Here is a 72,089-nt window from a genome sequence, read left to right as displayed (position 1 = left end):
GCTCAGTAGAGAAAGACAGAAAAATGAAAAGCAATATTAAAAATTCATGATTATCAGAATTTTGGAGTTATAGCCACCAAGACATTTCCTCCAACCATGGAAAATATTGGAAAGGAAAAGAAGAGAAAAAGAGAGAAAAGGATTAACCTAGTATTGGGACACCTCCCCCATATTATCTGCTTAACAGCTCATTAAGCAGATGCAATTGAAAACATGAGTGATTTTCAGGTTTAGTTGTTCTTGGAAACTACCTAACTTGCTTCACACTCTGGCCTCTTACTCTTCTCCATTGTGTTGGCTGTGTTTCCACTTATCCCTCCAAAGTCACTCTTAGCTCACATGGACTGCATAGCAGCATGGAAGGGGGAGAAAACAGTGCTGCCCATGTGAGACACTTTATTTGTTTAGTAAGGGAGGTCAGTAAGGGAGGTCACTGGAATTAAGTATAAGAAAATGCCCCAAAAGGTAGAATGGTGATCCAGTACTACCCCTCATTATTTTATAGTCATTTTTTAAAATAGAACCGGAAAGAAAACTTAAAGTTTCTCTCTTTTCTTGAGTGAGGAAATAAACACTCAAATACAACCAGAACCATTCAGGGGAGGAAATTATGAGAAAGATTATAGCTTAGCTAAATTGTCACAATAAACCAACTGTAATACTATTAAATTAAATATTTGATCATCAGCAATAAAAATATATATCCTTCCCTCTATTTTCAAGACAAAGGTTAAAATGAATAGTAATGACTTCTCCAGTAAAATCATTTTTGTCTTTCAGTCCATCTCCATAGACTATCAACAGGTTTAAACTGTAGAAGTCATAAACTCCCCCCATCCATTTTTTCACTGGGGAAGCTGGGTCCAGATAGTTTATGTGAGTTACCCAAGTTATTAATGTATTATCACTAAGCTGGAAATTCTGGTCTCTTTTCTCCTTAGACTTCTCCTCTCCTCTTTGCCAAACTACTTTGTCACTTCTGTCAAATTTGGCTTCAATTCTGTTTAAGGAAGTGTTCCCTAATTGATACTGATCCTTAATCATTGTCTTGTCCTATATTGCTTTAAACATTTAGGTATTATGAGTATATTATAAATTCTAAAAAGATTTTAAACAAACTCACTTCATGAAGTAGCTCTGCTTTCTAAAAGCCTGAATGTTGGGACTTCCCTGGCAGTCCAGGTGTGAAGACTTCACCTTCCAATGCAGGAGGTGCAGGTTTGATCCCTGGTGGGGGGCTAAGATCCCACATGCCTCTCAGCCAAAAAAGCAAAACATAAAACAGAAGTAATATTGTAACAAATTCAATAAAGACTTAAAAAAAAAGCGTGAATGTTGTTCCTTGCAAACATCAAATCATTTTTACTACAAACGCTTTGTAATAATGACTCAATTTTACTTGGCAAAAGGACATGCTAACAGGATTTTATACAGTAAGTGGAAAATGGAAATTTGCTATTGAAAACATTTTCCAGGTACAGGTTATAAATGCGTAGGCATATTTTCCCTATGATGTAGTGTGGCTGATAACCCTGTTGATATTAAGATTTTTTGTTACATTTTACTGCCCTGTCAGTTGATCACGTTAGGCTTACGTCTGCAGGTATTTCTGTTTGAATAAATAAGAGTTTTCAGCTTACCTGAAACATTATTTCATGGGAAATTAAGGGAATTCAAAGCATTAATCTTATGGACAAATAATGCAGTATACAATAGTCTCTATGTGTGGTATAAGGGTCAGTCAAAATATCTGACAATTTAATAAGAACAGTTATTCTGTTTACTTATTACAGTGGGGAATGGCAAGATGGGTTGATAAAGCCAGACTGTCTTTTACTATAGGTATAGTAGATATGAATATGAATTGAGCTGAAGATGCTATAAGGTGTTTAGTGGTGTCACACAGGAAGTGTCATGATGCTACACGAGGCATTCGGTCAAAGAACAGAATCTAAAGGCAACTAGTGAAAAAGAACACAGCAGGCAAAGAAAACACAAAACTTATGCTACTGTAAACTTCAAGTTCAAGAAAAGACAAAAATGGCATTCTCAAGATAAGCAATTAGGGAAAGATGCCATATTTTACAGAACACGTTGAAGGTAAGCACAGTCTCCATAAAAACTATTTATAAAAAGTATTTTCAGTATGTGCTGAACCCAAGATTAAAAGCTATCTGAAAATAGTAATAGAGGCCTTGACATGAGCCAGATGCCTTCCATCACAGAACCACATCAGACAAGAAACCTCCATGGCTCACCCAGAAGAAAGTCAACAGAATTGGACAGGACACCAAGTTCAACTAGGGAGAATTACCAGATCCTTAATCAACTTTATCTTGTGATCTCCAATATTTAAATATATAAATGTATAAGTTAATGCACTGAAAATTATTCCATACCATCCACAGCTTAGCATCAGCAAAACAGGAATTTAAATATATGATAGTGTCCGTTCTCCTACCTGCTCTGTGCAGGAGGTTTTAGAATGATGGTGTCCATGCTCTGTCTAGAATAAGCAGTGGAATCTTGATGTTTTTCTTAAGCCGATAACCAGCCTCTCCAAACATAAATCCTAAAATTTTACCCCAAAAGGAGAGGCTATATGCTCTAGACTGAACATTTGTGTCCCCCTCAAGTTAATATGCTAAATCCTAATGCCCAATGTGATATTAGAGGTGGAGCATTTGGGAGGAGATTAGGTCATGAAGATACAGCAGCCCTCATGAGTGGGATTAGTGCTCTTTTAAAAGAGACCCCAGAGAGCTTCCTGGTCGCTTCTGTCATGTGAGGACACAGCAAGAGGACAGCTTTCTATGAACCAGGAAGCGGGCTCTCACCAGACACCGAATCTGCTAGGAATACTGGCTCCTTGATCTTGGACTTCCCAACCTCCAGAACTATGAGAAATAAATTTATTATTCATAAGCCACCTAGTCTATGGTATTCTGTTGTAGCAGCCCAAGTGGATTAGGACACCTTATCTAGGGTTTTTGAGTCCCTGGAGTGCCACCAAAATCTATATGAGTTTCTTAGGGCTCTCTTAACAGAGTACCACAAACTGGGTGGCTTATAACAACAGAAATTTATCCTCTCACATTTCTGGAGGCTACACGTCCAAAATCAAGTGTTGACAGGGCCATGCTCTCTCTGAAAGTCTTAGGGAAAGATAGTTCCTTGTCTCTTCTAGCTTCTGGTACAGTCTTAGACGCATTACCTTCTAGTAACCTTCACTCGGACTGGCTTACTATTCGAGGCTGGTTCCTTTCACTTCTGCAGTGAGGCCACTGCATTTTCTTTATCCAAAACTTTGGTTTTATGTCTGCCTTGGGTTTTATCTTGAGACTGGTAGCTTTTAAGAATAAAACTATAAGGCTTCAAGGCAGACCCATCAGGGCTGGAATAAATTCCTTCTAGCAGTAATTTACTCATAGCTGGTTAACAGGGATATTTGCCCAATTTAATCATTTCTGTTGGCTGACACATAGGATTTCTATCTCCCCATCCCCCCAGCCCTTGTCCCTCTTTTCTCTGCTTCCTGACATGCATTGTAATCCTAGAAGCAGCATGACTGTCCCTTCTTTCCAGTTAGAGACAAAAATCTTTCAGTGTGAGTCTTGATTTCCAGAAAGACTAACAGTTTGCCCATTTGATTCTCACGGTTGGTGAAAAGGTGACCCTTCAGAAGTAACATCCAGGGCTTCCCTGGTGCCGCAGTGGTTAAGAGTCCGCCTGTCGATGCAGAGGACACGGGTTCGTGCCCCGGTCCGGGAGGATCCCACATGCCGCGGAGCGGCTGGGCCCGTGAGCCATGGCCGCTGAGCCTGCACGTCCGGAGCCCGTGCTCCACAACGGGAGAGACCACAACAGTGAGAGGCCCGCGTACAGCAAAAAAAAAAAGAAGTAACATCCATCAGTTCCTCTCAGCTTCCAGCCTGAGATCCTAAGACTGCTGAGAGAAACACAGTCATACACAAATAATGAGTCCATCCGTGTGTCCCAGTGGGCTCTGTTTTGAGACAGTAGAAACAAAGTCCTAATTCTGTGAATTGACCTAGAGATCCCAGGAGAATCTACTTTCCATTCTGCCCAACCTTTATCTCCTGCTTTCTACTCCCACCTGGAAAACTTTCTTCCTCTGTAGTAATAGATAACATTTGTTCTGTGCCTACTACCTGCCTGCAATGTGCCTTATGCTTTACATATTATCTGCATTTCATATGAGGAAATGGATAATCAGAGGAGTTAGTGATGTATTGGAGGTTACACAGCAGCATGTAACAAAACAGGGGCAACGCCATCTGGCTGACTCTCAGATCTCTATCCTTCTACCTCATCATTCTGTGTCATGACTTTCTTCATTAAAATTTTTTTTGTGAGATATTTATTTTAAACTTCACAAGTAGTCCATGCTTAAGCAGAGAGGTTGATCAAAATAAAATCCCAAATCTCCCTGGCTCCCCCCATTCACTCTTCCTCTCCTTCTTAGCTCCACCAGCACAAGTATACACAAAGCTTGTCATTATTAACTATTTAGGGTTTATCCTTCTGTAGTTTTCTCCATGCATGTAAATATGTAGACAAATACATATTTCCTTATATATGAGTATTTTTTTTCAGTTTAAAAAGCAGATTGTTATATATATCATCCTCAATTTGATCTTTTCATTTGGTTTCCATGGCTTTCCCTCCAGGTAAACGCTCATAGAACTAACTTGTTCTTTTAATGGTTACATTAAAATTCTAATTAATTAGAAACTATGAATCATTAGATTCATTAGAATTAGAAAGTATTGAATCATTCAACCATTGATGAAAAACTGCATTTTTCCTATGCTTTCTTGGTTGGTTTGTTTGCTTTTGGCCACTATAAATAATGCTAAAATTAACATGTTTGTGCATGTATCTGGTGCATTTATTTCTGTAGAATAGATTCCTCAAAGCAAAAGTATAGTAATATATTCATTTAATAGAAACTTCCAGTTAACCTTCCAAAAGTTTTGTGGCAATTCATTTTCACATCAACCAAGGATCGAAGTACCTATTTCCCTATACCATTGTCAGCACTGGATATTATCAATTTTTAATTTTTTGCAAAGCTCAAGGTAAAAATGACCTTCATTCATTTTTACAAAACTGTTTTAAGTTTCAGCATGAGAGTGACCTCCACAGCAAATTTTTGTTTTGCAGTCAGGAAAAAAATTGTATGTGTAAACATGTGTGTATTTGTATGCTTCCCAAAAGACAAAAGAAATTACAGTGTTGAAATGTAAAGGAGACAAGCCTTTATTTAAAATGAAGGAAATCAACATGTGTGGTGATAGAGCTTTAATCCCTAGACACCTCTCTCTCTCTCTGAACAGCCAGAGGTTGGCACTGGGTCCTTGTCTATGAAATCAGGACAATAATATCTGACTCTTACTGCTAAAAGGAGAGTAGGATGATCAATGAGTTCATATCTTTAGCACATTTGAACATCCCTGGGAAGCAATGCTTTGGAAACACTAGATGGTTTTATCTTTGTTCCATAGATTACGTAGTGCAATTTTAAAGTACACAGTACCTATTTTCTAAGGAACTCCAAAAATTGCACTTCATGTATAAAAGAATCTCATTTAAAAAATCCATAGCATCTATTATATAAGATGTGGATCACAACTAGTTGCTTTTCAGTGTCATTCTCATTGCAAGGAGCTGCTGACATCCTCCCTCTAATTCATTTCTAATTCTACAGATGTTCTTTAGGAGATATTGCATTCTAGAGTTCTTTAGGGGAAAAAAAGACAAGGATGAGAGATGGTCAAAAAGAGGTCCAAGGCAGTCAGATGGTGGGATATGCATGGGGGTGTGGAGCTGTCCATTTTGGTATAAAAATTCCACTTGGATAAAAGTGGTCAACCAATGTATTTCTAATTAGACTTAATAATGTGTATATCTTTTGAACAATTCTGAGCAAGTAAGCTGAGGTGTTGCTAGTTTCAGTAAAAGGCACTGAAATTGGTTTCTACAGAAGGAGTAAACATTTATTTACTGGGAGCAATTATGAAATATGTCACTTCAAATATTCTGCCGGAGCTGGGGTGCTCCAAGAGGATTGTCCTGAGAGTTAGGCTGGTCTCCACTATGTCAAAACGACCAGTCAGTTCTTCCAACTCTTGCAGTAAAAATGACTCTCAGGTAAGCTGTTCGGTTTCCTAGAGACCTGCTGAAGTCATGCTTAACCATTTACCATTTACTGAGTGTTCTAGGAAAACAGAACAAATAATACCACAAATGCAATGTGATTGCCGGTGATACTTTTCAAACTCCGCTTTCCAATCTGCTTCATTGTATTTATGTATATTCTGGTATAGCAAAGACAATCTATATTTACCCCTGTGAATGTGAGCATGCGTTGCAGCCAGACAATTTTCTCATCAAACTGCACGGGTTTGTGGTTAGAAGGGAAAGGACTAGTCTTTGGAAAGATGGAAGTGCGGTGGTTTTCCTCCCCTTTACGCACTGTCAGAAGCAGGGCCAACAGAAGATGAGTTTGGGAGGCAGACAGATTTGAATAAGAACCTGAGGTCACTGGCTAGGAGAGTTCGTAGAGGGATTTGGTTTGTATAAGCCTCCATCCCTCTCCTGGTCTCTCTGTCTCCCTCTGACACTGTTTAGGGCTTTGCACTGCCTCCTGCCTGGGCCTAGAATTCTCTTTCTGCAAGTATCCAGGTGGCTAATTCCCTCACCTCTTTCAAGTCTTTGCTCAAATGTCACCTTGTCAATAAGGCCTGCCCTGTCCACATTATTTACATGCAACCCATACCCTACCGGGAACTCTGGATTTCCCTGTTCTTTTTATTTTTACATATTGTGTATCACATTCTAAGACAATTTATCATATATTTCACTTTTTAAAAATAAATTTGTATTGGCATATAGTTGATTTACAATGTTGTGTTAGCTTCAGGTATACAGCAAAGTGAATCCGTTATTCATATACATATTTCCACCTTTTTTTTTTAAAGATCCTTTTCTCATGTAGGCCATTACAGAGTATTGAGTAGAGTTCCCTGTGCTATACAGCAGGTTATTATTAGTTATCTATTTTATATATAGTCGTGTGTATATGTCAGTCCCAATCTCCCAATTCATCCCTCCACACCCTTATCCTCTGGTACCCATAAGTTTGTTTTCTCCATCTGTGACTTTATTTCTGTTTTGTAAATAAGTTCATTTATACCCTTTTTTTTAGATTCTGCATATAAGCAATATCATATGACATTTGTCTTTCTGTGTCTGACTTACTTCACTCAGTATGACAATCTCTAGGTCCATCCATGTTGCTGCAAATGGCATTTTTTTTAATTGCTGAGCAATATCCCATTGTATGTATATGTACCAGATCTTCTTTATCCATTCCTCTGTTGATGGACACTTAGGTTGCTTCCATGCCCTGGCTGCTGTAAATAGTGCTGCAATGAACATTGGGGTGCTTGTATCTTTTTGAATAATGGTTTTTTCTGGGTATATGCCCAAGAGTAGGATTGCTGGGTCATATGGTAATTCTATTTTTAGTTTTTTAAGGAACCTCCATACTGTTCTCCATAGTGGCTGCACCAACTTACATTCCCACCAACAGTGCAAGAGGGTTCCCTTTTCTTCATACCCTCTCCAGCGTTTATTGTTTGTAGATTTTTTGATGATGGCTATTTATTTCACTTTAATACTTATCATCTATTTCTCTCCCTCCAGAATGTCATCTCAGTGGCAGGAAATTGTAGTTTCATTCCTGATGTATCTCAATATCTAGAACCGTGCCTGGCAAAAAGAGAGTTCTCAAAAACATATTTGGTGAATGATAAAGAAAACACCTGCTAGAGTTTCTGGTACACAAAAGACTCTCAAACATATGATTTCCCTTTCCTCCCCTTCTTTTCAAGCAGCTAAATCTAAATACAGAGTTTTGCTCCAGCCTTCCCCACTATTATAATGTCATGTGTATAAATCTAGCGACTAATGCAATTTAGTCCTGAATATTTCTGCTATTTTCTTTAAGAGATACAGTCATCTGTAAAACTTCAAAAAAATAAAAATAACACTATCTATAATAAGGATTTGGAAGTGACAACCACCTGAATGGAATAAACAATCTATTCTTTTTAAAAATGCTTAGACAGGGAAATTCCATCATCCCCTTCAAGTGTTTATTCAATGTCTACCAACCCTCCTGAGTCTGCCTACCATTTATTGTATGTCCATTTTTTTCTTGTTTTCATTGACTTTATTTTTGCCTGATCGACTTCTGATATGCTTGGGGGAATCTTTGTCTTGTCTAGTCCTACTGTAGAAAAAGTCTTTTCAGTCCAACTTTCCTGTCCACCTATATAAGGTAGATTCTTCTTTGGTTTGAGACCAGAGGGTGACATTTTCCAAACCTCCCTTTAGAATTAGGTATTTGTCACAAGTTGGGTTCTCCAGGAAGCAGACACCAAGATGGAGTAAACATGAGACAGCAAAAGGTTTACTAGGTAGTAACACCTGAGAAAGGAAAAGGGGATGAAGCGTGATGGGCAGAGGGAGCTGTCAGGCTGCAGTGAACCTAAGAAAACCTCTACCATGGGGGCTGTGGAGCAAAGATCACCCATTAGAGGAGTCCTACTTTGGGCAGGATGGACAGGCCCTTGTACCACCGGCTGACTCTCAGTCATTAGCTGGAGGGTCACCCCAAGCAGAGCAGAAACTCAGCTCTAAACCTAAGGAGGATCCAGAAGACACTAATAGCAGGAGGCTGTCAGCTAGCCATTCCTGAGCTAAACAGCTTTCCCCCCCTGGGGGGATCTGTGCCGTGCATCTCCCTGCCTGCCACAGGGATTGGCATGTGGCAATTGTAGCCACATGGCTACATGTAGCGTGTGCTGCCATGGCCCCACCCACATCTCCTTGGCACCCACCCTCCCCATGCACATTGATGACTCCCTTGTGTAGACACCTGTGATGCGTCCCTGCAGGATTTCTCCAACATGCTTGGCCAATGTGCACAGCAGTCCAGAGGTGCTGTCTCAAGAATAATCCTCAGCTGATGAAGAAAAAGAATTGGAGAAAAATATAATCCACTTTCCTCTCTTCTTAAATGGGACAGCTCTGCCCATATGTTCCACAGTGTCCCAAATGTCCCCAGAGGGGTTGAGCCCCAGCTGTCTGCAGTGTTAATCTGCTCATTAATGTACTCTGTATTGACTTCTTGCCCTTCTCTGTCTCATTTCTCCATCCCCCTATTTGGGATCACCCTCCAAAGAAGCTACTTAGTCTCAAGTCCTTGTCTCAGCATCTGCTTTCTCAGGGAACACAGTCTAAGACAGGTATCTAGTTCTGTATGTGGTTGATAGCACTCTTCGCACTCACTAAAGGCAAGACTGGGAGTCAGGAAACTTGGGGGATGTCGGGTAAACGGTCTTAACAATCCTGGGGTGGGGAGTGGTGGGGAAGGTTCAAAAAACTTGCCAACGTTTAGCCAACGAATTAATGTGAAAGTCAGAAGTAAAACCCAAGGGTCCATTGATTGATTGGGGGTTAGTTAAATTCTAATCATGTGAAGGGGGGCTGATGAGCATTTAAAATAGATGTGAGATGTTGTTTTTTTCAGGTATATGTCCTGTGTGTTTCCTCTAAATAGGATACATCACTTTCTACAGAGGCATGACAATGCTTGAAGGCACGTTCTCATGGCTTTGAGTTTTAATAATGTTTTCATTTATTTTATCCCACGTTTTCACAGTAACCTGGTTATACAGCTAAGGATTGGGGGCTCCATTTTACTATGAGTCAACTCAGGTTTAGAGAAATTAAGTGTCTTCATTTGTCCACGGTTAAATTGTTAGTAACTGGAAGAGATAGGACTCATGTCAATTTTCTTGCTGCAAATATAATCACCTTGTCACTTTATCTCATTGGTTTTTCTCAAATACACACACAGGCACAAGCTATTGTTTCATCTTTTTCCCCCTTTATTCCAATTAGCATCATCACGATATTTGTTCCACCTATGTACATTTTTATACTGCTATTTTTGCATTCTGTTAATCCCTAGGTGGAATTATCACATTAACAAATAGAAAGAAAAAAACTCCCAAGTAACTCAAACATCTAAACTTAGTTGTTAGTTTTGCTGTTCTCTATCAAAACTTTCCACAATGCTGCTGACAGAAAAATGAATGGCTTATTTCCTCTGCTACTTGATTACCTTACCTTCTTACTAAGTTAGGGTTCAAGAAAAAAGGAATGGAAAAAATAAACCTAATAAGAAGAGTGAAGAAAAGTCACTTGAATAATCTACACACCGAAAAGAAATCTTTGAAAAGTCTTCCTACTTTAGACCTAGATATAGAAAAGGCATAATTGCTCAGTGTGTATAACCCAGGGATGAATTTTGAAGAGTTCTCTACAAGTAATCTTTTCACCCCACCTCCAACTCCAATTAATTAATCATATAGAATTTAGTGCCTGCCATGAGTGTGAATTTGGCAGACAAAAATGAAGAACATTATATTTTGAAAGGAAACTATTTAATTTCAGGTTTTAGCAATGGAAATGAAGGCTGGTTGTTTTCTTCAGAACAAACTGAAATATGAGAAGTGAGTGGTGCAAGTGTGAGTATACAGTGAAGGACCCTGGTGACAGGAGTCGATCATTTGCATTCTCATCAGCAGGGTGGTTACACCTGCTGTGGAAATTGTTAGGGTTCTCATGGTCCCGACTCTAGCAGAGCCATGTAGTTGAGGTCTGGAGCTGGAGTTGGAGACCACAGCCAAGGAGAGGTCTCTTCTGACCACCCACACTCTTCACCCTGGGAGTTGACAACCTTAAAATCTAAAGCTCAAAATCCTTCTAGAGAACACAGTCTGTCTTTTTGGTAGAGAGCAAGGAAACTTGTGGGAATAAGAATATTCCATCCCCATTAGGAAACTCAGGTCTGCCCCAGCTGATCTTAATCAGTTAAGACCATCAGTGGTGCTCAAGAAAATCACCAAGAGAGCATGTCTAAACTTATCAAGATTAAAAAGAACCAGCGCTCCTTCAGAGCATTCCTTGTGTTCTGCCTGGCCCTGCTGAAAGCTTATCCTGAGTTCCTGCCTGAATTCCACATCACTAATTTTCGATCCCTGACCTATAGCCCTGTGTCTGTGATAAATCCCAAATAGGGCAGACCCTAGGCCATCTCTAGCCAGGCTTGTTTGGTGTCTGACTACCATTGCCTTCTTACTTAATGGCTTACGAAGTCCTTCCATGGTCCTACAGGGATTTCAGGACTTGACACAAAAAGGAACCATGCTCCAAATTGCAAACAAAGAATCGCCCACCTTACTAGGATAAAGAAGGCTCATAGGGCTTCCCTGGTGGCGCAGTGGTTGAGAGTCCGCCTGCCGATGCGGGGGACACGGGTTCGTGCCTCGGTCCGGGAGGATCTCACATGCCGCGGAGCGGCTGGGCTCGTGAGCCATGGCCGCTGAGCCTGCGCATCCGGAGCCTGTGCTCCACAACGGGAGAGGCCACAACAGTGAGAGACCCGCATACCACACACACACACAAAAAAAGCCTCATACATCTCATCTCAAGGGTCCCATTCAATTGTGCAGGCCACAGATGCTGATCCTTGAGTTGGTCTGGCCAGAGAGAATGTAAATATTTTCCGGTGTAAGAAATATTAGGCCAGAACCTGCTCTGTGAACAAGCTCACCTTGGTATACAATATTTGTGGAAGATGGACTTGTGCATGTAAAAGTGAGTACAACTGCCAAAGGCTGAGTTTATGTCCAAAGCTGTCTCTAACCACTTGGCAGCAAAAATGATTCTAGAACTTGAGCATAGCTTTCAGAAAAAACAGAGTTTATTTGCAGAAGTATCCAAATAACAATCTAAAATGTCAGCCATTTCCATGACATCACCATAGATCCTAGCACTGAAGTGTGGCTAAGGCCCAAGTCAGTCTCTTCCCTTTCAGCGTAGCTTTGGTTGTAAACGATACCATATATTTGTACAGGACCTGAAAGTTCTCTAAGTACTCTCACATGCATTGCCTCTATTTTATTAAGTAGGTATATTAAGGACAATTTTCATCATTTCAAAGATAAAGAAAGTAAGGATTATATTAGTTAAATAACTTACCCCCAAATCACAGTTATTAGATGGCAATGGTAGGATTGAAACCAACATTTGACTAACTTTAAAATTTGCTTTATGGAAAAGTGAGGTCCAAGTTTCCAAAACTGACAGCAGAGCCCAGTCAAGAAACCACAATTTTCAATCCTTAATGATTATTTGTGCTACACATCCCACTTTCAGTTTATTTCTGTATATTTAAGTTTGGCAACATAGAAAGTTTTGAGTTCCTATGGATGAGAAACTAGTTATCAATGTAGTGTTTACAGAACTCACTCAAAATATGGAAGAGAAATACAACAATAAAGTCCTCAGGTGATATAACTGTGCAATTTCAACGTGATAACCATCCAGACAGTTTCCTAACATGGAGAAGGGGAACTTCTTGGTTTATCACAGCTTGATGAAAATATCCTAAAAGACAATCAAATCTTTTGCCATGAAAATTACTGCTCACAAAGCAAACTGCCGGCATCAAATAAGTTTTCCAGGGTTATTTGTAGAAAAGATCCTAAAGGATTAGAGAAAAATCTCTTTTCCCTGCACCTTTTTAATTTTTTCTGTTTACATTTTTCCGTAAGGAATGCTTTATGTGAGCAAATCAAAGACATGGCTTCCACCAGGGAATTCATCTACACATAATAAAATTCCCATGATAGGATGGTAGTTAGGACATAAGCTGAACCTATGAAACAGTATGGTTTTCCTTCTATCAGTTGTCTGATAAATTCTGCTCAGATCCATGGGGACACTGAAGATGTTCTAAAGTAGGCCAAGCCTACCCCACCTCCCAACCTGCCTTCTCCTAGCTAGTTTTTATCTTCAAAATCTAGACAGTGTTTCTTACTGTTTTTAGATACACACTGGTTGGTATTGCTGTTGTTCTGTTTTGAATGAGAACCCATTAACTGTTGACTTCATTTGCCAGTAAAATGTTCCGAGAGACTAAAACAGTTTGTGATGAATTTTCTTTTAGAGCAGAATGAATAATGATGGAAACTAAACTGACAGCCTACCAGGGGAAAGAGTTTTTAACTGTTTAACTCTGGTTCTAACATGTTATAGGAAACAGTGAAGAATCAGCAGGAGCTTTATTTAGCCCAACAGGAAAAAACACTAATATTTGGACTTCTTGTCGTATTCAATTTTAGTTTCCTAACACACGGACAATTTTATTTGATTTCTCAACTCTCAGCAAAGAGACAAGCTATAACCTTAGTCAAAAGTTGTTTTTGTGAAAGGTTATTTTGATGATCCTGGTGAAAACATTAAAAATAGTCTTGCTTTCAGAACTGGAAAAGGAAAAGGGCATTATTAAACTTAGAAAACAATTGCATTACTGAATCAGAACTTCAATACAATGTTCAACCTTTAGAAATTCTAGATAAAAATACTACGTTTGAAAAGACAAACAAGAAACAACTCAAAATGGACAATAAACATACACTTTTCATGATATTAAGGAAGAAAAATATCAGATAACCACTTTTCAATTAAGCTTTTCTATTTAAAATGTCCATGAATTTAACAGATTTTCTTATATTATTGGAGTATGTTTTGGGGTATCACTAATACGGTTGAAATCCACTTATTGACTTGGATCACCTCTCTGACTACTGAGGTTTCTACTCTTCCAACTAAAGTGTAAGTTGCCAATACGGGATCCAACAGAAATGAAATAAAACCTTAGATTAACTCAAACTTGTACACAAGTGTTTGTAGCAGCTCTATCTACAAATGTCCTTGAACGGGGGAATGGATATACAAATTGAGGTACACGGAATACTCAGCAATAAGAAGGAACAAAATATTGTTACACACAACACCATGGATGAACCTCAAAGTCATTATACGGAGTGAAAGTAGTTGATCTCAAAAGTTGACATAATATATGATTTCACTCATCTGACATTGTCAAAATCAAACTATTATGATAGGAAACAGATCAGTGGTTATCAGGAGTTAGGGATGGAGGAGGGTTTAGTTGCAAAGGGGCAGCACAGGGGAATGTTTTGTGGTGATATAATCAGAAGAGTTCTGTCTTCTGATTGTGGTGGCAGTTACACAAATCTATACATGTGTTAACATTCATAAAAGAAAATACCCATTTTACTCTATGATAATTTAAAAAGTACAGTTTATTATAAAAATAATAGTAGATACTTTAATAGATTATTTCAGTACCTTTCCTTGTTCTGGAATCCCATAGGAAGAATTCTCTACTCTGGCAGGTGTGAAAATTATTTTCTACAATATCTTGGGCCTCCCCGTGCTAAAACTGGCTTATCTTTCTTAAGGTAAAATCTGATAATGATGATCATAACGATGCCATTAGCAAGTACGCAATCTGGTCTAGGTATTATTCTAAGCATTTCAGATGAATTTCCTCATTGCATATTCATAACAGCCCTGAGGAAGTAGGTCTCGTGATTTCCATCGTATAGTGGAGAAAACTGAAGCAAGGAAATGTTGAACAATTTGTTCAAGATCACTCAGGTAAGTGGCTGACTTTGTGTTCAAATTGAGACAGTCTGGCTACAGACTCTGTGCCCTCAGTCATGACACTATACTACTTCTTAGTAAATTCTACTGGGTAAACCTTACAAATAAAGAGGCTCTATTCAAATTACTTGGCTTTATATCTCCAAACTCTTTCAGAGGTGGTATAGACATAAGATCCTTTCTCTTTTAGCCCCACCTGTACTCCTCATTTTTCTGAAGGTATATTACTAGGGCTCAAACATTTTAATAGTTTGTGGTTAACTATTTGAGTATAGTGTCTGGATCTAAAAAAGGAGATGGTCTGCTATCTTCCTGTTGCTGACATAGGTTAGATCTTTAAGCACCTGGTCCTAGGGATGGGCAAGTATTTTGCTAGTAGTGTCCTATCATTGTGAGAGGTTCATGTAAATAGAACTTGTTCCAAATAAGTATAATTGATTAATATTTTCTCTTTATCTTTTCGATAAACACAAGATGATTCAATTTTGGATCTGATCAATTTCTATCAGCCCATTATTACTACTGAGTATTAAAGTGAAGCAGGATGTTTAATATCTGAAGAGAAAGCACTGCATCATAGAAAAGTTATCATTCATTTTAGATACTGAAATTCTCTCCCCCAATTTTTTGTTGTTAAATTATTTGCATCTTATTATTTAATGGGTCATACACAACTATTCTCACCTTGCTTAACACTCCAAAAATAATAGAGAGTAAAATCGTTAACAAGAATAAATGTCATTCTATCCCAGAGAGAAAAAATTTATGGTTGTGCATTTCCACCACAATGATGTATAACAGGGGTCTCACCGTGGGTCCAAAAATATATGCAGCCAAGCAGCTCATCTGAGATAATATAGAAAGGCCCAAGCAATGATAGGAATTTGAACAGCAGGATGTGGTAGTAAATCACGGAAGCAGGAAGAGATAAAAGGAACAAGAGTCACAGAAATTAACAATAGGAACAGATAGTGGCAGCTAGATGAGAAATTGGCAAGGCCAGACAAGGACACCTCAGAACAGGCTCTGGAACTGGAGGGTCCATTTGGTGGATATTAGGGGTGGGATTCCTCCCCCCAACCTTTGTGGGTGGCGAAACAACAGAATGAGTGTTAGACATTTGATCAACCTGAGTCACTATATTTTAGTTTAGTTTAGTTTAATTCCTTAAGCTACCAAGGGAAGTTCTAAGGGGTGTCTGGTTGCCTCATGTATGTTGGGCTGATGAAGGTGAGAGGGACGCACTATTTCCACCAGCCCAGAAGAAAAGGACAATAGAGATGCACCTGCCTGCAATGCTCCAGTGGCCTCTCATCACACTTAGGGTAAGATCCATACACAACAGGCCAGTCAAGCTGGCCACGATCAGAAATGAAAAATAGCCTATTGTACAGAGGCCTCTCTAAAAAGATGAGAAACAGAATGTAGGAACAATTGCCTTTGACAAGGCTCCTCCTAACTGATTTTCAACTCAGCGACGGTGGAGTTACAGGATAGCATAAATGATGGAGCAAAACTGAACTCTCAGAATGATTAGCCTATTACAGGAATTTGATTTTATAATGTCTATTGATCAGGAGACTCAAAGAAGGATGAAGCGCCCACATTTTCTCATTTTATCGGAAATATATTCCTGCCAACAGTGTAATATGTTTCCATTTCTTTTTTTCATTTAGCCTTTTCAATTTATATATATTTTTCTTCCTAGAGCACTGACAAGGAGCGTTAGATCAAGAAGCCAGTTCCTGCTTATTCATGCCTTATTTTGTAGACTATCTCAGAGCATTTATTTAACGTCCTTAAAGCATGAGCTAGAGGAAGGATTCTCAATCCCCTTGGCCCTTTCACACACCTTTGACTATTGGAACCCACTTTGCAGGACGGGGATTATTTTCTGATGCTGCATCTGGTAAACACTATGGGACTCATCTACTTCCTCCTGGATCCACATCAAACCCCAGTGAAGTTGTAAACATACACCAGACAGCATTAGCATGCCACACATGTCCCGAACGCTGCCTGCTCTTGTGGAAGGAAGGTTCCTTCCTTCCACAGGAAGGAAGGAAAGTTCACATATGTGACTCACAGAGGGCCACAAAAGTCCCATCTTCTCTTGAGAATATTTTTTCCTTCTCAAATCTACCCTAACTCCATTGAGTTTATATTCTGTCATGACGCAACAGAAAGAAATTCATGACATGTTGAAGGCTGACTCAAAAAGGGAACCTCCCACACTCATTCACTATTGGTGGGAGGATAAACACACATGTCCTTTCTTGAGGGCAGTTTTGTAATACACCTCAAAAGCCCTTAAAATAACATATTTTAACCAGAGAGACCCACTTCTAGGAATATATAGGAAGGAAATAGACAATTGAAAACATGGATCTTTTAGAACTTTCACTTCAATGTTGCTTATAATAAAATAAAATACAAACTGTCAACTAAATACCCAACAGTAAGAAATTTCTTACATAAATGGTGGTATAGTCCCATGAAGGACACTCTGTAGCCAGTAAACTTTTCTTGACATGTAAAGGGGCTCATAATACAACACCAAATTTAAAAGATGATTAAATAGAAATGAGTCGTTGCCATTAACGTTTTTAAATTATATAAACATAATGTAATTGCATAGGAAAACATTAAAAGGGTTACATATATATATATATATTTTTTTTTTTCTTATTAGTTATCCATTTTATACACATCAGTGTATACATGTCAATCCCAGTCTCCCAGTTCATCACACCACCACCCTACCCCCCACCGATTTTCCCCCTTGGTGTCCATTCGTTTTTTCTCTACTTCTGTGCCTCAATTTCTTTTTTTTTTTTTGCAGTATGCGGGCCTCTCACTGTTGTGGCCTCTTCCGTTGCGGAGCACAGGCTCCGGATGCACAGGCTCAGCGGCCATGGCTCACAGGCCTAGCCTCTCCACGGCATGTGGGATCTTCCCAGACCAGGGCACGAACCCGTGTCCCCTGCATTGGCAGGCAGACCCTCAACCACTGCACCACCAGGGAAGCCCTGTGCCTCAATTTCTGCTCTGCAAACCGGTTCATCTATGAATGCTAAAGATGCCACCAGAAAACTATTAGAGCTAATCAATGAATTTGGTAAAGTTGCAGGATACAAAATTAATGCACAGAAATCTTTTGCATTTCTATACACTAATGGTGAAAAATCTGAAAGAGAAATTAAGGAAATACTCCCATTACCATTGCAACAAAAAGAATAAAATACCTAGGAATAAACCTACCTAGGGAGACAAAAGACCTGTATGCAGAAAACTATGACACTGATGAAAGAAACAGAAGATGATATCAACAGATGGAGAGATATACCATGTTCTTGCATTGGAAGAATCAGTATTGTGAAAATGACTATACTACCCAAAGCAAGCTACAGGTTCAATGCAATCCCTATCAAATTACCAATGGCAGTTTTTACAGAACTAGAACAAAAAATCTTAAAATTTGTATGGAGACACATAAGACCCTGAATAGTTAAAGCAGTCTTGAGAGAAAAAAATGGAGCTGGAGGAATCAGACACCCTGACTTCAGACTATACTACAAAGCTACAGTAATGAAGACAATATGGTACTGGCACAAAAACAGAAATATAGATCAATGGAACAGGATAGAAAGCCCTGAGATAAACCCACACACCTATGGTCAGCTAATCTATGACAAAGGAGGTAAGGATATACAATGGAGAAAAGACAGTCTCTTCAATAAGTGGTGCTGGGAAAACTGGACAACTACATGTAAAAGACTGAAATTAGAACACTCCCTAACACTGTACACAAAAATAAAGTCAAAATGGATTAGAGACCTAAATGTAAGTCCAGGCACTATAAAACTCTTAGAGGAAAACATAGGAAGAACACTCTTTGACATAAATAACAGCAAGATATTTTTTGATCCACCTCCTAGAGTAATGGAAATAAAAACAAAAATAAACAAATGGGACCTAATGAAACTTCAAAGCTTTTGCACAGCAAAGGAAACCATAAACAAGACAAAAAACAACCCTCAGAATGGGAGAAAATATTTGCAAATGAATCATCGAACAAAGGATTAATCTCCAAAATATATAAACAGCTCATGCAGCTCAATATTAAAAACACAAGCAACCCAATCCAAAAATGGGCAGAAGCCCTAAATAGACATTTCTCCAAAGAAGACATACAGATGGCCAAGGAGCACATGAAGAGCTGCTCAACATCACTAATTATTAGAGAAATGCAAATCAAAACTACAATGAGGTATCACCTCACACCAGTCAGAATGGGCATCATCAGAAAATCTACAAACAACAAATGCTGCAGAGGGTGTGGAGAAGAGGGAACACTCTTGCACTGTTGGTGGGAATGTAAATTGATACAGCCACTATGGAGAACAGTATGGAGGTTCCTTAAAAAACTAAAAATAGAACTACCATATGACCCAGCAATCCCACTACTGGGCATATACCCAGAGAAAACCATAGCTCAAAAAGACACATGCACCCCAATGTTCATTGCAGCGCTATTTATAATAGCCAGGTCATGGAAGTAACCTAAATGCCCATCAACAGATGAATGGATAAAGAAGATGTGGTACATATATACAATGGAATATTACTCAGCCATAAAAAGGAACGAACTTGGGTCATTTGTAGAGACATGGATGCATCTAGAGCCTGTCATACAGAGTGAAATAAATAAAAGGGTTATATTTACCAAATGTTATATGTAGCAAAATATGGTTATCATTGGGATTATGGATTTGTTTTTTTATGAGGAAAATTTTTATATTCTGTGATAAGGAAAATGGTAGCTCTTTCTATTTTGAAGAAAAATAACTGGGGGGGAAAAATAGGTAAGACGGCTTTTTCTCCTCACTCTCAGACCTCTGATTCACAGTTAGAGCAGTCCCCTTCTTAGCACCTAAGACACAAATAGAATAACAGGTTCTGCTATTTCCTGTCAATAAGATGGTTCTGGGAAGCCTTGGGAATCGTCAGGCCACAAGCCAAAAGGCCCAAGTGATAGTATATGCAGTTGGGGAAAATCTGGATTAGTAAATGGCCCTTTAGGGGCTTCGATGATTCATGACTATTCTAAAAGCTGTCACTTAGAGCCAGAAGTAGTTAGTGCATGTAGGGTGGTATGGGGCTGGAGAGCTTCTTGGTTGAATGAATGCCCCCATAGAGGGCTTCTGAGGAAGGCTGGTCACTGGTGAGCTATCAGGTCTTTCAAGACACATGGTTTTTCATCCCACCAGTTCCTCAGAGATGCTTAAGGAACAGCTTCTTCACATGAGACTTCATGGTCTCCAGGTGTGTCCTACTGTATGCTATGTCTACACTGTATCTGTGTGTGTACAAGCACACTCACATGGAATTTCTGTTGTCAATTGTATACAACACCAAAGGAAGGTGATAATGATGCTTTCTCTGTGTCTATTAGATATGGGATAATAAAACAGGCTAGTACTTTTTCTTGCATAAAAGTCCTTTGCATGCACCAAGACAGATTAGTGATTATTTCAAGGCCACTTAGTCAAATATAGGGCTAAAATGGGTAAATTTTTAGCTATTTAACTTGCCCTGATTTACTTTATTCTAACATTGCTTCAGAAACACTTGTGGAAAATTTTAAGCCAGAAAATTTGTAATATCCCTATAATATTAACTTTTAAGACATTTGAAGAAGCGTCCCATGAAGTTCACTTTAGTCATTTTATAGGGGTTGAATTCAACCTAGAAATATCTATCTCAGGTATTAGGGGTTTTTTCCTGACAGTAAAGCTCATGAAAATTCTGTTTTAAAAATATTTTCTTGACAGCTATTTTTGTCCTCAAAGCTATGAAACTTAATATTCTTAGGTATAGTAAGTTTTTATAGCATTATATAGCTTAAGATTAAATAATGCTTCCTTGTCATTCTCCACTCTGACCACAAACCCTAAGACCAGTGTATGAGGCTGAAACATGAAAATGCCAGTATTCAACTAGAACAACTGATAAAATCATAAATTTGTAGCAGAATAAATCAATATTTCTCTTTGAAAGATCTTTGAAAGGAACATAACATAGCCAGAATTATTTTGGCTTAGAATACTGTACTTTATACTACATTCATATCCTGTCTTTTAAACCACTCTACCCCACAAAATAATCCAATCTGTTTCATAACTTCAATCTCAAGTGAGTCTGTTTGGGGTGGGGGAAAGAGTAGAGACATAGCTGGTCCTGTAGTTGAGATTATTACTGTATTAACTAGAAGGCAGAATAACTATTATAGGAGAGACATTTGAATGTGACTTTACATCCACAATTGGCATTTCAAAATGACATCCATTTTGCCTGCAAGAGTAAACAGAATCATGCACAAGGAAGTGTGACCTGAGGCAAACTCCACGTGAGATTGTCACAGCCTCTCCTTGCATGGACGTTGACAACATTCTCCCCTCACCCTTTCCCCGCCACACACATACCCACACATCACAGGGTAGTAGAAGACCAGGCCTTCACACAATCCATCAGTTACAGTTCTAAACAGGAAGTTGGGTTGTATCGCAAATTTACCCATCAACAGACATTCTTTATTATAAAGCTTGTTTCTACTCTGTATATTCTGCGTTACAAATATATATTCTGTATTAGAATTCTATATCTATAAATCACTGTACTGTATCTGTAATGAAGTTTCAGAATGGCTCATGATAACAATATATTAGTGTGAAATAATGTCACTGGAAACAAGAAACTGGACAGCAAACCAGCTTTCAGCTTCAACTCTCTAAATCTTCTGGCTTTCAAATTTTCTTATAAAACACAACATTATTCCAAGGTCAGGTTTTCTTGGATTTCAGTTAGAATCCAGTTCACAGAGACTTCAATTTTCAAGCACATCGGGTCAACACTGGGCAAGGAAACCAGCTGCAACAGCTGCAGCTTCTGTCTATATCTTTAGGAATAAAAGACGAGCCCTTATTCTGGGACTCATCTTCCCCTTAGTGCAGAAGGAAGGTGATCCAGACCTTGCAGCTCTTTCATAAGAGCTGCTGTCTCAGAGTACGCTAGGCCACAGGTGACAGACTTCTCACTGTTTCCAGAAACAAACTTGTTGCTGAGACTCTGGGATTGTGTTGAATTCAGTTCAGTTACCCTGGTGAGCAAATATCATTATGACTGTGCTTCAGGCCCTCACGCAGCTGCCCCCGCAAGTGTGACAGGAGCCCCCCACATCAAATAGATAAAAGAATCAAGATCTAAGGTTTCCAAACCACTTTGTCATTTTACAAATCCCCAAATTTCACCAGCCTAGCCCAGTCACTAATGGAAATTTGGGAGAAAAGGTAACATTCAGAAATATTGCTCAAAAATTTTTTAATATCTGCTCAAATATTTGCCTTTGCTCAAAATCCTCTGTTAGTTTCCCATCACACTCAATAAAGTACTTACTACGTTCAAACTTGTTCCAATTCTGGGTTTTGGCCTTTGCTATGGGTCCCTCTGTTTGGAGTAATTATAGGGCACACTTTCACAAACACTGCTTCCTCACTTTAATCGTTTGCTTAAATGTCTCCTCCTTCTGTAGAAACAAAAAAGAATGACCCCAAAGCAAGTAAGCAAGCAAACAAAACAAAAAACTGTCAAGTCTGGAAAAACTCTTTCAAGTCAGTTGACATTATATAAGAAACAGAGATAATATTCTTTTGCTTTCCCAGCGAGGCTTCTAGTTCTCTCTGTAAAATGTCCCCTAATCAAGTCTGTGCCATATCATGAAAACCAGCCTAAATGTTTCCATGGCATTCGTGGTTAGTAAATGTTTAGTGAAGGAATATGAACACCTGAGTTGTGAAAAGCAAGGCGCTTTCAGCACACACATCCAATGGAAACAATTAAAGAACATATTTTTTTTTTGCTAATTTTATAATGATTTCCTGTATATCTGTGGCGGTATCACCAGGAATAAATGCAGTATTTGCCAACTGGGCTGCATGTGTCTTTGCCTCTCTTAGGCTAAGCCCAGGACTTCTCAACAATCCTGTCACAACTAGGCATGTATTTCCTCAAACTTCCTCATACTTGTACCTGCTATTGTGACGTAAATTCATCTTTGTCAGTCTCAGCTGAAACAGGCAAACCTCTTGCTGATGTCATCTGGGAAACAGATGACCTTGTGGCTAAATATATAACTGCATGGCTCTGCAAACTGTCAATCTTCAGATTTAGGATTTAGTCTTTGGCCTGTTAGGTTTGTCAGTTTCACAATTTAAAAAAGGATTGGTTTCCAGGACAACCCTGTCTCCCGAGGACCACATGGTATTTTCTCCATTTCAGGGAAGACTTGACTTCACTTTATACATCTGAAAATTCACAAATAACAAAACACAGAAATCTACCATTATTGTACTACTTTTCAGAGCAGCTTGTCCCTGTCCCTGTTTTAAGTATAATTTTTTTTAAATGGGTCCAGAGAGAAAATAGCTTGATTGTCTTTCCTTCAGGAAATCAGAAATTCATGAGACAGTGTAGATTAAAGCATGTAATATGTCCTCACCATGTGGGATTACTTTCTGAAGTTGGAGTTAATGTTGTAATTTTTTTCCTTTGTATTTTCACCTTAATTTTCCTGTTATTGTCTTCTACCTTAGTTCCACTTAAACTTTCTAAGTTCTTAAAACTTTTTTACTTCAAGGAACAGGGTAATATAGGCTCTCCAAAAGGTCAGACATTGCTCTTTTCCATGTAAAAATGTGTTAAAATTCAGTGATGGTCAATACTACACCCCATTAATGTCAAGAGCAAATTTTACTGATGGAATGAAGATTGAAGAAATAGCTTGAGCATATTAGAAGAATTTACCTACTGACAACCAAGAATTCGCACAACACTGAGGAGGGTACTTGTTTTTAAAAGAGGCTGTTGAGACAACTTGATCTTCATATGTAAAGTACGATAGAAGTTAAAAGAAATTAGGATAGCGTGGTATGCTCCCCTGGACATTTTCTTTCAGTCAAGGAATTCTTATTGGGTACCTATACAGGTTTAGCAGTATGCTAATCACTGGAGGTAGAGGAACAAATCAGGCTTTCTCTCTCCGTCATCAGGCTTTCTCCCTCCGTGGAGAGCTTCTAAATGTAGACATTTAACATATGTGTACCTAAGGACAAAAGTGATAAAATGAAAGCATGTATTGTGTTCAGGGGATCAAAGAGAGCAGTCAGTTCTTCTCCTGGGCAGTCAAAAGCTAGAAAAATGTGGCTAGGAGGCAATATGGAAATATATAGAAAATCATGTATAAAAAGTAAAACTAAATAATATGTGAATATTAATTATAACTATGGAAAATATGCTTATGGATAGAGTTTTAAAATTTATCTGATCATTTTTTTCCTTGTAAAATTGCCTTCACTTATAATGTTTTAATGGCCAGTAAGAAAGAAAGCCACTTTCCAGATTCTCCTTAATCCTTTTCTTAGACCTTAAAAATAATCCTTTCTTATGTACACCCTAAAAGTGCAGAGGAAATAGAACTAACTTCTTGAGAGACGCTGTGCTCTGAGCTTTATATATTTATGTGAACTCATTCAATCCTGTCTTCAATTCTATGATTTAAAAAAAAAAATCCCTACAGGAATCAGGAAACTGAGGCATGGAAGGCTTACACCATATATGCAAGAAAGAGGATTCTCTCGGATTCTGAAGGCTACCTTTTCTCACCAGGCTCTTTTTTCTTTTCAGAAGATGAATAAATCCAGCAAAGTAAAGGAGTTCTATTTCAGCAATATGACAGTTCTAATTTTCAAAGTTCATTGCATGGCTAATAAGCTGCTTCGTCTTAGCTGAATGCCTTTGGGTATGTTTCTGGCCTCAGTTTCCTCCTCTGTAAATTGAAGAGGTTGTACGGGGAGCTTGCTAAGCAGGTCCGAGATGCTATGCCTCTGTGGCTTGGGATGGTTTATTATTCTGAGCTGTCAAAAAGTATCCATCTCTGAAGCAACCACCATTATACGAAAAAACAGAAATTTAATAACCCCCTGAGAAAATCTATTGCTCCAAATCCCTTGGAGATGAGACTGTGGGCAATTAAATGGATATAGGCATTTAAAATACCTTAATTCCTCTTAATATAGATGACATACTTATTTGACTTCTCTTAGTTGGTGCTTATGTAATATGCAAAAGCAAAATAAACATGTGTAAAAATAAGGCCAACAGCTAAAGTACTGTTTTATTTTCAAATTATATGTTTGATACTATACATCTGGCTCATTTAAAATATTAGTTTACCTTAGAGTACTTCATTAGAGATAATTTTGAAGGATTCAGAAAGTAATTTTTTTTCCCAAGGCCAGTATGTTTCTTTTATTATTATTATTTTTGTTTGACTTAAGACGATTGAATGATTTCGTTTTCATTTATAAGCATTACAGTAATTCCCATGCAAAAACCATGCCTGACTTCAACTGGCCAAAATCCAACCCATGAGACTGGACATTCAAGATCAAAATCAAAATGTTGTGTGACTTTTCCAATAGTAGACATCACAGTCATCCGTTGACAGATCGGCAGGCCCCTGACCTCCCAAACACTACAGTTTGCCACGAGTTCATACCAAAACACGGAGCCGATGCCTTACAGCAGCTAAACCTGGCAAGTAATTTCATTCATGAAGACTGGACACCTCTACACCAAAGCTGCCACCCACAGTTATCTCCTGATTCCTTCTCTATAGCAAAACCTGCTTTTGAACAGGCATGGTATCTTTTATTTGGGGATTGATATTAATTTTTCCTTCCAGTTTTCCTCCAAACTCTCAGTAGAAGCAAAGAGACTTTACAAGAAAGCTTACCCCTATAATGTCAAAAGAAATACAGTTGACCCTTGAATAATGAGGGGGTTAGGGGCACCGACCCCTGTGAGTTTGAATATCCATATATAACTTTGCAGTTGACCTTCTATTCACGGTTCCAAATCCATAGGGCCTTGGAAGTCACATTTAATTCAGTAGAATTGGCTGAGCACTTTTTATGAGCTTACTGCACACCACGTTCACATTGCTTGCCATAGGTCCATAGGTGCAAACCACCTATACTATAACTTATTTACTATTTTTTAGTTAACATTGACTTGGAATTTTAACCAAAATAAATTGACTTTGAAAGAAAACTTGACAAATATAGGTCGCTAGCCATAGTTGTAAACTAAGATAGCAATAAAGTACATCACTATTTTTTTTAATGTCTGCTCACATACTACCTAAGGTCACATCAGACTCCACCACCAGTGATGTACCTACAAATTTGCATGCCAGAATTCTGGGAACAAGTTCCCCCCAACATGGACTAATCAAATTACCCTCACCACGATGCCTCTGCAACTTGTTCTGACCAGCTAAGTACTCCAAAATTAGGCATTTATTTTAGACTAGGAAACTGATGATTACTTAGGACAAAAAAATTGGATGTAACCTTAAACATATCAAAATAACTTTATTTTATCCATTTTTTTTAGGGTTCTGTCAAAAATAAACTCAGAAAGCATCCACTAAGCATTGGCTGTGAGCAAAGGTATCAAGCTAGCAGTTTGTCTTAGAGAACTCCCCACCCCAAGTACCCTCTCTCTCACCACCAACCTAAATCTCAACTCCAGGCTGTATTTTCCTTCTATATGTACCCTCCCTGCCTTCTTGATCTCCTAGGGATCCTTTTTGCTTTTCATAACCTTCAGAAAAGAATTTGAAATTCATTCACACTAAGCTGATAACAACTTAAAGTTTTATGTCTCCCAGGGATTACCGCCTTCAAGAAGGATGAAAATCAAAAGTAGAAAGTCTAGTAATAGGTTTGGGTTTGGATTTTACCTCCCCCTAACCTGCTCTGCACACCACCATCCCAAGCCACTTAATATCTCCATGATAATTGAGCAAGCTGCAGAACTTCTCTCAGCTAGTTTCTTTATTGGCAAAGAGGGAATAATAATATTTCCTTCCTCATAGGTTTGTTGTGAGACTTTAATTAGAGAATGTAAAGTGTTTAACATAGTGCCTCGTGCAAAATGTGAACTTCATAAACCATAGCTGATATTATTATTACATAATAATTTCCACCAAAAAGGAAGTTTGACCCTACCCCCAAGTAAAATTCAAAACATTCTGTGAACTCCAGGTGGAATTTGATATCATTGTGCTGTTTAGCAAATGTTTGTTTACAAGCAGCTTTTTTATTTGTCAAGATATTACTTTATTTCCTGGGGAAAAAAAAAAGTGATATGATTAATAGAAATGACTCAGCAAGGTTTCAGGAGTACTAATCAGAAAGGAAACACTTTGAATCTATTCTACTCAAACAGCAAAGTTACAAAAATGAGTTTTATAAACAAAAAGTCATTGTTTCCCCACCTCTCACCATCACCGCTCCTCCCAACAACAGTCTTAAACTTTGGTTCCAAAACAAGACTTTGCCCTCTGCTCTGTTCTCCTGTGAGGGCTGAACCCACCCTTCCCAATTATTTCTGCAGTATGTGTAATGACAAAAGTTATTGTGACAGACGTATCTGACCTAAAGCTTTGCATTTACTCTACCTAAGTCATTGGAGGTGAACCCTGAGAATCTGGAAAACTTGCAAGAGTTTAGCTTCACATGTTCCTCGAACAGGGATGGAGCAATAGTTTGTGGTCAGCACGTGACACGCAGTCTTTCCTGGATGTGAAGGCAGGGTTCCTTCCATGAGATCCTGTTCCAAGTTTATCAACTGAGAAAATCATACTTAACGGTTGTTGTCTGGGGACTTCCTACCCCGCAATCCCGGCTCCCTGGGCTAACTCTTCTGAAAGCACCTGCTGGGTGACATGGGAGGGAAGGTCGTGAGAAAGTCAACAATGCGACAGCTATTTCCCAAGCCATCCTGATCTTATCCTTGAAGATGGATCACATTCTCCAGCTGAACCTGTTATAAATAGCAGTCAGCAGGAGCTGGGAGGTACGAAAAAGACTTAGCAGACTTAGCATAGGAGTGACAGTTTTGATCTCTCCTATGGGCTCTGCCTGGAAACCAATTCCTACCCTGGACTTTAGTGGACTCACATACTATTGCCTACACCCACCACCCCCATCTCTAGTCTAATTTTTGCTTCTCCCAACCAGCCTAGATTCTTTTAAGCTTGACTTTCTGTAGTATGTATTGCAGAAATCAGTAGATTAAGTAGGTTTTGTGTTTTATTTAATATCACTTTTCAAATTATACTCAACCTTATTTGCCATGGCTCCCCAATAGTGAGCATCCTTCATCTTCTGGTACCACCCCTTTGAGATGCACTGGCTCACAGATTTTAGGACGTTTACAATGTTTTATAGAATGCCTGAGGGCCAAGCTTATTTAGGAGAACTGTTTTCCATTCTAGGGTCAGCATAAAAGGATCTAAACACTCAGGATGGAAAGAAACCCATAAGCAGCTTTCTCTGGTCATCCTAATGCTTCCTATAAATGCAAACGATCACCAGCCATGGCAAAAGCATGACAAAGTCCACAAGAATCAGCATAGATAGACTAGAAGTTTCTCTTAATAATCCACTGGGTTAAAGCTTCCAGGCAATGTGAAAGATTGTTTCTGAAGTAGTTATTTGATAGTGATATTGTAGACATGGCTTGTTTCTTCCTTCAATAACGTGCTTCAAGATTATCTCTAATGTTTAGCTAATAGAAGTATTAGAATTTTGCAGGAATTGGAGAAGGTATGACTAAGTCTCATTTGACAAGAATTTCTGGACGCGGACCATGTGCTACATACTATTCAGAAGAGCAAATGTCTTCCTTTGATAGAGCTTCAGTCTAGTAGAAAACTTCTTAACTGAGGAAAATAATAATGAACCAAGAAGAATCCTGAGATTCTTACTGACGATATTTTTAAAGGTAAAACAATGCTGTGTGGTTATAAGAATCTTTGATTTTATTGGAAACAGATAAAAGTTTACTGGAATGAGTTTCATCTATGTTAAAATCCTATTAGATTTTTAGTACCTGGCAAAATATCTCTGGGTTTTTGTGTCATTATCTATAAAAATAAGGAATTAAGTGAACTCTCAACTTCCTTCCAGCTCTTCTGTTGTAGGTCCGTTATTATATATTTCCAAAATGTATAGACCCAAGTACGTTATTGGAGAAGAAAGTACTTGTTATACCTCTAAAATTAACAGACACACATGTTATGCTAACATATTTTAGTTGGGCGGGGGGGGGTCCTAGTTGTGAAGATTACACCTTTTTCTTATTCCTTTAATAAGGGTTTTGAGGAAGGTCAGTGTAGCTGTCAACAATACGTATATGTGGAGCACCTGCTGTGTACATGGCATTTAAGTAGATGCTGGTTCTGATGATGGTATTAAGAGGGAAAGACAGTGTCCCTGTGTCTGAGAGCCTTCAACACTGCTGCTCTTCCAAAGAAGAGCGGGGCTTGTCCTGAGCCCTGCCTCTGCCCAACCAGAGCAGGATGGTGAGGGAGACCCCACCCTCTGACCTTATCAGCTGCCTTCAACCTGGGAGAATGGTTAGCCCCAGTCCCATTGTTCAGTACTTCCTCATCCTACTGGCTCCCTCTGACTCACCAAACATGAAATCATAGCTAAGGAAGCTTCAAAGGGACCTCAGAAAGCCCTAGATACACACAGCTTAAATGACAAAATGCTGTCAACCATAACAAGACTACAAACAAAATCATGGGCTTATCGCGACAGCTGCACTATATAAAGACCTGCCCCCTAAATAAAGCTGGGGTTCCTTAGGCTGCTTCCCAAAGTCTTTCAATCTAGATCTACCTATTTCTTCAACCTGTACAGACATTATGCGCCAACAATTAACACATTCCCCAGAGTTCTCTGTATGTGACATGCTTGCTTCTGTTTTCGTTGAATTTACGGTGTCGCATGCCTAACTTGCCCTCTTCATCTCCTTGTTCCACCAGTTGAAACCTTATCCTGTGAAACCAGCCGAGATGCCAAGTACTTTGTGAAACCTTTCCTGAAAATGCTGGATAGAGTTAGGCATGCCCTCTGTCTTACTAGCAGTCTGTATTTCCATCAAAACACCTATTATAATATGTGGTTGACATGTTTTTCTCTGCCACCAGATTTCAGGCTCCTTAAAGAGAATGATTTTTGTTTTATTTATTTCTGGATCCCAAGAATTTTCTGGTCTCTGAGGCTCCAAGTTTGTTTAACAAGTGAACAAATTCTGACTTCTGCCTCAAAGCAGAGACATCTTTAGTAGGAGAGTGTGTGATGGAGGGAGGGGGGTGGGTAGAGCCAAACCAGAGAGATTCAGGGGGCTCCCCAAGCTGCATCCAATTTGTGAGAAAGGCCAAGAAACAAATTCCAACTCATTGCTCCTTCCATTAATTGCGCTCATAAAATGTGAACAATATGGAAGGAGTAGAAGTTGCTATCTTCGCACAAGATGTTTTGTTTCTCTGACAAATGTGGGAAGAAGAACTGGGTGATAGAATGATCAGGTCAGCTGAGGAGTCACAACTGAAACTGAACACTTAAGAACAATGCAAACCGAAGACCTAGGCCTCCTTCATCTACCTAGGCCAGTTCCAGAGTAAGAAAAGAATGTATGGGAGAATGACTAGAATAAATCTCTAACTGTCCACATGCACCTTTTCAGATGTTGCAGAACTTCACTGGAAAAGGTGAAGAGGAAGTGAAGGGGTATGATTTAAAGTAATCAATTTGGCTGCTGTAAGAAACGCTCCCTACATCCCAACGGCTTAACATGTCACACTGCTGTTCCCCTCACGTCAAGGAAGGAGAAGTGGGGAGCTCTGTGCCAAGTCCATGTCCAGCTAGCAGCCTGTGGCCAATTAAGGGAAAGTTTTAAGGGCATAGACTTGGAGATTCTGCATATCAGTCCCCTCACATTCATTGTCTGGAAAGCAATACAAAGGCCTTCTCCATCAGCAACGGGACTGGTTAATGTCGTTTAGCTATTTCTATAAAGGGGAAAAAATGAGACAAATACTGTATGATATCACTTATATGTGGAATCTAAAAAATACAATGAGCTAGTGAATATAACAGCAAAGTAGGGGTGGGGAGGTGGGAGGCGCAAATTACTGGGCGTAAGATGGGCTGAAGGTTGTACTGTACAACACAGGGAATATGCCAATATTTCGTAATAACCGTAAATGGACAGTAACCTTTAAAAGTTGTATAAAAAATCACCATGATGTACACTTTAAATATCTTACAGTTTTGTCAATTAAGCCTCAATAAAGCTGAAACAAATTAAAAAATAATTTTAAAAATTAAAGGAATATATACTCCTAATTGAAAAAGGGAAAAAACAAAAATTCCCTTACAGAAGGAAAGTAAATCAGGAAGGAAATGGGAAGGGAAAAATAAAAATAAAGGGGGACATTCAGAAAGCACTCAGGAGAAGTCCGTACTCTCTGGGTCTCTCTTACATAAAGCATCCCATACCTTAGATTATCACACAGCTGAAGAATGGAATATATATAAATATGGAATATATACATAAAATGTATACACATATACATATAATTTCCATTCTTCAGCTCTGAGTGTACATAAGGCAGAGATGGGGTCCAGAGTGTGATAAAGAACAGAAGATATTTAAAAGCATATATTAAAAATATATTTAAATCAGCCATATGCTATCCTTTTCGCAAACTCTGGTTTCTTGTCATATTCAGATTATTTGGGCTTTGCACTTCATACACTTCCCCAAACACATCATTTTCCTTCATTGCTTTTTGCTTAGTGGCACTTACTGTGTTTTCTGTCTATTCCACTTAGCAAAATATAGTAATTAATTCTAATATGTTGTCATCCCACCCCTTTACCTTTTTCCCCTTATCTTCCAGCCAACTGCTGCTATTTTTCTAAGATCTAGGTAAGTGCTCTCAGCAACTTGTACTTTCTGCTAGAGCACTTTTGAGTGGTAATTATTTTGTTTCTGTGCTTGTTTACTTTGCTAAGCATTTTCCCCAAGCCCAGCTCATCTCGTGGGCGAAGTGCCTCACAAGCTCCCAGCATGTGCGTTAGCATGCCCATATAAATTACTGAACAAACAGAAATTTGGGAGTGAAAAGGTGAAGTAGTAGTAATTATGTGAAACAGTAGGAGGAAACCAGGGCTATCCCTAGAAAATAGGGATGTGTATCCTCTATAACTATGTGTTGAACCAGAATACAAGCTCTATTCTAACAAACCCCCCCCCTTTATTTTTTGGTCTGATATTGCTTTGTCTGGTATCCCCATCACTCAGAACCATGTCTGGCATATACTTTGTGTGCCATAGAAATTTGTTGACTAGATGAAGGACTAGGAGAAAAGAAAAGATGTGGCAGCTCTACAAGTCCTCTAAAAACCCTTCACCAGCTTTCTTCTTACTTTTTCACCCAATATGTTCCTTCCATAGCTTTGCCTAAAGCAGTGGACCGACCATACAGTCTTTCCATACCTCTACCAGGATACAAAGCTTCCCTTCTGAAGCAACACAGCACTAAATCCTTGATTCTTAAAATAGGGAACTATAACCTGCTACAGAGACCAGGCTATTTTGATTCAGGGGTTTAGTCAAAGTGATTCAGGTATCATTGCATTAGGTTCGAGTCCCCAGCCCGAGAGCCTTCTTTCCACCGTCCTGACATGTCTCCCCTCTTAGACCTGGGCACAGAGTTAAGCCGCAGGAGCGGTGGGAAGCAGAATAATTCTCAGTCCCATTAGCAGCTGTGCTAAGAGGAATGACGAGATGGGGGATGTGTGAGGCCGTATTACAATCAGAGGAAGAAGCGGAGGGGATGATGCAGTTGGGAAGGACTGTGCTGAATGAACTGAGTCATCACCCAAAAGAACTGACAGAAATGAGATTGTGTGTTTGGGGGAACAGGGGCTGGTGACGGTAAAGGCAAGCAATCTTAGAGTCTTTGGGAAGCATCATCTCCATGATGCTTGGGGCCACAGCTCTGGAACCGTGGAATGGATTATTTCTTAAATCAAGGTCAGGAAGGCCCCAGAGCTGAGGCTACCAGCCCAAGCAGGAAACCCCTCCTGAGAAGCGCACATCCTCCTTTCTCTGGGCGGTTGTGACGCGGCAGCAGGATCTTGGATGCCCTAATTAGCGCTCTTGATGTGACAAGGGCGGCTCCCGTTCTGAAGTTTCCTTTCTGTGTTGTTTTACAGAAGATTTCACGGGAAAGGACCACAAGCTCAGTTCCTCTTCTATTTCGCTGAAGAATATCAGCACATTACAATTGGTCAGAATCAAAATTTCATAAGCTTGGCTGCAGAATAGCTATGATGCAAAAACAATCACAAAAGCCTTTGCCTTACTGCTTTATTGACACAGCCTTCCTGTCCCCACATCTTGCTTCCTCTCAGGAAAGTGGGACGTGTTGGATGATTTCCCAGCTTCTATTTGGAGAGGAAGTCTACAGGTTTTCCATCATCCAGCCCCCGCCAATCTGCTCTGGTTTGGGAACACCTGCAACCAGAGGCTATGCCCATTCTCTTTTGAGCGTTCACAGCTATCAAAATAAATGAGCCATCTTGGCTGGGGAAATCACATCTCCTTCCAGAGTAAGCTCACTCTCCACATATGCACAAAGACGCATACGCCCGAGGTTAAGCGCATTGCCTATAACTAGAATTATAATTCAGGCATTTTGCATTCAAAACCAATGTCAATAAATGTCTCAATAGAGCTTCTAAAAAACCTCATGTACTGGCAGCTTTTTCCTGTTGCAGCCCATTTCTTTTACACAGAGTAAATTCTTAAGCCCACGTAATAAAGGAAAACAAGGGAACTGTCCGCCTCCTCTGCTCTGATGTATCACTAATACAATACCAATAATTTTTGCTGGGTATAAGTCCTTTTCTCACCCACTCGTTCACTCCCATCCCAAACACCTGTCTCAGAAACCAGCATTCTGCAGAGAAACTGGGGTCCTCATCCCCCTGCCCAGTCTCCTAGGACTCTAAAGTTGGTTGAGACACCCTGGGAGCTTATGACAACTTTATGCTCAACCTAAGGCTTGACTCAGGGATCAAGAGTGTATTGCTGTCTGCTCAGTTGGATGTTCATCTATTATTTACTAGTTGTAGCCCTGGCTTTGAGAATGGAGATATTTGAAATTTCTTTGATAGAAAAACAAGAGGCACAAATCCACAGGCAAAAAACCTGATCACGAGATAACAGGAGCCCTGATGCGTCACTAACACCCTAATGCATCTGTGTTGGGGCGTCCGTAGCTGTGCTGGTGATCGTAGCATGAGAGGAGTGGGTGTGCATATAAATATCTCTGCGTACTTGAAGGCCGATTGCTCAGTGCTACAGAACCCAACTCCACTCTGGGATTTCCTCAGTCAACATGGCTGGGTTTGATGAAAACTAAGAATGTAGTACACGACCGTCCTTTCCTGGACTTCCTCACACACTAGAAGGGACTCCAAACCAAAAGTGACCATATCCTGTTTCATCAATCACTCTCCAGGGACTGGTCACTTCCTTTAAAGTGACAGTGTTAGGAGATCAGAACCTTCAGATTATACCTTTCCTAAGCATCCTTTTCTGCTTGGATTGACTTCATAGAAATATCCACGCCAGCCTCCATCTCCTCTGAATCATTCTGAACTTCTTAGTCTTCTTGCAAAATACTCATGCCTCCACTATAGTTTTCAGATTATTCTAAGAACTTTCTACTTGGAAAATGCTACATCTTCTCCTTACACTGATTTTTGCCATCTGCCCCTAGCTCACCTCTTTTCTATTTCACTGAAGCCTAGCAACTTTCCAAAGTCCCAACAGAAGGAGGAAGAAGGAAGGAAGGAAGGAAGAAGGGAGCCCACATTAATTTTCCTCTCCACAGAATCTCAGGAGTACTTACTACCTGCTGGACTTACTTGGCAGTGGTCATATTCTGCCTTCCATGGTGGGTCACTTTTTATACGTACATATCTTGGCACCAGCTAGATTGAAAATTTCCTCACAGGTCAACAGTTTACATTGCAAAAATTGGTGTTTCCAACAGAGTCTAACACATGCTAAGTTCTCCGTTAGGGTGTCTTGAGTGATCGAGCAATAGAAGTACCGATGGCTGGCCAGGGAACTTACATTCTACACCAGGGAAAAAGAATCGTGGCCATTAGGCATGAAATCCTTTAGTCTTGACGCCCTCCTCTCACACCTAGAAACATCAACAAGTATTCCCTTCTTCGCTTTCTTTCCTCAATTATAAGAACACGAGGTATCTCTTGCAGAGACCTGTTCTCTCTATGTGTTTCATTCTATTTCCCCCACCCTCCTGCCACTGTAATTTGCTTTCCCTCCCAGGAGTCCTTATTTCTCTTTAATCAGGAGTCCTTATTTCTCTTTAATCTGTAAAACAGCCCTCCCTCGACCTCAAATCCTGCTTATTCAGTTGACTTCCTACCTGCTTCAGCTTCTCAAAAGACTAGCTTCTATTTACTATTTTTATTTCTTTATTTTTTTATTCTCAACTCTCTGCCACCAGGTTTCAGCCCTGCCACTCCCCTAAACTTGCTTTAAGTTCACCATTCATCTCCTTCTTGTACAATAGTCAGCATGTGCCTATTGCTATCTTACTGGTCTCTCTACCATATTGGGCATTGTAGATCACTTTCTTCTTGAAGATTACTTACTTGGGTTCTTTATACTCAACCCCTCTGTTTTTTCTCCTCTTTCTCTAATAATTTTCTTCTTCAAATCTGGCATGGACTTCTCTTCCTTGAAACCCTATAAATACAGATTTTCCCCAGGATTCTATGCACAAAACAACTTCTCCTTATATAGATTCCTAGGTAACCAGTTCACTCTGGATGCATGAGATTCTTACTGTACCACTATTTATGGAGCACTTTGTACTAGATATTGTTCTAAGTACTTTTACATGTATTAACTCAATTTATCTTGATTTTACAACAAACATTTTATAAGTGAAAAAACAAAACAAAGAGGTTAAATACCTTGCCCATAGTCAGAAGGAGTAGACTCAGGATTTTAACCTGCAAAGGGTAGCTACAGAGCCTGTGCTCAAGTGTAAATCCTGGGTTGCACATAGAGATTTGGGAGTTTATTTTTCATAAATAACAATTGGTGGCCCCATCCTCTAGCCATCACTCAACTCAGAAATCACTGATTGATTCTTAATTCTTCCTCATCCCTCACCTCCTACAGCACATCAGTTACTGACCCCTGATGATTTCAGTTGCTATATGGGTCTTCAGTCTGTGTTCCCTATTTCCACAGCCCTTTCACCACTGCCTGGGTGCAGACTATCATTATATTTCGACTAGACTACTATAATAACCTCTTACTGCTTGCTTCCAGTGCTGTCTTCCTCAAGCCCGTAGCCACCATGTGACAACAGAGCATTTTTAATAAAACACAAATCTGACAGTGTCACTTCCCTGATTTAGAGGCTTTCAGGGGTTCCTGATTCCCTGTGATGTAAAGTCCACCTTCTGTAGAATGGCAGAAAAAGCACTCAGTCCTGCTGACCTCTTCAGCTTCATCTATTACATAAAAATACTTGTAGGTCTCTGCACATAGGACTTCTGTCCCTTATTGATATTGTTCCCTCAGCCTAGCCTGTCTTCCTGGCTAATTCCTATACGCCTGTAACTCGCATCTAAGGCTGCACATCCACAGGCTTTGTACTTAGAGTTACTGCATTTTCCACAAAGTATTAATAATCTCTATATGTGTCTAAGGTATCTCCTAAACCTAAAGAACTTTGCCTTATTTATTTTTTCAAATTTGCAATGCTTTGTATAGTACCTGATACAAAATAGGCACTTTATGTTTGTTTAAATGAATACATTAATGAATAAATAAAGGAACGAATGAATATAAATCATCGTTTTCCTCTTACGGTGATTTATTTTTCAATAGAGCACATGCACACTTAAATAAGAGAATGTCCCTGTTGATACTGCAGGACATTTTACAGCAGAAAGTATTAATTAAAACATGTTTATTTTCCCTAAAGCAAGACAAAGGTTATAGAAAAACACGACTAAATTCCACAGCACTGCCCCCTATTTGTTTTTCTATCTTCCCTTACCAAAATTTCCATCTATATTTTTCTAACACAAAATGTAAAATGTCTATTCAGTCATTGCATGTGCTTGCTACTAGTTGTATGACTTATGTTAGAATTAGCTGCATGTTATAGAAAAACCAAGATAATAGTGGTTTTAAAACAATAGAAATTTATTTTCATCTCAGATTAAAAATTCCTAAGGACGCAGTCTAGGGCTGATATGGCCAGTTCCAAGGTCATGAGGAATTCAGGCCCCTCCTATTTTGCTCCTGTTGGTACATTGCCTCATAATCCAAGACAGCTTTTGGAAATTTAGCTATCGTATCTGCATTCCAGATAGCAGGAAGAAGGAAGATGAGAAGTAGGGTTTACCCCTCCCTTTTAAGCACGCTTTCTGGAAATCCCGTACAACACGTCCGCTTACCTCACATACCAGCGGTTAGGACAATGGCAAAATGTAGCTTTTGTTTGTGTTCTTGTTTGTGGGTTGTTTTTTTTTTTAGCTGATGAAAATGTGAGAAGCAAAAATTTGGATTTTGTCCTTAAGGAAGAGGGGGAGAGTAGGTGTTGATGTAGGCAACCAATCATCTTTACCACAGTTTAGTATGAATATACGGAAAATAGAGAAATCTCTGAAGTATCATACTGGCACACGGAAGTAACATGCTGAAGGATGAGCTGGCAATGATCATTATCTAGCTGGTGAGTCTGCAAATAAAACCAGGGGCAAATTAACAGAGTGAAGCTGCATATCTGGCCTTGTAGAACTGAGAATTGGATTCTTAAACAAGAAAATAGAGTGTGGTCTTTCTGCCATCATTCAAATTCTCTGTGACAAATATGAATTAAATCAGACGATACACATGTTCTGGTTATGTATATATCCCTATGGCAAGTTGGTATTATAAAGATAAGGAAATCCATTCACATGGTTAACCTGTTTGGGATTGGCCCATTGTTTTAGACCAATGCTGCTCAAACTTAACTGCGCAGAGGAATTACCTAACATCTTGCTAAAAGGCAGATTCTAACTCAGTAGGTCTCAGGGAAAGTGGAAGTTCTGTTGCACTTGAAGTAGTAAGACTTTGAAAGCCTCAACACATGTCAGTCAATGTGTTATTTCAAGTTTCCAGTGATTCGGATGCTAAGTTGGTAGAGATGTGTAAGAGATTTATGGAAAAGCCTGTGGAGGTTAGAAGGGAGGGACCAGAGAATGCAGAAGAGCCCTCAAACGGCAATTAAAGTCTGACCTGGATAAGAGAGAGAGAAGGAAGGAAGAGTATGTTGGAAGTGCATCATTCTACAGAGAGACCCGTAGGGAAACCTGAGCTAAAGATGCCCAACAGAGTCCTAAGTTCACAGGAATGATCTTGCACTGGTACTCCAGCCATGCTCAGTCATTGGCTGGGAGCAGCCTTTGGGAAGCATCGTGGATGCGGAGGGGCAGCAGCTGGGGCCATTAGTCAATTACACTCCACGCAGCCGGCGTGGTGCTTTCTAACACTGGCCACAATCCATATTCTAGCCTTTGTAAGTATAGTACGCTGAATATAATTTAATGTTTTTTTGAGGTCCTTGCAGTATTTGAGAGTGCTTATTACAAATACTAATTTTTCGGCATGGATTTACGGTACATGGCCTAGAGTGCCTTCAGTAAATATTTGTTATTGAAGAAAACAAAATTGAAGATGAAATAACTACAGCAATAAAGAATGAACTGGTATAGGACTCAAGACATTTTCTTGGTATTTGCTTCTTTCTCATAAAAGCTGATTGCAGCAAATATTATCCAGTTTTAGGTTCTAGTTAGTTGATGTTTGATTGTAATTAGTTTAATCATTTGTATTCATTTCCTCTAAAGAGACCACGGAAAAAATAATTTGATGGAAATGAAGTAATCATCTTGGAATTTATATAACTTACCCATATGCACTTTGAACACTGAATGTAATTACACAATAATTTTGGTTCAAAATTAAATCATTTGGCACACTTTTGTAGAAGGAAATTAGCAAAGCCCAATTTAATTTGTTTAAGGTACCAACATTATCCACTTTTGGAAAAAAAAAGGTCTTGGGAGATAAAAATTAAAACCGAACTATTTTTATTCAGATTCATTTTCAATATGTTACAGTTCATAAAATTTTGAGTCAAATATGACTATTTCTGAATTTATAAAATTTACAAACCTTGACATGAAAGGACATTATGGCCTTTTTTGAGTTTGGGGTTCAAATTTTCTCTAGATTTTTCTTATCAGAAACATGTCAAGTGACTTATGTCTTTATCATATAAATGCTGATATAACTTGTTACTACTTATATACAAGCAATTGGCAGAATTCATAGAAAACCCTACCATGCATTACAGTAGAAAGTGTTACACAGTTTGGGCAGTCGGTGAGGGTAATTCCTCCACACTCCAAAACAGAATCAACCTCAACAATAATAACCATATTATTTTCGTCACCATGACTCTACATCTAAATGCATCATTCATTCTTTGATTCAAAAAATCATTACTGAGTTGGCTAAGGACAAGTCACTGTGGTCAATTCTATTGGGAATTGAAGAATAAATTAAGCCTACCATATACTCTCAAAATACTTTGGAATATACAAATGGTAAGGGCATTTGGATAAGTTACCCTATGTCACTTTCTCTGTGACCCTTTGAAGCAGGCTTATTATTCCAACTGAGTGTGAAGGCAAGGGTATGGAAGTTCTGTGGCAATAATATCTGTGTTTTGCCCGTTAGATTTTGAGTTCAGAAGAGGAAGTGATAGTTTCCTTATTGAGATAATCAAGCTTCTCAAAGAGGTTACATTTGACTTTGGAGTGGAAGGGTAGTTAGCATTTCAATGAATGAAAATGACAGAAGGGCATCCGAGACTAAGGGAATGGCAAAATCAAAGACCCAAAGAAGAAAAAACAGCCAGAGTTCCAGAAATAATGAGAATTCTAGACGGTTTATGTAGCGGGGAGTAGTAAATAGAAGGAATAAAAAGATTTAGGTCAAACTTAAGAGGGCTTTAAACGACACGCTGAGGAATTTGAACAGAAATCTCATAGGTAATGGGGAAACGTTTCAGGTTTCCAAAGAGGGTGTTGATATTATTCTCTAGGAAAGTTAATCTGGTAATAGTATGTGGTATTTATTAGATGAGGTAGAGAGTATACATTTGTTCCTTTCTGGAAAATAAAGTTTTTCAGTGCCTATTGTGGGGAAACAATGAGGTAACCCACAAGAGATGACAAGAAAGATTTCTGGAAGATAGAGGGGAAATAGCTAATTCCTGACTATGCAGTGGATGGAGTCTGCATGTTTTGTATAATTTCTCAAAAAAAACGGAAAGTGGGAATTGAAAAACAAGAAAGTTGCAGTGATGCCAGACTGGAAGATGGCACAGCAGACATGGAGGGGGGTCAAAGGAGCAGGGGAGTCCCGAGTCTGTGTTGTTATAAAGACAGCTTGGAAGTGGCTAACCATCTCTGGGACCATCCTCTCTGCTTTGTCTTTCGCAATCCTTTTCTCTCTCTTTCCCTAAATCTGCAGACATACTAGACAGTTTGCACAGGAGTACAATTCTTTCTCTTGACCCAGAATTTTGAAGTCTTACATGAACTTGAGCCCCAACTCTGTCAGTTAGTCACTAGCTATGTTGTCTTGGGTAAGTTACTTGTCCTCCCTGATTCTCAGTTGTATGATAAGTCGTATGGAGGTAACAAAAATAATCTACCTCATAGAATTAATGAGACTTCTATGAGTAAATTCATATAACACACTTATAAGAAAGTCTGCTCTGTTCTAAGTACTCAACTCTTTATTATTATTCTCAGATAAATCAAGCTTTGATCTTTTCTCACCCATCCCTTCCTGCTATCAAAATGTTGAAGAGAGTTTTATTCCTCCAGCTTTTGGCACTTAGAAGCTCCTCAGAACACAATCTATCACAACTTGCTGGAACTATCGTTTCGACGGTAACCCATAAGCACAAAGTAAGCAAAGATAGCGACCTACGCTCTGTCCTCAACCTCTTTGATCTCGATCTTTCTTCTTTGATCACCCTCCATATAAAAGCTCCCCTCTCTGTGACATACTCTTTAGGTATGACTCTGTGACACACTCTTATCTCTTCAGCTGCCTTTTACCTAATTTCTTTCTGGCTTCTCTTCCAGGTCAATAAATGTAGGTGTTTCCCAAGCTCTGCCCTTGACTCCTGTTCTGGCTTCATGATCACATCTTCTCCCATGGCTTAATCAATCTTCTCTAGATGATACCTCCTGAATCTGCACCTCTGGTCTTGATTACTATCCTAAGCTCCAGTGCTACATTTCAACACCCATGTCTAGATATCCTGTGTCACTACACACTCAAGTTCAAATCCCAGTTCAATTTGTAAACTAAATACCAGCTTTCAACCTTCTCATTTCCATTAGTGACACTATTCTTTAACTAGGCAGCCGGAAAAACCTCAGAATAATCTTATAAACTCCATTGGTTATTCCCCCCTCACTTCAATTTAGCTAGTTGCCAAATCATGTGTCTCTTCAGTGTCTCTCACAGCCATTTACAAGAGCTATCCCTCTATTTTGGGTCTTGATTACTTCCCACCTAGATTACTGCTTAGTAAAAGCCAAACTTAACTCTCTGCCTACATTCTTTGACCCTTCCAAACTTTCCTAACAGCAGTTGCCACATTAATGCCTCAAACACAGCTCTGAAAGAGATCCTTACTTTTTCAGCACTGTTGACTTCCTTAGGGTAAAACTACACTTCATTAATAACTCTATCATTAATAATATATACTCGCATATTAACTCTACATATATGCTGTCTTTCCACTAAAATTGAGCTCATTAAAATTAAAATCATATTATAGAGCTGCAGCCATTCGTACTAGGGCTAGTACCTTAAACATAGCAGGCACATGATAAGTGCTTACTGAATTAATTGAGTGAATAATGGCACTCCCCTGCTCAAAAAGCCTTAATGATTCCACATTTCTTATCAAGTAAGAGAAAAATTCTTTAGCCTTAACTTTAATGCTTTCTATAATGTAACCTCAATCTAGCTCTCCTACTTCTCCAGTTTACTTCCTTTTTTGTACCATGGTGCTATGAGACAAATTGTGTCTCCCACAAAATTCATATATTGAAGCCCTAACTACCAATGTAATGGTATTTGGTGATGAGGTTTTTGGGAGGTAATCAAGGTTAGATGAGGTCATTAGGGTGGGGCCCTTGTGATGAAATTAGTGACTTTATAAAAAGAGGAAAAGAGAGAGCCCTCTCTCTCTTCTATGTGAAGGTATAACAAGAAGGCAGCCATTGGAAAGTCAGAAGGAGGGCCCTCACCAGGAACCGAAGCCGCTGGCACCTTGATCTTGGACTTCTCAGCCTCCAGAATGGTGGGAAAATAAGCTTCTGTTGTAAGATACTCAGTCTATGGTAATTTGTTATGGCAGCCTAAGCACATGGATTCCAGCCAAACTAAAATACTTGAGTCCTGCCGCAATCCTTGCCTTTCTTTATGATACTTCCTCCGTTTGCAATATCCTTTTCCCTCCCTTTCCATGATTATATCCTACCTAACTCAAAGGCCACCTTCTCACTTGAACCTTCCCTGATGTCTCCTTCATTAAAGTAATTTCTTTATCTTCTGAAGTTTCTCACCATTTAGCCCTCTCTTTTCATTGAAACATACTCTATGCACACGATAGTTATTTGTGTACTTAACTTGTCTACTTGGCTGTGCACTTGCTAAACACAAGGACTGTGTCAGATTCATCTCATATCCCATAGTACTGAACACAGAATCTGGACTACTGAAGGAATGTAATTCATATCATGATGTTCTAGTTGAGTAGAGATAGAACACAATCGGATGATTTTAGTAGGCAAGATACACACTTGAAAGACTGGAATCTGTACTGGCATGAATGGAGAGTGGAGATGTAATGGATGAGAAATGCTTTGAAAGGAATAAAGAAGCAAAGTAGTGATGTTGAAAAGGAATGTCACTGGGGTGGAATGGACAAGTGGAATTTCTCTGTTAAAATCCTAGAGGAAGCTGGAGACAGATCCTGGAAAGACATACACAGCAGAAGAGAGTGTGGAAGTAAAGAGTGGTAAGGCTACAAATAGTCCTTATAGGTCTCAAATGAAGAACTTTTGGGTGATAGCTGTATTTCAATGGTCTGAGAGAACAAGGAGTGGGAAATGGATGAACCCATATTCCAGCTTTGGTACAGGAAATGGGGGAAGAACTCTACAGTGTAAGTGATAAGACAGCATTTCCTTGATAGGCAACCAGGTAAGGAAAATAAAGCCTATAATTAGAGAGCCATTATACAAAGAAGAACAGAAAAGACAAGGAAAGGATTGGACATGACAGAGGTGGATGCACAGTGAAAGGGGAAGGGGACGAGGATGAATTAGATTGAGATCTGAAAGAAAGAGGTGCCATGGATCCGTGCTGTGTATAGCGAAGCTGTGAATCAAGTGAAAGAAGTGATTGGCAGGAATACAGGAACACTTGAAGTGTAGCCCTGGGTAAGTGCTGTCTTGCACCTAGATAAGAAGAAAAGCCAGCAGGCAGGGCACACTGCATGGAGAGGAGAGGCCAGCCCTCATGCTTCAGGCAGTGCTCTGGGTGGAAATGGTGACTTTCTCAGCCTCACCCATCCCTTTCTCCTCACGATGCTGGATCTACATCTCTGCTCTCCCAGCTCCAGTCACAGCCTTCTAATTCCCTTTTGGATTTGTCTACTTGGATGCTCTGCCAACACTTCAGACTCAGTATACCCCAAACCAGACTCCTCCATTTCTGTCTCTAATCCAATCTCTTGCTTGTCCTCTTTTTTTTGTTGTTGTTTTTCATTAATGCCACTCTTCTCCTGGTCATAGGACTTCCAGAATCTTTGACTTTTTTCCACAATGTGGTAGGCTGAAAAGGGCCACCTGCTGACATTTTGATTTTAGACAAGTTATACTCATTTCTGATTTCTGTTCTCTAGAACTATGAGAGAATACTTTTCTGTTGTTTTAGGACACCAGATCTGTGCTAATGTGTTATAGTGCACATAGGAAGCTAGTATAAACGGCCTCCTTTCTCACACACAGTTACTGAGTTCTACCTACTGGCAAGCCATGCAAAGCAGTGATTACTCTGGCTCCACCACTTACCAGCCTTGGGACTTGAGCAAGTGACTTAACCTTTCAGAACCTCATTTTCCCCATCTGCAATAAAGTAAGATTTGGGAGAATATTTTGGGAACTGAGATAATACACATAAAGCACTAGATGATCAATAAATGTTAGATATTATTGTCATTATTGTCTGCGAAAGGGTCTTTGTCCTTTTATTCACTCAGCCTTCTAATCCATTCTTCCTAACACTCCATATTATTCATCCCAGAATAGTGTTGTGACCTGGAAATCTCCTCCTTGGCCTCTTTTAATAGTCTCCTGGTGCTCAGTGAGGAAAACCTCAAACTCCACACCGTGGCATTTGAGTCCCTCCAGAGTGAACATCGTTGGGGTCCCACCCAATCCCCGTTAGAAAGCTGTGTGCTCGTCCTCAGCTACTGAGTACTTGCTGTCTGCTGATTGTTGGCAGGTACCCCTTCTCTGGAGAATGGCTTTCTGACCAATGTGAGCCCTAGAAGTGGGTCCCACTTCTCAGGGCAGCCCACAACCAAAAGTGTACAGGGAGGCAAAGGCTGCTGCCATTTGCTTCAAGGTGAGGCCAACTCCGTGCTCCCCAAGCTCCAAGCTCAAGGCCACATTTATGATGAGCGCCTTCCTGTGGTGAATCCTCCTACCCTGCTCCCTTCCTCTTGATAGTACACCCTTCATAAAACCCGTGGGCCTGAATCCCTGCTTTAGACTTTGCTTCCAGAAACTGACCTAAGTCATGCTCTTAACGTGTCCCCAAACTGACTAGCCTTCTCTTCCATTTTTTCCCCTATAGAAACCCAAATCCCTGATTATTAGAACCCCAAAGTTCCCTTTGATCCCTAACTCATATTTTGAAATACCCCTTTCTTGCTCTCTTTAGTCCAAATGATACACATATTTCAAGCTCTATCCTGGGACCATGCTGGGCAACCGTATTCCAGTGACTTTTTCCCTATCTTCTGAACTTCTGTAGTGTGTATTTTCTGTACCATTTATTTGGCAACAAATACTTTCATTCTTCCACCAAAAGATGAGACAACAATATTTATCCTGCAGGTTTGTTGTGAGCATTTAAATGAAATGTATGTAAAACTCAGCACAGTACTTGGCTCAGAGAAGGCTCACATTAAGCTATGGTTCTGATGTTTGGCCTCTAGAAAACATCTCTGCCCCTCTCCCTCCAACCTCTTTGTTCCTTCCCAAGAATAGGCCAGAAACTAGAACATTAATTTGAATCTGTTTGCCTGTAGGGGAAACACTGGCCCCCGTGGTTTACCTCTCTGCAGTGCACCCAGCCCATAAGTGTCCAGCTGAATATACAATTTGAGTGGAGAATGGACAAAGAGAAGTAAAGCCCCTCAGAGTCCAGCTTATTAAGACTTCTCTGTTGAGGTATGAAGGTATCTCAGTTAATAAAAAAAAAAGAAAAAGAAAAAAAGGTACTTTTTTCCCATTTGTCAAGATTACCTGGTGTCTCATATAGGCAGTAGGAGTACATCCACAGTAAATTTCCACTAAGAAGTACCTCATTCAAAAGATAAAGGGAAATACATTATTTTTGGCTAAATGCCCACTCCAAGATTTTTTAAAAAGTAGAATGAAGTGTTTAAACAAGCTCTGAAGGAGTATAAACTTCTGATTTAACGTGGAAAGTCCCATAATTCATTTCTTGTCAGTCATCTTTTAAAAAATTATCTTTATATTGTTTTAGTGCTATTAAAAAATGTAAGGTCATATCGACAACCTGAGTTTTGTAAAAATCAAGTAAACAGAAGGAGCAGACAAAAGATGGGGGGAGGGACAAGGAAAGGGATAATCTTTTTCCTATCACGTTGATTTGTTTTGCATCTTTAGTTACCTAGTTCAAAGGAGGTGCCTGTTTAATATATTTGAAAATTTTTCAAAGACCTGATTGAATACTTTTGCATTAAGCCTAGTGATGCATCATTTAAGGATAGAACTGAATAAGATGGAAAAAATGGAAACAGCATCCTAAGCAAACCAACTAAGTCACACACACCATTTCATAAGGCCCTTTATGCTCTGTACTCAAAGAAAATTAAAAGAAGCGTACTCTGTTTTCTAAGAAACTATTAGTCCATGCTATACTTCCAAGTCTCTGCTTATATCCTTCTTCTGCCAGGAATGTCTTTCCCGTGTCATCACAAGTAAGGGTCTATCCATGCTTCACAGCCTGCTTCACTTGTCACCTCCCTTGTTGAGACTCTTCTGCTTCTCCCCAGCCATAAATTGCCTCCTTCCTCTAAGCCACCATAGGGCTTGACCAATTCCTAATCTGTGGAGCCTTTCCAGATCTGCTGAATGGCTCCTGTGGGCTCTCAGCATTTTTGCCTTGTTAGCCTCTTTTCTCCACACGAAAATCCTAAAAATTCTATTTCATTACTGCATTGGTATAAAGAAAATTGTAATCTGAGCTGGACTCATCATTATATATCTATTATTATGATGATATTTGTTTTTTAGTTCTGATTTTTTAAAATTAAAATTAGACATTTTCCTGAGCCCCTAAAGGTATCTTGGACTGTGCCTCCTATTAGTCATGGGTCAGTTGGCCCCATACCTTCCACTCAGACTCTTGTAATTATTCTTGTATTTACTATCTTCCCTTCCAGGGAACCAACTTTAGGCCAGAAGCTCAAGAACCACTTTATAGAAGGTATCAGAAAGCATATAATTTTCTAGGGTTTCCAGAGAAAGAACAGTTGAGAATCTACTTAGTCCTACATTTACTGAGGCAGGGAGGCTACCCCTCTTTGGTATGACTAACTATGATTCCTACTTTTTTCCAGCGATAAAGCTACACTATTATTGTTAGACCTAAATGTTCCTATTTTTAGTGAAGTATTAAGGGAACAAAGTTAGAACAAACGAAATCGAGAACCCTGGAGACATGTTTCCATTTTCAAAGTTTCCTTTGTTGATTAGTACTTTGTTTTTAGAAAAGAGGTAGGGGTGTGTGTGTGTGTGTGTGTGTGTGTGTGTGTGTGTGTGTGAGTGCATGCACGTCCACTCACATATGCACAGAAAAAATCTAAAGGGAATCTGGAAAATAAGGCTTCTCTGTACTTCAATAAAGTACATTAGATTAACCAACTTAAAACTAGGCTACCACCTAAAATGTGTAAACTCATGTTCGTAATTGCTTATAAGCCTATAGTGCTGTGCATGTTTGTGAAATCTGTATTTCCAGTGTTTAAATCATCACCCTGCTCTGCCCCTAAAGTCCTAAGGCGGAGAGACTTGAAAACGAACATTGCAAAAGCTTATGCTGTTGACAATGTTCTTGACCTTTACGGATTTTGATGTGAGCCATTTTCCAGGCTAAGTTGCTTTCTCTCTAACTGTTCTCATGGTCAAGGTCGCAACCAGCATAAATCACTCAGACTCCTGTTCTTGAAAGAACAGGCACATACCCTGATGCTTTTAAGATATGTTTTCTCAGCCATGGCAGATGTCTGGCAGAAAGCATTTAATTATGAGCCCATTGTTACAGAGCTCAACAAATAAAACTCCCTTAGCACACAGTGTCTCCTGAAACTTCCCAGAGTTTGAAAGAAGTGATTTTTGCAGTGTCAAATAGTTTCTTCCAGACAATGTTCCCATTTTGAACTTTCCTAATGGTATTTGCAGCAAATTTGGAGAAGTGGCGCTGTGGGGAATGGTCAGGCCTTCTGGATTGCTGTTTGTTAGGGAAAGCTACTGAACATATTGTAGTTACTTTTAGTTACTTTATTTCTTCTCAGTGGGAGCATCAAGGGCTGGCTTTGTGAAGTGAGGGGGGCCTTTCATCATTGGGCTCCATCAAGACCTCTCTTAATGCTGCCTCAAATTTAAAAATATAATAAAAGTCATCATAAGGACAATTGTCATTTTCTCACACTTATATACAGCCCTCATGAAAGCATCTTTAGAAACTTTGTGGTTGTTTTTATTGCTCTGTAACAACTGAGCTAAATAAAAGCAACATAATTGTCAAAACAGGCAGCTCCAAAATCTGGTCCCCATGGGACCACGTGCACCAATGGCTGCCTGGACCCAAGCCCCTCCACTCCAGTATAAAGAGATGGTGTCTTCACTGCTTCTGGTCATCTTCCCCCAAATCCAGAGGCTACCGACACCATACTTTTAACTGGAGAGTAAAATCAAACACAACTAAAACAAAAATCAGACACACAAAAACACCAACCTTCTGGGGCTGATACTTTTATCCAGAGAATAAAAATAAACATAAAACAAAACAAAGTCACAAGCTTCAGGGAGTAACAAAATTGGCTTGCAAATAATCCACATAAGGTAACAGCTTAGTTTACCCTGAGTTTAAAGTGTCAGATTCCTTCAGAGGGGCTTTCCCAAGTTCAGCGGGAACTCACACTGGACGGTGCTAATTCCTTTGGAATGTGATCCAGGTAGCTGTGCAGGCTCCTTTCCAAGGGCATTTGCAGCTCTCTCTCTCAGTGAGTGACAAAGTACATTCTTGCCTACTCATTGGCCCTGTGATTGCAAGCCCAGCATGAGTCAGCAATACAGGCTGTTAAAAAAGAAACTGGCCTGATGCTGGGGTATGGAGTGGGAAGTGGTAGGAGGGTAGGAACAGAATAATACCCGGTGCACGCAGCCTGGCTCACACAGCCTGGGTGACTCGCCCAATGCTGGGCCCCAAGTAAGTTCCAGGTAGGCTTGCCAGATAAAACAGAGAACACCTAGTTACATTTGAATTTCAGGTAAACAACAAACAATAATCAGTGGGATATTGACATCTATCTTGCCAATATCCCTTCTTATCTGAAGGCTCCCTGAATCCCTCATTTCTAGGTCCAAGAATCAATGATTATAGCAACAACCAGCATCTATAAAGAGCTTTCCACTTTCCAGAGTATTTTTTTCACACTCCTTAGCTTACTTTTTACTTTGCCTTTACTACATTCCTGAAGATTGATATTACTATGGCCCATTGATTGATACTACCTGAGGCTTACCTGAGTTAAGTCATTTACTATTTACTCATTCAAGTAAATGTTGGATTTAGGATTTAAAGCTCTGATATCAACTACACTCCCTCCCCAACGCACTTTGTATCTGCATTTTTTTATAATAGAGTTTATACAGTTCTCCCAGATATCCCACTTATTTATCTTGCTTGACCTAGATTTTGAGTTTCGTGAAAATGGAGATCGGTTCTTATTTAATTTTACTAACCTCACGGTGTCCTGATGTTCAACAAAATGCCTGTTGATTCTGATTGAATCACCAACACCTACTTTTTTTAGGTTAGCCAAGATCACCTCCAGTCTATTTTGTTCACCATGCTTCTACAAGTTAGAAGCCAATTGTAATTCTATTCTACATATTTGCTCAAGGGATCACAGTGAATTATTGCAAACAGCGGGAATGGAGTCCAGGGCTTCTTTTTCTCAGTCCATCATCCTGAAATACTGCTTGTGATTTTATTACCATTACCTGTTATTCAGAGGCCTCAGGACCCTACATCTTCATGAGACAGGATGTGTGTGACGTACCAAAGGATGTCTGAAAGAAAGGCACTTTCAAAGCACAAATATTAATCTAGTATCTTGGACTCGGCTTGCTGAAACTGGTGATGTGTTCAATTACTAAGTCTCTTAAAAGGAACATGAAAAAAATTCAATAAGCATGAAATTAATTTATCCTTGATACCTTGTATGTTGCCACATCTTAGTGCCTAACGGTTACACCCCAGATCTCCATCAGCATGTGCCCTCCTGCGATAGAGTGGACAGAAATTAAAAGATACTATTTTTACAGACAATGGAATAGCTGGCTCTCCCTGGCAGGAGGTACATAATATAATTTGCCTAGAAAGTGACTGTGTACTAGCTCAACATGGTAGTAGAAGGAAGCAGGCTTGAACCAGTTGGAAATGTATAGTGGGCAAGCTCAGTTCCTGGCCCAAGTTCCATCCATTCTCTTTATCCTGTGGTAGCTCCATGCTCTCAACTCAGCAAGACTGGGATTTCCTGCTTCAATGAGCGATAATGCCAAATTCTGGCAGGGTGCTTTTCTTTTCCTGTCATCATGTAACCACAGGTCCAGAGAGAGAGGAGCTCTTTGGAAATTGTTGCACGTTTTATATTATGTTCTTTTCACAAAAGCCCAATTTATAAGAAATATAGCAGAATGATTAAATAGATGCATGGGTTTTGGAGACAGGACAAACTAGTTTCAAATCCTGTTCCTACCCCGTGAGACCTTGGACAAGTAACAACTTCTCAAATCTTAAATTTTCTCTTCTGTAAAATCAATGTAATGATCTTGACTCCATAGGATTTTGGTAAAGATTAAATAAAATGCCATTGATTCAAATCATGTAGCATAATACCTAATATGTAGAATATCCTCAACAAGCATAGGTATGACCATTATTCTTAAATACTTGAAGCATTAAAACATATTCCTAGAGTATTGGCCTCAGCTTACACATATATGAGAGAGCTATATTCCAATTTCTGAAGTTAGGACCCAGGCATTAGTTATTTCTACAAGCTCTCTAGCTGATGCTAATTTGAAGACAGAGTTGAGAACTACAGCTCTGGAGCAGGAGTGGTATTAAAAACACTTAGGTGCCCTACAGGCACCCACCCCCGCTAGAAAGAAAATGTGATTAATCAGGAAGAATCCTGGCAGTAAACAGCCAGCATAGCCATGTAGTAGGCCAACCAGATATCAACCAACACTCTGGCATGAAAACATGTTCCTTGGTCAGAGAAGTTTGGGAAATGCTTCTTTTTAAAGATTCTGCAGGACTATGAAAGGCTCTGAAAGGTCATGCAATTAAGAACAGAGACCAGTTTACAAATTTTCCAAATAAATGGGTGCATGGAATGTTTTTTTTAAATCAAGTAGCGTCTCATGAGACACATTTAGTGGAACTGTTGAGGGAAAGGGAAACATCCCAGTCTGAAAAGGTTTTGATTGTGATCAGTGCTTGGATTTTGATTATATTGACTTATTTATTTCTCTGTATACCCTTAGCACTTCTGACTCTTACTGGAAATTGTAAAGTCTTAGGTAGGATTCTAAGATGGTCCCTAAGAGTCCCACCCCTGGTGTACATGATGCATATAATCCTCTTGAGTGTGAGAGGAACCTATGAATATAATGAGGCATGACTTCCATAACTGTTACGTTGTAGGGCAAGAGGGAAAATATCTAAGGTGGGCCTGGCCTAATCAGTTGAACTCTTTAAAAAAGAGGGTTTTGGGCTTCCCTGGTGGCGCAGTGGTTGAGAGTCCGCCTGCCGATGCAGGGGACACGGGTTCGCGCCCCGGTCCGGGAAGATCCCACATGCCGCGGAGTGGCTGGGCCCATGAGCCATGGCCGCTGAGCCTGCGCATCCAGAGCCTGTGCTTTGCAACGGGAGAGGCCACAACAGTGAGAGGCCCACGTACCGCAAAAAAAAAAAAGAGGATTTTTTCCAGGCTAGTTGCAGAGGAGGAAGTCAAGGGTATGTTCTTCTGGTGGCTTGGAATTCCACAACAGCAAAGTTGTGAACTGACTATAGAAACGATTGGCCCCTGAGAGCTGAGGGCAATTCCTAGGCAATAGCTAGCAAGAAAACAGGGACCTCAGTCCTACAATACAAGGAACTGAACTCTGCCAATAACTTGAATGAACTCAAGGAAGAGGACTGCAAGCTTAAAATAATACACAGCCCTGGTTTGCAATATCTTAATTGTCCCATCCAAAAATATATCAGTGGACTGGATATAGAACAAAGGACACTGGTTTGCAATATCAGAAATATTCATTCCCCTTTAGGGAAAGGGGATATTACTAGGCTTGATATGAACAGGAAAACATGATATCATTAGATCTTGTGAAGATAGGGTAGCATTCAGAAAAAACAAGCAATCTGTGAAGCTCCATAAGATTAACTCTATAAATGCATGATTATTCTTTATATTTGAAAGCAAAAAGTTATATTTTAAGCAGAATATTGAGGGGGTAAGAGCAAAATGAGAGAACAATGAGAGGCAGCTTGTTAGAGTGAGGAAACCATTAGAAAAAAAAGAATTTTGAGATTCTCTTTCCAGCTTTGCTACTAAATAGTCATATAAAACAGCTGCTCAGGGCTTCCCTGGTGGCGCAGTGGTTGAGAGTCCGCCTGCCGGTGCAGGGGACACGGGTTCGCACCCCGGTCCGGGAAGATCCCACATGCCGCGGAGGGGCTGGGCCCGTGAGCCGTGGCCACTGAGCCTGCGCCTCCGGAGCCTGTGCTCCGCAACGGGAGAGGCCACAACAGTGAGAGGTCTGCGTACCGCAAAAAAAAAAAAGAAAAAAAAATAGCTGCTCAGTGACTCGGCTAATGCAATTATTCAGTCCTTCAGTTATAATTTATTGAGCATATTCTGTGCATCAGCAGTTCTGCAGTTAGTGATACAGTGACGAACAAGTATGCACAGTCCCTGCCCTCAAGGACTTTGCAATACAGTGTAGTAACAGGGATTTAGCCAATTAATACACAATGCAATTTCAGATGGTGAAGAGTTCCCCAGAGAAAAACAGGTTCTAGTGAAGAGAGAATGAGTTGGGGGATGGGAGTCAGCAATGGCGTCCTTAAGGACGGCATCCAAGTTTGGAGCTGAGACTTGAATTGAGACTGGTTGATGGATAGGATCCGAGGCTGAGAGGGAAAAACAAGAGTCATGAATGGCCTCAGGATTTTTGGCCTGAGCAATTGAGTACACGCTCATGACAGTTTTTTGACTGGAAACACTGTGGGAGGAGCAGGTTTGGAGAATGTAAGAGTTCATTCTGGGACAGATTATGTGTGTCTTGCCTGTGATCAAAGAGGAGACGTGGAGGAGGCCGTTACATGTGAGGCTAGAGCTCTGTTGCTGCCGTACAATGCATTTGTTGAATTGGGTCATTGGTGGGACCCTTCCGATTCCAATACTCTGTGACTCTACAAACTAGATATCAAAGCAATTTTCAATGGGGATGAACAAAAATATTCTTTTAGAAAAGAGACAAAGATAATTGGCCAAGATGGGAGGAGAAACTAATTAAAATGGAATAAGAACAGAAGAGTTCCTATCTGATAATGTACACCTTTGGTTTCCATGAAAGCTAAAACAACAGTTTTCAAAGTGACTGCTTGGTAGTAAATTTCTTATTATCAAATGACCTTAAAGATAATGATCTCCTGCTCATGAATGGCTTTTCCAAGTGCTTTAATTTGTATAGAGTGTTTATTAAATGAACTCTTCCCAAGACAGCTCTGTATCCCAGTTGTAAGTAGTTCCACAAATATATAACTATTAGATATGTTTTGTGTAGTTCTTCAACATTTTCATGGAAATCACAACCTGAATTTATCTCTGAATATGACATCTTCCCCTTAGTAACCCCAAGGCAGCCTGGGTATATTAATAATTCATAAAACACCACTATTTTCCATTTTAAAAATGAAGCAGGAAGGTGACAAAATAAAAAAACAGCAATTTCCATTTTAAATTTTGGATAAAGTATATTTCAGTATATCAGTGAACAAGAAATTGACAGGTATGGGTGATGTGAACGATGGTCCCAAGTGAATAGACTTATATTTCTGCCTTCTATAGTTTCCATGGCTACAGGCCCATCTGAATTGCACTAGTCACACATAGTGCCAAGAAAGAACAAAAGGAAATGGAAGAGTAAATGGCATCAGAATGTCACAGAAAGGGAAAAGTGATCACAGATTATTTTTTAAAGGAACACAATTTCTCATGTCAAGAACTCTCTGCTTTAGAGTCCATCTCCTTCAGTAGGAAATATTTCTAGTTGGGTCTGGAATTTTTTTATGGAATTGATGAATAAATTTGTTCTATGTTTAAAAAAAAGCAATCAGTTTATCGGTGGCTATGTGGTAATTAGGGCATTCAGAACATTCTGACATATACACAGAAATGCAAACTTAGAGTGTCCAAAAGGGAAAAAATGTTATGCCCCAATGTTTGTTCTTTTTTAATTCAAGTTGTTTTATTGTATCAGAGTTATTAATATAGCTGGGCTGCTGGCTTTTATTAAAAATATGTAATAAATGGTACTCTTTTAAGTATCAGGATAGGCTCTTCTGCCTATTTACAATAACTGCCTTTCTAAAAAATGAAATAAAAATGAAATAAAAGTTGAGGATGGTTCCCAAGCAAAACTTGCCATTTTCTGAGAGTGCAGACACAGAAATATAAGAATCAACCTGATCCCCAAAGAGAGGCCAAGAGTCCCCTGTAGATGGTTCTAAGTTAGTAATTATCTGATTAAATGCAGTGTCCCCTACAACTACAAACTTTATGAGCAAGTCTGCCTAGATGTGCCCCTCATTAAATTCTTGACATCTCACACAGTGAACTAAGATACTTGATGAATTATTGAATTAGTAAATGAATGAATGAAGGTAAATGGTAGCCCCGCAATCACTTTACCTCCCTTACACCTTCACTGTACTTAGTGAAGCCACCAAAATAAAAGTAGTAGTAATGAAAGGCATAACGGATTTGAGATAATCAAGTAAAATAAACCCTCCCTACACACCAATGCCAATTAGGGTTACATATTTTTTAAACACAAAAATTAAAGCATGGAACTTGCAGCAATGATTGCTGGCTAAGATTTGGTAAAGGTGTGTGTCACGTGGGTTAAACCAAGCTAATCACAATGACTGTTTTGGTTGAACATATTGGTTAGCATGGAAAATGTGTTTCTTTTGGCAGCATCTCTGGCCTTCTTGAGAGTTTGATTCCCACATAAATCTCTACCATTTACGTTAGTGATGCTTCCAAGATTTTTAACTTTAAAGGAAACTTGAAATCACAATGTTCTCAATCATGAAGATACCTATTTCACATATGCTAAGGGAGGTTAAAGTGACACTTCCATGTTTGATAGCTTTGTATTAAGTTGTTCTTTTTTTTTTTTTTTTTTTTGCAGTACGCGGGCCTCTCACTGTTGTGGCCTCTCCCGTTGTCCGGACGCACAGGCTCAGCGGCCATGGCTCACGGGCCCAGCCGCTCCGCGGCATGTGGGATCTTCCCGGACTGAGGCACGAACCCATGTCCCCTGCATCGGCAGGCGGACTCTCAACCACTGCGCCACCAGGGAAGCCTGCATTAGGTTATTCTTGACACAGATTTTCTTAAATTCGTGCAGTCTGAATTTGTCTTCATTAATGTTCTCCAGCTCCCCTTCCTGTCCTCTCTTAGCTCACATATCTCTCCTTTCTCTCCCTCCTCCTTTCTTTTGATTTCTTCTGAGTCCTAGGTCTCCCAGTCCTAAAGAAAGTAAATCTGGTAAATCATGTGTGCATAAATATTTGCATTTCAAATTGGAACTCTAAACAGTGAAAATGGGAAATACGAGTTCATAGGCCAGCCTGATAGTAAAATTTCCTCATTTGCAAACTGTTAGGGGGTGGATTTGGGCCATCTTTGCATGTCTGAAATCATATTTCATAGTAGAAAACTCTGCTAGTCACTAGAATAAATCAAAAGTTTGGTTGGCTTGATTTCAACTTCTCCTGGACTGACACTCTTCTACCCTTAGCCTATCAGGGAGGGTGAGGATACTATTTACTAGGGACAGTTTCAATCTGGAAGGTAGAATCCCTTTGACTTTATAAGGGTTCCTCAAGGTCATTAAAACTCTTTCTTGATGGTGTTGGCCATTAATTCTGCAGCTCCGTGTCAAGTGAGGGAGTTGAGCAGCTCCAGCATGCTTCCCCTGCGTCACTCTTGCAACATGTTTCCTGCTCACCTTGGCCTCTGCGGGAACCCAGCGAAGCATTTGGCAACTCTCCATCCTTGTGGATGCAGATGTCTCGTAACAACTTCCCCTCCTCCTCCCCCCACACCCACCCAGTGAGCAGAGGTGCAAAGATGACCTCTGATTTTCCCACAGGAGTTTAGGTACATATGGATTGAATCTGGCACAGGCTTTAACTCATTTTTCATGAATTCTACAGGTCTAAAATAAGAAGCAAAAGGGCACTTTTCTGACCATTGTTTAACAATTACATGCATTGGAAACAATATAAAATAATTAGTTATGCCCCTTGATCAGTGCTTTGCACAGTTCCTGACACTTAAAAGCCACTCAGTAGATATCTGTTGAGTGAATGAATCTCTAAGATTGGGACTTATGGGATTTGAAAAGTGTGGTGACAGGAAAGAGAGAGAAAAGGGAATAATAGAATACTGAAATGCCAAACAAAGCAAGATGCATTTAAGAGGTAAATAAGGTATACTTTCTTAATAGTACCCCACCAAATATTTGAGGGCTAATCTCCCTGTAAAACAGCATTTATTGGACAAAAACTACCTTATGGAAACATCTGACGCAGACTATCTTATAAGAACTTCATAATCTAAGTAAAAAGAGAAAATTAACCAAGTGAAGTAACTAAAGGTAAACTACATTCTAAAAGCGTGGGTCTGAATGTGAAAGCTGGAGGAGTGTAGGAACAAAGACGAAAGCCACGCTGATGGGAGACACATACCTATAATGAAAAGTAATTCACTGGACTGCCATTAGAAACACACTTGACTTACACAGACTCAACTGCACAGGCTAGAAGAAAATTGTTTTTGAAATAAGGAAATACTGTGGGGCATGCAGTTGGCCATTCCACCCAATGAACACATGAGGGACGGTCATCACCTGCAGAGGGTCTCATTCCCTCTTGCTTCCTAGGGAGAGCACCCCTCTTCCTTTAATGGAATGTCACTGTTTATAACCTTCCTATGGTTGATTTAAAGGAATTCCCAAGGGTAGTTTAACTATATATAATTATCACACAGTCCCCAACCTTATTTATACTATTTAGGCTATTCTAATACTCTAAACACTGCATTTTCTCCTTTTTAATCAACTCACTGTCCAAAGAAATAAATAAAAAGAAAGTGATTGGTATAGCAATTTGTTGATGGTTATTTCATGATTGGTTCTTTCATTCCTTCATATTCAAGTAACAATCAGACACCTATCAAGTTTCTAGTTCTGCAGACTTCGAGTGTGTGTCTGGGTTTGTTTTATGTTGATACTAGAATAAGAATTTTTTGTGGATGTTTATTCTAAAAAAATACCTAACATATTTTATGTAATGATATAATAAAGGAATTTTTTCTTCAGTATTTTTAACATTGAGACTTAATATTCAGAAAACCAGAGAGGCATACTTTTTAGCCTCATGAGAGACAATACCTGGGATACTGAGAGGTAGAGATAATTTTCAGTATCTCCTTGCTGAAAGTCTGACTGTATTTCTAGCTAAGTTTGGTATTTATTTTCACAGTAAATGGTGCACCATAGTTGAAATGCACAGAAGAGAAAGTTTTCTTTGCTTTGAAGCATGTGGCGGTGTTGATTGGCAGGGTTTACAAGTCACAGGAGACGCACCGCTGTCTTGCACGAGCGTTTCCCTACCTCTCACTATCCCTCCAATGGGAACTCAACACATAACTGCTGCTGGCTTATGTGTGGAAGCAACACATGGAAAATCTGAGAGAGGGACAACCCATTTCCATTTCTGAAACTATCCATAGACTCTCCCGTCTCTCTTAAGAACATCTGAAAACAGCATTTAGCTACATTTAATTAAGTCCAATGTCTCAGAATGCTTCATAATATTAAGGCTGAAATGCTGTCAAGTTTGTTTGTTTGTTTTTGGTAAATAATCTTTTGCACATATTATTGTAAAGACAACTCTGCTACTTTTCCTTCTTCAGGAATCCTGAGACTTAACTGACTTCTTCAGGCTGAACAGATATACAGTTGAAGTATATTTGTTCAAGTATAAATTTTTGTTGAAGTATCAATTTGTTCACAATTTAGTGAGAGGAGTTGCAAGAAAAAAAGTGACGTATAGAATTCTGTGCTGAGATATTCTGTAAAACTTCACTGTTATTCTACTGAGAATAGCGTCATTTTTCCCATGCCTAAAAACGGAAGCAAAACATTTCCTTGCAGATTTTATATTAGGACATAAAATGACAGTTTATGTTTTCAAACAATGAGATGATTCAAAAATAAAAAGCATATTTGTTTTCACAAAATGCATCATAATTTCAAGAGGCTTGTTCCTACCCTGTGCAGAAAAGGAGATGATGTGATTGCTGAAGCTGTGATTATTTAGATCAAATCCTTCCACAAATCAAAATACATGCTTCAAAAAATGAATTTTAATGATTTTTCCATAAAGTCATCATAAAAGCCTAACAGTGTACTATGCACGAGGCTAGCCATTCCTATGGCAAAGTAAATTCAATTCTAGGGGTAAACGTGACATAAAAATACTTCTTTCAAAGAAAAGGACTTATCAAAAAATGAAACACATACCCACACCAGCATACTGTTAATTTTAAGGTCCAAAAGTGATATAAAAACAAAATTGATAGTGGGAAGATGGGCCTTAAAAAGCTTTTATTGTAAAAATTTTGCATGCCTGCTAAATCAGAACTAAATATACAGTCTTAGTGCATAAATTTTCTGAAAGGGTTTTGTGACATCCCTTACTTTTCATAGCTTTGATTAGATTTCCAAGATTTACTGTGGTTGTGAAGAAATTTTATTAGATTTAAAGAAGACTCAGTTCACCTAAATGCACAAGTTCATGGATAATAAAAACAATAAAGTTTGTTCCCTCTTCACTAAAGGATGGGGTGGGAGGAAGGGAAGTGGGGAGAGGTTGGGAGACTGGGTTTTATTTCTTTCCTTCTGAAACAGGATCAGCATTTTGAAATTAAGACAAAAAAAAAAAAAGAAAAAATTGTGAGCCCGAGTTCTGGCAACCAGACAGCATTTATAATCTACTGCAACAGATTTCTGCTAATAACATCTGCCCTAAACTCGCATTCAACTAAGATTGATTGTCACTCTTCCGAAAGGAATTCCTGTTTCCCTTACACACACACACACACACACACACACACACACACACACACACACACACACACAGCTTATCTGGCAATTTTGAGCGAACCCAGAGAAATCTGGGAAGCTAAAGAGTGAAATCCCAACCCACCCTTGTCACTCACCATCTTCCTTTGCAGAAAGGAAATGTACTTTAGGTTTCATTGAAATTATAAACAATGCTATGCTTGCAGCTGTGTTTCAAAAGTCTGATGTCAATAGTACTAAATACATGTTTTCATCTTGGGCAAAACATCAAAAACATACAGAACCAGATTATACGATTCTATTGAAAACAGCCCACAGAAAATATCTCTATTCCCTTTGTTGATGTGTCACATGTGTTTATCATTAGTTATTGCCAACATATTTATTTATTAGTAATTAACCATCTCTGCCTTGCAAAATAAGATTTCAGGAGCCAAAACTTTTAATCTGGACACAATTTCATAATTTTAGTTGATCTTCAGCATCACGTGTTACTGTCATTCCAACTACAATAGTAAATAAAGTTTTGTGAAGTCTATACTCTGCTAAGGAAAAAGAAAAAGAAATACCAATAAGAAAAAAATATAAAAACTTATAATGCCAGGAGTTGATAGAACATTTACTACAATTGAAATGGAATCTTTTATTCCCTAAGTTAATCCTTTAATTATTTCTGCAAGATAAATAGGGAAAGCTATTGTCTCCACCTGGGTATGAACCAGCTCATTCATGGGACATAGCAAGGCCAAAAGGGATGATTCAACAGTAAAGAGACACATTTTGTGATGCTTTGGTTCAAGGTCTCACCTCTCCATTGTGTCATGTTAGTTACCCTAGTAATGACCTGCTTTGTTACAAGTAAACCTTTCTCAAAAGCAATTTAGCAATATATCGAGTCTTTAAATGATTCATAGGCTTTGCTTCAGTGATTCCATATCCTGAAAATATTGAGAAGTATGCAATGCTATGCATCACAGTATTACTTCAAAGAGTCAAAAACTGAAGACATAAATGTTCAGCAATAGGAAAATAACCAAATGAATTTTGGAATAGCCATACTCTGGAATTCAGTATGATCATTAAAATCATGTTTTAATGAAATTTTTAATAATATGAATGCCAAGAGTATATGTGAAGTGGAAAAATATATGTATATAATCCTAATAGTGTAAAAAGAAATGTGTATATATATATATACCCATATACATGTATATAACCCTAATAGTATTAAAAGATATATATGTACACATATATATCCCATTATGTATAATATAAATATTAGAAGGAAAAGAAGCATGAACAATGGTTATATTAAATTAGATTTTATATTCTTTAAACTTTCCTGTTTCTTCCAAACTTTCCACAATAATTTATTTTATAATTATATATGAAGGTATTTTACGTTTATTTTATTTTTAAAAATAATCTCCACTGATCTCATGTGATGCCCTGTTCCATATAAAATTACTGGGAAATAATGGAAGCCCTCAAAACCTAATAATAATATTATTTATATGAAAGAAATCTAGCAAAATTGATACTTTAACATAAGAAAATAATTCTACATTAATGAAAATTCCAAGGGACAGAAAATAGGAAATCTTCTAATATTTGAAAATTCAGAAGTCTAGTTATGAGTATTGTGTTTGTGGATTTCAATCATTCCTACTTACTCCTGATATGGTAACCTTGCTTAAAAATAGATGTGAAGACAGTTTAGCAGGCAGTCGAGAATTTCTTCCAAATATAATGTGTCAAAAGCATATACATATGAAAGAGAGCACAGGGCTTCCCTGGTGGCGCAGTGGTTAAGAATCCGCTTGCCAATGCAGGGGACACAGGTTCGAGCCCTGGTCCGGGAAGATCCCACGTGCCGCAGAGCAACTAAGCCCGTGCACCACAACTACTGAGCCTGCTCTCTAGAGCCCGAGAGCCACAACTACTGAAGCCCGCGCACCTAGAGCCCATGCTCTGCAACAAGAGAAGCCACTGCAATGAGAAGCCTGCACACTGCAATGAAGAGTAGCTCTCGCTCACCACAGCTAGAGAAAGCCCTTGCACAGCAACGAAGACCCAACTCAGCCAAAAATAAAAATAAAATAAATTAAAAAAAAAAGAGAGAGCACAAAACTGATTCAAATAATTTTGTTTAAAATTAAATTGTAAGAGTTTATTATTTAATCATCTGTGTAATATATAACTCTAAGAGAAGATGGTCTGTATTTTAAAAAAAAGATTTTTAATAAGATTAAATGGTTTTGTTGAAACTTTAAAATATATTTAGAATGCAGTTAAAAGTAAAAGTGTCATCCTCAAGTAACTGTGGTGCAAAATGGCCTTAAAACATAATTCGCTTCAGAGAATTAAACATGTCTCATCATAACTCATTATAGCTTATTAAAAATGTCTCATTATGTGCATTGTTATTTTATTTAACTAATTCTTTCAGGTAAAATACAAAATGTTAACGTTTAGAAGAATTATAATATTTTGCTATATTATACCTATCGTAACCCCTCCCCCACCAAAAGGTAGTGGTAACTTAAAAGTCCACACGTTTTGTCATTTTACACAATTTTTAAATGCTCTGCCATAAAACTTTCAAGGCTTTGGAATGTCAAATAAAATGTTTATTGAACTAGACAGACCCTGGGTTTTTTGAAATTTTTAAGGACAAATATTTTTTAGCTTTTTTTCAAACTATTCTGTGGAATTGCATGGCCCACAGAGTTGAAAACAAATGTAAATCACTTCTCTAACTGTGCACATGGCTCAATGAGCTTGATTTTAAATGGCTTCTGAAAAAATGAGAGATTGCAGAAACAATAGGTAATAAGCTAAGGAACAATGTAAATTAAAATCATTCAAAATATTTTTCCAAAATCAAGAAAATTATTAGGCAAGATGAACAAATGGGGACAGTTTATTGTTAAATGGGGACACTTCATCTGAGAAATGGAAGCAAAATAAACTTTTATGTTGCTTTTTTTAGTGATAAGAGAATAAATTAGGTGGAATTTCTGAAAATACTTTGAGGCTCCAGATGCTGGTATTGGAACAATTCATTTAATTTTCCTGGGTCCAGGTTATGCAGTAAAACAGAGGGAAACAGGGCTTGATCAAATGCTTTCTAGGACTGTTCCAAGTTTGTAAAGGAGAAGAACATATAATAAAAAGTAAATTAGATAGACATGTATAATAAAAATGATTTTGAAAATAACTGGTTGAATATTTTTCTGATTCTTGACCAGCTATTTATTTATATTTGATCCCAAATGTTTATTGCTAAAAAGAATTAATGTTTTGCCATTAGAAGTTAAGGTGGAAACTTATACCAGGCCATTGAAATTAATTCTCATTCTTGGTATCAACTAAGCAACTTGTCTACTAGTCTATATGACTACTCTTTCATTCCATTAAAAGAATTATCTGGAAAAGTTTTAAATATCATAATCATCGTAGTATACTCTTGAAATGAAGCAGCAAATGACAAGGCTGTATTATCAAGATGCTTTTCCCCTTCAGTGGCACTTCCTGTTTTCTGTGGCCCGATAGCCCCTAGCCTGCCCTCGTCTTCATCTTAAGAAAAACTTCCAGATGGCTTCAAGATGGAGGAAATGCCCAGTGAGAACGCAGCCTTTATTTCATTGCATCAGTGGTAGAGCCGAGGATCATAAACAGGTGCTGCGTTATAGTATCTGAAAGCGTCCAAGTTTTAAAAACAGAAACCAACTCTAAAAATGACATTTATGCAAAAATATTAGGTTGCTAAAGGATTTCTTGGGGCTGAAGAATTAGTTAGGAGCTACACTTCAGAAACCGTGCCCAAAACATATTATAGAATTGCCCCAGTGGGGACTTCCCTGGAGGCGCAGTGGATAAGACACTGCACCCCCAATGCAGGGGGCACAGGTTCGATCCCTGGTCAGGGAACTAAGATCCCACATGTTGCATGGCCAAAATAAAATAAAAATAAAAATAAAAAAAGAATTGCCCCAGTAGAGATTCCCAACTTTTTTCTCCAATTCCATTGCCCTCAATCATTGGATACATTTGCTGTATCACTTGCAATGTCATCTCTGGAACCTAGAGGTATCTGCCACCATGTACGCTAGAACACATCCCGCAGAACTTCTGCTTCCCAGTGCCTCTAACTTTCTTTTCAAAGATTGGCTTGGGTTTGTTTGTTTATGGGAACTGAAACTGTAATTAGTCAAATCCATTTCACCTGTCTTCACTAATCAAGGTTGTTTTAAGACTTGCATGTCCTCCAAGCCGCAGGGAGCCTAAACAAGACATTTGCCTGAGTTATTTTCCAGGAACTTGGAGTTAGCTATGTCTAATTTGAGCTGAACTGGTTAAGACTGGATAGGACCACCAACCCTCCAACTGGGCATGTGCACGTGTCCTCTCCATGACCTTCTGAACTTGCCGGGGACCTGTAGATTAGTTACACCTGCCAAGAAGGATGATTATCACACCTTTCCCCAATCACCTTTCCCCACGCCCCCCATGCTCCCCACGCCTCAGACTGCCCTGCAGTTTTACTCCTCAGTCGATAAATACCCGCAGTCCCTCACCTCCAGGGAGGTGAACTTGAGATTTGTTCTCTCGTCTCCTCCTTTGGCTGCCTTGCGAATAAACCCTCTCTTTTTTCTTTATTGCAAACCTTGGCGTCTCACCATTTTGGCTGCTACCTTTTGGCAAAATGAACCTGGCTGGGGAACAAGCTTTCTGAAAGGGCATCTTAACCAAATAAATTAAATTTTTTGTCACAGTTTTCAATAGATTTTACTTTATGTAATACTATATTCAAACATGGGCAGCTCAACTGAAGTCATTTATGATTAAGTCCCACCCTCTACCATCTTCTGTTAGTTTAGCTTTGTTTTCTATCTATAAAAAGTTCGAAATCAGGGGCAGCCACAAGACAGAGCTTGAGGCTAAGGAATTCATCTTACTAACTAATTTCACAGATCTTTACTAAATGCAGTGATCTCTCTAACTTATAAGTTCTAATTTTCCTCCTCTGCTTTCCCTTCCTAATGGATAAAGAAGATGTGGCACATATATACAATGGAATATTACTCAGCCATAAAAAGAAACGAAATTGAGTTATTTGTAGTGAGGTGGATGGACCTAGAGTCTGTCATACAGTGTGAAGTAAGTCAGAGAGAGAAAAACAAATACCGTATGCTAACACATATATATGGAATCAAAGAAAAAAAAAAAGGTCATGAATAACCTAGGGGTAAGACGGGAATAAAAACACAGACCTACTAGAGAATGGACTTGAGGATATGGGGAGGGTGAAGGGTAAGCTGGGACAAAGTGAGAGAGTGGCATGGACATATATATACTACCAAAGGTAAAATAGATAGCTAGTGGGAAGCAGCCGCATAGCACAGGGAGATGAGCTCAGTGCTTTGTGACCACCTAGAGGGGTGGGATAGAGAGGGTGGGAGGGAGACGCAAAAGGGAAGAGATATGGGAACATATGTATATGTATAACTGATTCACTTTGTTATAAAGCAGAAACTAACACACCGTTGTAAAGCAATTATACTCCAATAAAGATGTTAAAAAAAAAAAAGAGGTGGAACCCATCTTGCTTTTTCCCAATCACTTTTCTCCACGTCCCTGACGCCCCCCCAATGCCTCAAACTGCCCTGCGGCTTTACTCCTTATTCTATAAATACCCCCAGCTCTTCTCCTCCGGGCAGGCAGCCTCCCCCTTGCTTGGATGCCTTGGGAATGAATAAAACTTGTCTTTGCTGAAACCTCAGTGTCTCAGTGTTTTGGCTGCTGCCGTGGAGCAAAACAAACCTGGTTCAAAACAGAACCTGGATTACCTGCCTTCTCACCAGTTTCAAGAAGAAACGGATATTGTATTTTACGACTTCTATAGCGACGAGCAACGGCTCACAGATATTTTAAAGAGCAAGCAGGGATTCTGGTTTCTTATCATGAATGACTAGACGCTCCAGGGGGTTCTCCTGTTGCAGCAACTAGGTTGTGGACACGATAGACTGCGATGATTGCTGTCTCACAGTATACGAGACAGGTCGCCAGGAAACTCTCCCCTGTCAGGAACAAACAACCTAATGTGAATGGAACCCAGAGCAGCTGAAGACTGCTCCTAGGTGTTAGGAAATAAGACTTTTGGAGGAAGTGAGCCTGAGGTGGAACATCTAGGAGCCAAAGACGGGGCTGGGGGTCAGGGGGCTTAAAGCTAATGATGATCCAGATTTTCCAATAATCACAATAAATATACCTAAAATGACCAATTAGAGACACATACATAAATACAACATGTATAAACATAGCATATTTATAAACATAAAACTATCAAATTAAAAGATTACCAGATAGGATGATTTTTAATCCAGTTGTATGTTTATAGAAAATATTACTAAAGGATAAGGAAACTAATAGGACAAAGTATAAAGAGTGAACAGCTAAATCAGGCAAATAATAACCAAAAGTAAGCTGGAATAGCTATACTATTCATAGACCAAATATCTTTTTAAAAAAAGTAGAATCACTGGGATATAGAGGGTGACTATAAAATGATGATAATAATAAAAGCTTAATTCACTAGGAAGATATAAACAAGTGTAAACAAAAATAGCTATAACAAAATAGCTTTAAAATGTAGGTAGTAAAAACAAAAGCACATGAAATTTTGACCAATCAATCAACAAAATGAGCTCAAAACAGTTCCTCTCAATTATTATTCATAGCAAGCAGACAACAAAATCAATAAAAATAGAACACATCTGACAAGCTTGTAACATGCTTGAACTAAGAGCTCTATACATGCCGTGCTCAAGGACATATGAACCTTCAAGTTGCAAACTTTCCAAGATGTGAATGTGTGTTCACAAGTCCAATCACGTAAGTTAGGTCATGTGTCTGGTGTACATTGTCACATGCGTGCATCCTCTACGAGTGGTTGTGCTTTTGTGTACTTTACTGTACAGTACTGTATACAGTACAGTAGTACAGTATCTTTATTTCAAGCCCAGGATGTCAGGAAGCAAGCATAAAAAACAGCTGTGATGTAACTAGTACTAATGTACTTTTCAAAGTACTGTACTGTAAGATTAAAAATGTTTTCTTTATTTCTTGTGTTTTTTTAATGCATTATGTGTGTGAAAGGTATTATAAACCTAATACAGTACAGTACTATGTAGCTGATTGTGTTTGTTGGGTACCTAAGCTAACTTTGTTGGTCTTGTGAACAAATTAGACTTACCAATGCGTTCCTGGAACAAAACTCGTTCGTATGTAGGGGACTTAACGGTATTTTTTAAACTGATTGTGTATGAGCTCATAAAGCAAGTCTCAACTCATTTCAAAGAATAGGTATTACCCAGAACAGCTTCTCTAGTAAGTGTAATTAAGAATCAATAACAAAAAGGCGAATGAAAAATATTGCCATATACTGAGAATTTAGAGAACACATTTCTATTTAATCCATGGGTCAAAGAAGAAATGTTAGTGGATATTAAAAAATAAAAACAAACAAAAAGAAGCCTAGAACTGAAGGGAAACCAAAAATCTACTTTTTAAAACTGTGGGAAAGAGTAAAAGCAGGTTTGAGGTCTGTTTAGCTTTTAAATTATTATATTACAAAAGAAAAAAAATTGAGAAGTCGTGAGTTTTTTCTAAAACTAAAGGTTATAAAAAAAGTAGCCTAATAAACTCAAAGACAGCAGGAAGATGGATATAATATAGATAAGGGCAAGTATCAATGAGATAGAATATAAAGGTACAATAGGAAGGGTCAAAAGAACTAAGTTTGGTTTGAAATAAACTTTATCTGAGATTGATCAAAAAGGAGAGAGCTATATAGGGGAAAAAAACATGAATAAATAATACACCAGATATTAAAGGGGATATGATAAAAGATAAGGCCAAGATCAAAATATATAGCATCAAAACTTTCATGTCAGTAAATTATAAAATTTAACCAATAGCAAAAGAAATCTTAAAAAATAACTTGCCAAGAGAACCTCAGAAAAATATATTCATACCACTATTAAAAGCTTGAACCAGTAGTGAAACATATTTACATATAGAAGAAAGAGACCCCAAAAGTTTTACAAGTTCCACCAAACTTTTAAGGAAGAATCATTCCAAATTTGAGTACATTTTCTGGAGAATAAAAAGTGAGGGAGGAATCCCTGGCTGATTCTATTCTATACAAGGTCAATATAACCTTGATACAAAATGAAATAAGGATAGAATGAGACAGGAAAATTATAATATCCAGTTTCTCATGAATATAGGTGCAAAACTCCTAAACAAGATATTTACAAATAGAACTCAACAATATATAAAAAGATAATACATAATATCCAGATTAGGATTACTCTATGAAAAAAGGATGGTTTTTAGAAAATCTATAAGCATTATATAAACTATTATCAGATTAAAGGAAAATATGATCATCTAAATAGATGAGTGACAAAGGATTTTACAAAACTCAATACCCATTCTTAATTCAAAAAAAAGTCAGTAAGCTAAGATAACTTCTTTAACCTGATAATATATACCTATAGAAAACTTAGAATAGATACCATTCTAAATAAGAAAACATCAGAAGCATTCCTTTTAAAATTGGGAACAAAAATGAGAATGCTCACTATTGTCATTTACATTCAACATTTTATAGGAAGTTCTAATCAGTCCAATAAGACCAGAAAAATAAACATTATAATTCTCTATGTATAAATCCAGAGATAAATTAATAGAATATTATTATAAATATTATGAATAATGAGATTGGTAAGGATGCAAGGCATAGAATCCACTTTTCAAATCTTAAGTCAATTGCATTTCACAAATAAACTAGAAATGTAATTTAAAGCACACAATTCAGAAAACAAAAATTATAAATATCTTAAAATTATAAAAATTATATCTAAAATCTAACAAAAGATATGAAATATCTATATGCAGAAAATTATACATACTTTTTCCTGAATGATATCAAGAAGACCTGAGCAAATGAAACAATAGCTCCTGTTTGCAGATAAAAAGATTTACCTGCATAAAGATTTTAATGCCCTCCAAACTGATGTAGAGAATCGATGCAATCTCGTTAAAAAAAAATCTCATTTATCTGGTGAAAATTGAAAAGCTGATTTATTTATATTGAAATGCAAAAGATTCAAATTAACTAAGACACTGTTAAAGAAGAAGAAGGGGGAGGAAGGACAAATTGCTATCCTGGTTAAAGAAGACTTAATATGAAGCTATAATGATTAAGACTTTGTCTATACCTGCACCAGCCACAAACCGAACAATGGAATAGAACAGACCCACAGAACGACACATACATTCAACTTTGATACAAAAAAATGGCATAATAGGTCAGTAGGGAAAGGAGAAACCATTAATAAATGAAGATGGAAGCTGGAAAATTTTAGCTTTTTTTCTTTTTTTTGCTTTGGTACATTTATATACTGTAATATGATTGCTGATGTAGTAATATTTGTCTCATTATGTAATTATAGTATTATATTATTGTCTCTATTTATTACACTGTGCATTAGATCTCTATGACATTTATTACTTGTTACAAGTTTGTACCCTTAAACTCCATTACTCTTTTCCTCACACCCCCATCCCCTGGTGACCACCATTGTGCTCTTTTCTACAGGTTTAACTTTTTTAGATTCCACATGTAAGTAACATCTTATAGTCCTTGTCTTTGTCTAACTTACCTTGCTTAGCATAACATGCTCAAGGTCCATACATGATGTCACAAAGACGAGGATATCTTCCTTTCTGGTGGCCAAATAATATTCCATTTGTATATGTAACCACATCTTTTTTTATCTATTCATCTGTTGATGGGCATTTGGATTGTTTCCATGTCTTAGCTATTGTGAATGATGCTGTGATAAACATGGAGTAGATACACCTTATCAAAATCCTGTTTTCATTTTGGGGGTATATATGCAGAACTGGAATTACTAAATCATATGGAAGAGTTATTTTTAATTTTTTGAGGAATCTCTGTATTGTTTCCCATTGTGATTAGACCAATTTGCAGTCTCATCAACAATGTATAAGGGTTCCCTTTTCACCACATGCTTGCCAGCACCTACCGTTACTTATCTTTATTTTTCTGACAAATACATGGAAATAATTTCCTAGTGGATTATGAATTTAGATATCAAATGCAAACTTTAAAATTTTTAGGAGAAGGTTTTTGGCTGTGGAGTAGGGAATGATTTTTTTAAAACAAGACAAAAATAATAACTATAGAATGATTGGTATGTATGGTTTCATTAAAGTTAAAAACTTCATTGAAAAAGTGAAACTAGAGTTAAAATGCAAGTATAAACTGGAAGAGCTATTTTCATTATGCTTATCAAGGGATCAGTATCATGAATATCTTACACATTTCAATAACAAAAATACTAACTACCCAATACCAGAATAGGCAAAAGACATGAGCAAGTAACAACTATGTAAGGCAACATACGTATGTAAAGATATGGTTAACCTCATTATTACTCAAATCAAATACCACAATGACAGACTATTTCACATTCATTCAAATGACAAAAAGTATGAAGTGTGACTCTTTCAAATGTTGGATAGAATGTAAATAAGGGAATCTGATATATTGATACTTTCCTGGTGGGAGTGAAAAATGGTACAACCACTTTGAAAAACAACTTAATTTATCTTACAAAGTCAAAGCGTGGCATATTCTGTAACACGGTGTGTCTACTGCTAAGTACATTCCCAAAAGAAACTGTATGGAATGCACCCCAGCATGGGCATGGAAAAATGAAGTATGGGTTAGTCACGCAATGGAATGTCATGCAGCAATGACAATGACTGAATTCATGGCCTTTTGTACAACAGAGTTAAACTTTAATAACATACTGTATAAGAAAAGCACATTCTAGGAGACACTATGATTTCATTTTTATAAAGTTCAGAATAAGTAAAGCACAACAAAATATTTTAGGTATGTATATGTGTGCAATGTCTGAGAGTATGTGGCAAGACTACACATACACAAACATGTAAGTGTATGTGGACATATATGTGTGAGTACATGCATACATACATACCTTTTTTAAGGCAATGTCAAAATTCAGGGCAGTGGATACCTATGATGGGAAGACAGAGGATGAGATAAAGGAGGACGTAAGTAGAAGTATGTTATTGGTAATGTCTTCATTTCTGTTTTGAGTGGCAGATTTGTGGATATTCATGAAATTATTAAATAATAAACAAATGAAATAAGTGAAGAAAAGAAAGCCACATCTGGACAGATGATGATAGTGCTTTTTGAACTTTATGATTAACCTAATTCTGTTCACCTCCTTAAAACCAAAAAAGTCAAAGACATGGGCACACACACCAAAAACAAGTAGACAAAAGAATGAATATGTAGTGGAAGATGTAAACAGAAGGCATTAATTTGGCTAGTGCTCTATGATAATTAACTGAATCCAAAGAAGATTAACTGAGTAAAATCTATCCCACTGGAATTTCTGAGATTTTTCATTCAATTTTGTTTTCCACAATTATTTTACATTGCGTTGTTAAAAAAATGCATAACATTAGTATTGACAGGGGAAAGATGCATTTATTAGGGAGGGTGATCTGACTAATAAACCATGTGTTCAAATTGTTTGACAGCATGCACATTCATTTAGGTGGGAAGGCTAGGTGAGCTGTAAAACATCCTATTTTAATAATAAGGATAATAAAATAGTTGAACTATCAAACAATTGCAAACTATTTACTTCGTATATAATAATTCTACTCTTACTTGCATTCTAAAATGTGTTTGTAAGAAACAAGGGGATAGCATTCCAGAAAGGGAGCAAGAAATGGTACATAATACACAGCCTACTTTGTATTACTTGCCTGTTGCTACAAGTTCCATGTCAGCATGAGACACACGGAGTGTCTTGTGTGAGATTTGGAAGGTCATGTAAAGGAGCAGCTACCTTACTCTATCCTCAAGAAGTCCGAGAAGGGCACCTTAGTGTTGCTTCCTGCTGGCTTTTCTGGTTAGGAGACAACGACAGCTGGGCTTACAACTCCTTCGGCTCCTGCCAAGTTTCCTGCTTCAAGGTCAGGGAGGGTGATCTAATAAACCATGTATGTTCAAATTATTTGACAGTATGCACATTCATTCATGCTCAGCTTTGTGAAGGTCAACCAGCCGCTCCTGCAGCACACCCCCATTATCAAAGTTGGAGGCTTGGAGGTAAAGAGTCTAACTCAGGTTCCAGTCCATCCTTGTGGGTTCAGGCTCAGCTTGACCTCACTTCCCCAACTTCATGTCCCTCTGCCCTTCTCTGCTGCCCACCCTCTAGCCTCTAGGCTTCAGCACCAGGCACAGCTTCACATAGACTGTGAAATAAGCTCCTTCAAATGACTTACATCTAATCCTTCTAATAATCCCCTTATTACAACACCTAGTTCTTCTCTAATCGAACCCTGAATGACACAGAGGACAATCAAGTAGACATGCTTTTCCCCATGTGTTCACTGATCTCAGATTCTCTTTGGATACCCCCTGGTATAGCAGGTTTGTAGTAAAGTTGATCCAGGATCAAATTCTAAGTCCCCTACTTTTTTTTTTTTTGCAGTACGCGGGCCTCTCACCGTTGCAGCCTCTCCCGTTGCGGAGCAGAGCCCTATTAACTTTTAAATGCAGTAGAATATGTTTTAAGTCTAGGTCTTCATAGACTCCAAACTTGCTCCCCATGCTGATTTCTGAATTCATTAACAAGAGTTCCACCTCCATCCCTCACAGGAGTTAAGAGTAAGCTAAATTCTAAGAATGCATAAGGCACACACACACACACACACACAAGGAAAAGTGGCAAATCTGGTAAAATTCAAGATGCATTTTATGCATTCCAGGGAAGCGACTTAAATGATCCTATGTGTGTTTGTGTTTGTTATTCTATTGAAAATCCTTTGGGGATGCATGATGCCTATATCCATAAATTCTCTCTGCTTCAATATTGAAGTTGCTGCTTGGTAAGTTAGGTGCTAAAAGGGACAAGAAAACTCTTTCCAAATATTAGGAGGCCATGCTCTGTCCTCTTAGAAAAATCTAATATCCTGGGCTTCCCTGGTGGCGCAGTGGTTGGGAGTCCGCCTGCCGATGCAGGGGACGCGGGTTCGTGCCCCGGTCCGGGAAGATCCCACATGCTGCAGAGCGGCTGGGCCCGTGAGCCATGACCGCTGAGCCTGCGTGTC

The sequence above is a fragment of the Phocoena sinus genome, chromosome 3, assembly GCF_008692025.1.
Source record: "Phocoena sinus isolate mPhoSin1 chromosome 3, mPhoSin1.pri, whole genome shotgun sequence".
Lineage (NCBI taxonomy): Eukaryota > Metazoa > Chordata > Mammalia > Artiodactyla > Phocoenidae > Phocoena > Phocoena sinus.
The sequence above is the reverse complement of the archived record's forward strand: the minus strand, read 5'-3'. Positions refer to the sequence as shown.